Raw genomic sequence first — 60,948 nt, 5'->3', positions numbered from 1 at the left:
GTGGAATGACAACAAAATTTCGTTGTCGGTGCTCACAGGAGTAAAGCTAAATGATAATTCTCTACGCTTTTTGGGCCATGGAATGACAACAAAATTTCGTTATCGCTGCTCACTGGAGTAAAGCTAAATGATAATTCTTTACGCTTTTTGGGCTGTGGAATGACAACAAAATTTCGTTATCGGTGCTCACTGGAGTAAAGCTAAGCAATTAAATATCTTAAGCAGTCTTAACGCAGAGTACCTTATATATTGAATACACAAGGTTTTGTAACTCTCATTTGTATGCAACTTTCTTTTATCATATTTATTGAGAAGGACAATTAATTTTGAAGTGTTTTTTAGTTACTTAGCTGTACTAATATTTTGAAAAAGAAAATCATTATTAGTACAAGTTTATCACGTCGATGTTAGGTTAAAAATCACGAAGTCTTGAGTATATATATATACCTACTTTTTTACCTTAATCGATATTTAGGAATATTTCATATACTTGATTAATATGTTTTTGTTATCTAACTAAGGATTCCTCTTCTTGTTTCCAAAATTTAAAATGTTGTAATTTTGATGAACGTTTAATGAGAAAACAAAGTTGAAGTTTGAGAATTACGCTCATCTTTTGTTTCAGTGAAGTAAGAACTCGGAAAACCCAAAAAAACTTTTTTTTGTAATGTGTGTAATGAGGTAAGTATCCATCTTTTTATAATTATGTTCACTAATGAATAATGTTCTGATAAAAGAAAAGAAAATGATATTTATAGGAACTCTTAAAGCTAAATGAATTTTACTTTAAAAGTTCGATCCGTTATATGAGAATCTCTTTAAATTACGAGAAAAATAAAAGATAAATGTTCTTTTGAAAGAATTTTATTTCTTATACATCGTAAGAACTTTCTACATAATATTATATACATAAAAGCACCACTCATTCACAACAGTTTGCAACTGTGTAAACGAAGTTCCAAAAATTACAGAAATAGACAGTAAATGTTCTGTATGCTTTATAAATTACTTGTGAACAATATTAACTTATTTTATTGTTGTTTAATATATGGAGCTGCTGGAAATACCTGCCGAAAGGTGGCATTACCCTTTTCTAATCATTAATTACTTCTATATAAATACGTTTATTAGATTACAAAGGTCAAGTTTCATCAGTAGAATAAGTGATAAGCACAAATGTAGCCTTGTTAACATAGCTCTTCATACACTGCCATGGAATCTTTAGTCTTTTATTACAAATCATTGTAACAATTTTTAATCAAACCAAATGTACCCCATGTTATGAGATTTCAGCATTAATTTTAAACACCCAGTTAATTATTCATATATTATTCTATTTTCGTTCTTTGTAACCAAGAAATATTTACAAAATGAAGGCTGTTTTTTTTTTCAGCGATTCTGAAATGGTTTTAAAGATGGCGCTCTTGTCGCTTCAAAAGTGACACCCTTAAAATTGTTTTTACTCTTGTAATAACTTTCCATATAAACCTTTTTGTTGTTATTTACAAAGCTATAGGCTTTCAGGTTCACCGCTCTTGCTATTGGCGGGAGGGGAGGCATATAAACAGTGTTTTGTTTTCAGTTCATGCATTTATATAAAGTCATACCCCCTTCTAACCACAGTGTCACAATGAGAAGTATTAGCTTAACTGGCTTTACTCCAGTCTGTTTGACCATTTCTAAATACCTTTTCCTTGGATATTGTGTTGTTAGTATGTATAAATGCTCTTGTAGCAGGCAGCTTTGTCTCGAGACGTTTGATTCAGTATCATAGTTGTTAATTCACCTCTGATAATAACCCCGTGTCACTATTAAACAATCTCTCTATATATAGCACATTATGAAAATAAAATTTAGATGCTATATTAACAATTTTTACATTTTAATTTGTCAGGAAACGTCTTGTCTCCTTTCTGAGGAAATGATAATGCTCTGTTGGCCGCGATGTTTTTGTCCCTACTATTTCACCGGAACCTTTATTAAGATTTTTTTTTTTTTTTTTGGATTGTTATTATTTAAGATTGAGGTGGTGTCAGTCGAGTTGGTTATTTTATTACCTGTCACCAGTCGATACTATGCAGATTTTGTTTACAGATCAAACTATTATGTAATATTATAACAATGATCAGGTACGTTTATAATTTTTTTCACTTTCTTTTATGTTGCTAACATTCTAGCCTAAGAAAAAAATTAATCAGTGATGACGAGAAACCCACTTGTTGAGAAATTTATATGCAAAAAATTGTTTTGCTTTTGGGGGTAACTAAGTGAACGTATAATTATTATTTTAATATATTCAAAATAGAAAGTTTTAATCTAGTTTTTTTAATAATTAAAAATATTTCTTCTAAACTAGAATATTATCAGTTCTTTTAAATGTATAGAAACCGTTTGACAGAGTTAATTATTTTTTTTATAAACAAAAATGAAGTTTATGCCATTGCAATTCACAGGGTTAACATGTCTAAAACAAAGAGAATGGCAAGTACTTGTCTTTTATTTTGACTTGGTTCTTTACTCTTATATGTTCTTAATTTCCTCAGTGTGATTATATTCCTTTTACATATCTATGTAATATGAAGTCATTTAAGTTAAATAAATTCTATTATTGCACAGAAGGCAGTAAAATAGTAAATTTTTGTATCGGAGATTGTGGTTCTTTACAATATTTCATAATATAAAGAACTAGGCTACTGCTAAACAACCTTTTTACTTACCTACTTAACTGCTAATAATTACTTTAATTAATAATTTATCAATGTATAATTTAATCTAAACTCCATACTAACAATAACAACAGTAACGTTGGTATTTAAATAACTGTTTTAGCAGATAGAATATCTGATTTTAAAATGTTGTGAAAGGTAAAATAAATCTGTATAAATCGGTTTTAACTAAACGTCTTTCAATGAATATAATAGTGTAAAACATAAAAAATATGTAAACTTAAACAGCATCAACAAAACACAAGTCGATGCCATTTCTTAGTTATTTATGGTCTTTAAAGGCACAGCTACCTTCAGTACATCTTAGTTAGCGCCATCTAGAGGAACTTAAGAATATATAACATAATAAGACTTCGTTATTCAGTTATGTATTTGGTTATCTAAATAAACATAAAATAATACATTAAGGATTGTCAAATGTTTAAAACATTTCCTTCAAAAAATAAAGAAAATGTAGTTTATTTCATATGTACTGATAGATGGCATTAGCTTTAACCCTCTTTCTTTTTAAATTTTTTCGTGCAAATTAATCTCTGTTCCCTTTCTTAACAAAGGCTTAAAAAAAACTGTAATAATATGATTCTAACATAACACGATGTTAATCTAAGAAGACCGGTTTTGTTTTTTTACACATTACTTTGATGTCTAAGTTAGATTTTATCATAAGGCTAAGAAGAAAAGCAGAGTTAAAAATGCTTTAAAACTACTCTGGAACACGGAACAAGAAATACACTGAATCAAAGTTTGTGTACATTAAGCACATTGAAAGCTACACAGCACTAGTTTTCTTGTAGTCCCAGTGCTCACTTTCGTTGTTGTTCCCATTTATACTTCTAAAACTCTCTTTCGAAAATGATTCATGGGGGATGTGGTTGTTTGAAACTAGGTGATTTCCAACGTGACTCTGCGAAATGTCTCTTGAATAGGTATCACTTTGAATAGACGGTCTAATATATAGGAGGTTCAATCCAAGTGCTGATGAAGGTTCATCCAGCTCTTGAAGAATCCTGATTTTCTGAATCATTTCTCGTATTTCGTACCGGAGAATGCCAAGAAAACAAACTTTTAAAAACGTGATTACACAAAATCCAAGCACACATAATAAATCTGCGCTTTGTTGAAGCCATTTTTGAACTTCAGCGTAACAACCTTCTTGGTAAACTTCACTTGCAAGGTAACTCTCAACACAAGTGTGGTTCAGAAATGCGCTTTCCCATACATGGGCTGTGAACCTAAAGCGACAACAGCTCAGTGGTACCATTTGGTGGTACTTAGGAAAGCTCTCTCGTTGTTGTTCGAACCAAAAAGTGTGGTTGTAGTCTTTTGGACCGTCAACACCACAACACTGAGCATCTTCCTGAATTCTATCCCATAAGATCTGAAACTGCAACTCTTTTCCATAATCAACTTGAAGTCTCGATTTTAGGTCGCTTTGTAAGTTGATTGTTATGTGATTGTAATGAAAGATCCAAATAATGCCCATGATAACATCACCAACGAGGAGAGCTAACATAATTGACCAGTAGACGTTTAGAAGTCGCTCATTCATTCGCACCGCTCCCCAACAACCAATAGCTTGTAGAATTCCACCTTGTAAAGCAAGGGCAACACAAGCATACACCAGAGTGGGCTGGTGGAAACGAATATAGGGAAAAAGAGCCATGTGGTGGTCGGAAAAGATCCAGGCCGCCAGAGATACGAAAATCAGAACACTGAGGAGTAAGGCCAGGTTACAGGAGTAGATCCAGAGCCTGTAATACCTCATCGCTCTGTGGAGGAACATCGAGCTGGTGGTGGTGATGACAAACCCTCAAATATGTAACAAGACTCAAAGCACAGAGAAGACTGTATCAGACTCAGGCGACTTTCGTAAATATTGGTAAATAAATGAAACATAAAACAAGAGGAAGTAATAAATACGAGTGAAATCTAAATGATAAATGTCTAAAATACATGTTGATTAAAAATAAACTTGAAAAAGATAATTTAACAGTAAATAAGTCTTAAGAAATTCAAGATGGAGAATATCAGATTAGTTTTTTTAAAAAAATGGTGAGAAATATTTTATATTAAAGCAGAAAAAGAGCGAAATAGGAATGACTTATAGAAAGAAAAAGATTACAGTGTAACAATAGTGTGAACAAATAAAACATAAGGATTTAGCATTCCACAGACTAAAAGGAACAAAATGGTTCATTAAACGTTGATTTATTGTAGTGCGGGGTGATGTTTCAAGTTTATACAGCCATGCTAAAAAGACGAAAACAGAATATAAGGTTTTGTACTAAAATGTAATAGAATTAGTAAGAGTTTTACAACTTTTGCTTAACTTGGCAAGATATTCAATTGATCGGTAGAGAACTCTTCGTTTTTGGAATATTAATACTTGAAAACTTTCACAATTCTTTTTCCCTTTTATGAGAAATATTTCTCATAACAATTGTTTTTGCTGTATGGCATAAATTTTTAATTGACATTCTTACTGTCCTATGTTTTCTGAGAACTTTTTATCATTATTATTTTGGAGTTGCGCCATCTGATGTTCTCAGACAAGACATGAATGTTTCCTTTATTATTAAAGGAGCACGATGGTTGATCATATTAGATATAAGCACGTTCACGAATATGTGTCAACATATTATAAGCAAAAACTGTGGCCAGACTGTACATTCCCAAGCTGATCATCGCGTAGCTGCCCAATTTATCGCCAAGCATCTGAGTTGGCTCGGTAACTTAAAGTTTTACACGTACCCTCAAAAACAGGATGATTTATCGAATATGCCACTGAAATGCTTTCATTTTGTACAGTATATTGGTTGCTATGAAAGAGAATTATCGTGGAGAAGTTATAAGTTGAATGCTCTGCTCTTTCTTTAACACAGGTTCGAAGACACGAGTGACAATCGGTCAGCCAGTCTTCCGTCATTTGTCAATATTAACGACTTCTGTTGACCATTACGTGCGGTCTGCTGTGACTGAGAGAATCACTATATTGAAGTTAATTAAACTTTAAAACTCTAAGTTATTGGTTGCCTTTACTTTTAGTTACACGTTTCTCTGATTCTTCGATTGCATCAGTAACATTTATGTAAAACTACAAGCAAACGTTGCCCGCCTCTTTACAATAATTGAGGCTTTCAATAAACGGAATTAACCATTTTTATGTCCTTTAAGACTTTCAGAAACTCTAGTTCAACTCGTGAGTAAACAAGTTATATTACGATCACTAAAGAAAATTTAAAATTTAACCTTGTGTATTTTACTTCAAGTACTTGGTCCTCTTGTGAAATATTTCGTTGTCAGATGAGTTAATCACTTACAACATTTATTTGTTGTCTTTTCTCCTTGGTACGATTTTCTAGAAATGACGAAGAAGATAATATTAGTTAAAATGATTTTTTTTTCAAGAATACGTGATAAATGAAATGAAGATTAGAATTGTTTTATAACTTGTTACAATCAAAACAAGTAAATAGAAATTATAATAGTACAAAACAGTTTTATTATATAAAATAGAAGTTGAAATTATCAAAACACATAAGTATGAAAATAGAAATATGAATGGTATAAAATAATCTTAAGTTCAAATAATGATTACAAACTGTTGAAATACAGTGGAAACAAAGGTAAAATTTGTTAATTATAATTGTTTTTCCCCTCATTTAGATGCATTACAACTTTCATGGCAGGTACGTAAATTAATTATTAAAATATATCAAGATGTAATGACTATTAAAACGTACAAGTTTTTTACAACATCAACCTATTTCACATGTATATGTTTTATTTGTTATTAGACACAAAAGGATGCAGTCGTTTGTCCGTTTCATGTTTCTTGTGCAATACATCTACAATCACAAATTAGGATACAACTTAATTAAGGAAATTAGATACAAAGTCACCAATAGAATGATATTTTAGTTAGTAGATTGGTGACCAGAATGTCTTCTCGGATACAGAGTTATCGGTACACTGGTGTTCTCGTGACTAGTCAGCCAGAATGACTTCTCAGATAAAAAGTTACCAGTACATTATGGTTTAGTTACTTGGTAGTCATATTGTCTTCTTGGATACCATTAAGTTACTTGTCAGCTTGAATGTCTTTTTGGATACACTGTTATCAGTACATTAGTGTTTTAATGTTTGGCTACCTAGAACGTCTTGTTGTATATAAACTTATCAGAACATTGGTGTTTTAGTTCCTAGGCAGTTAAACTATTTTTATTTTGTTTTTTGGATACAAAGTATTAGTAGATTGGTGTTTTAGGTTAGCCTAACACTTATCAGCTGTGTCTCGTTTCTAATATTGTGATGAAGCCACATAACTGAATACTAATATTAAAATAAAGTCTAATATAAATTAATCGGTCTTTTATTTCACAATTTTGTCAGTTAAACATTACAATCAAAATTTCGTACATAAATGTATGAAAATACCACTTTCTATTTTTTTCATATTAGATTATCGTGGTAAGTCAGAAGGGAAACATCGTTAGATTATAGACAGTAGGTTTAAGTTATTTGAAACATTATTATAGAACTGTCAGTGAAGATATGATGAAGTACATTGGGTAATGATTGTCAACGTAAATTTCTGGTCAAGTTCTTCTTTGAATAACAGAGTTAACTTTCACTAAAAGTTTCGGTGTTTCTTTACAATTCTTTGTCATGCGTGTATGCATACATTTGTGTGTTATCGACGTTTCAACAGCGGGCGAGCTCGAATCTCATTACATGCGAACACAAACTTTGATGGTACGTTGACCTCGGCATATAGCTCGCAAGAATATTATGTTGTTGAAACAGTAAATAAGGCAACATTGTCGATAAGATGTAGAAAAGAAAGGGTGGATCCAATATCGTAAGGGGCCACGTTCAATGAGAGTTTTCTTACAATTTGAATAACACACAGGTACTTGATTGTGTGGCTAACTTAGTAAAATATGTTTGCCAAACAAGAGTTTCCTCATTGGTTTTAATCTAATATTTAAATTATTTATTTTCTACTGAACAGTATGTTGACAGGTTTGCCTTGCAACATTTATGGTAAATCATGCTGAGAGTGTTTGTGAATCAGTCACAAGCATTCACTTTTCATTAGAAGACAATTTACTGGAATATATTTTTGTTTAAATGTAAAGATACAGAGTTGTCAATACAGTGATCATTTATTTACTAGACTGGTAACCAGGATATTTTCTTGGATAAAAAAGTTATCGGTTTACAGATGTTTTAGTTACTAAGTAACCATACTGCTTCCTTAAATGCAAAGTTTAGTTTTTAATAGTTTGAGCTATTAATTACTATATTAGGTAGAATGAGTTTCTTGCCTCCAGATTGGACGAAATGCACACAAATACACGATTACCAAACACTAACGAGTTTTTTTTCTTAAACATCATTAAGGTGTGACTGTCATGAAGTTCTCGATGTGACTGTCCTAGGTGAGCCTAATACAAAATGTAATTTTTTAAACTTATTTTTAGTGAGTTATACGCGATTAAATGATAATGAAATTCAGAACTTGTTGCGAGACTTAAGCTCGAATGATGAACAAATTGAGAAAATATCTCCAGATATTAAAACATGCAACAAAGTAATGTTAAGAAAAACTTACTTGTTAAGTGGAATGTGACACAAATGTATTAAGTAACAGCTTAGTTTCTAAACTGATATTGCGTCCCACAAAAAATAAGCAAGAAGAGAAGTAAGCAGCAACGTGAGAAGTGATTCAAACAATAACGCTAGAGATAACACGATGTATGAAATAAGGAGTAACGCAATATGTGAAACAAGTAGTAACAGAAGAGGCGCAAGAAATAATACATGGTTTAAATGAGTATTATCTTAAGAGTGGGATAAGAAGTAACTACAGGAGCGAAATAAATAATAAGATAAGAAATCATGCAAAGATTATAGCAAGGAATCAGATGTGTAGTAGCAAAAGGAATGATACACGAAGTAATGCAATAAGTAGCACAAAAATGGTTAAAGGAGTGAAATAATTAGCAACAAATGATGTCACACGAGAAGTAATGCAAGGAGTGAAGCGGATGGTAACGTTAAAGTGGCAGGTAGTGGATGACCATATTAGTGAGTGAAGTACTAACAAATGTAAGGAAGATGTTAATGCAAGTAGTAACAAAAGAAGGAACTCAATATGCGAAACAGTTGTGAGGTAAAAGTTGCTAAGTGTTGTCTAAGGCGGAGTGAATGGCTAACCAAAGTTACAATGATACACATAACAGGACTGACACAAATAATAACGTTGCCAGTTCATATGTTTAAACTAAAGAAATTGTGTGCAAATATTCAGAAACTGCTAAATATGAAATAATTACTAATATATATAAGAAAATAATAATTATAAAACATCATATTTTGTTTGAATTACAGTTGAAATTATCTAGTCTTAGATCGTAACTTTAAGATTAGGTTGAAAACAATTGTTTGAAAAGACTGAAAAATGTTTTTCTTATTTCTATAGCAGTCGGAGATGGTTTAACTTGTTTGTTCTACCTGCTGGAAAACTTTGGAAATGCCTCGCCTGATTAGGAACAATGGACGACGAACAAGCCGTTTGGAAGAGGTAGCGACCAAGACAAATGAGTTTCTGTCCAACTGCGAAATAAAACATAAAAAAACCCTACAGATTTAAGTGCTTTCCGTTGAGGAGCAGGAAAAACATAAATTCACCTGGAAAGTGATAGATACTAAGTGCATATCTTCATGTGTCATAAACAATCAAACTATTTTCAAAGGCGACAACAATAAATTCATAAAGATGTTTCTGAAATACGATATTAAAAATAGGAATATAACCTTTACTGCATGTACTTTAAAATAGGGATATAACCTATACTGCATGTACTTTAAAGTAGGGATATAACCTTTACTGCATGTACTTTAAAATAGGGATATAACCTATACTGCATGTACTTTAAAATAGGGATATAACCTTTACTGCATGTACTTTAAAACAATTTTCACATTTTTCAGAAAGATAACGCAAAAGATGTTTTCTGCATTAGAACTACTCGGGTAACTCTAGTATATCGTAATGAAACTTTCTACATAATTATTTTATTACATTCATTGTTTTAAAATTATTCTTGTAACTCCTAAATCACTACGAAAAGTTTTCTAGTGAATTCATTTGTTACAATTTTCATTGCTTTAAAACTATTTTTGTAACTTCTAAATCGCTACGAAGAGTTTTCTAGTGGATTCATTTGTTACCATTTTTACTGTTTTAAAACGAATCTTGTAACTCATAAATCGCTACCAAGGGTTTTCTAGTGAATTCATTTGTTAACCATTTTCATTACATTAAAACTATTTTTTCATCGTCGCAATGGTGTATTATATATACGTATGTACGCAGGAAAGCAAATTTGAACCTGCACAGAACGTATACGTTAAAGAGTTTGTCACGTAAAGTGTCTATCAAGAAATAACTGTAAACTTTAAAACAAAAAATGCTAAATTCTATATTGTCCCAAGAATAGTTGTATTTCTCACGTAGTACAGTTCCAAGTGTAAGCATTAAGCCTTAATCATATAATTCTTCAATTCATGTTTCTCGTGCAATAGATCGATAAATAACAAGAACATTCCAAAATCTCTTCTTCTGAAGTGATGTATCACTATTAGTAAAACATCCATTCTTCACACGCGAGAAACTGATATTAGTAAACAGAACACTTTATATAATACACACTTTTTACGAAATACATCAATATCAGTATTCGTCGGATATACACGACTGTTCATTTTAAATTTAATACGAAAATATCGTTTAGTTTACATTGTGCGAACGTTAAAGTAAATTACTTTTAGAAACGATAAGTATGGTAAGTTTCCTTACGTTACTGTTTATAAATCATATACTGTGTAGTTCAGTTGTTGTAAATTGATCTCATTACTTGAGCCTCATGAATTTTTCTCGCTGTTTTAAGCGAGTATTGCTACATCATAGTGTCTCGTAGTTTGTAGAAATTTCCAGGCCTCAGTCGGGCATAATATATGTATGTAGGTGACAGAGTTAGTGCCAGTAGGTAAGTTAAGTTAAAGAAAAGAGAGATAGATACAGACTGGGTGATCGTAAGTTTACCCATTAAGTGTGTATAGTAGCGACATTTGAAGTGTAATAATCACAGATTATACTGTAATAACAGAGTAGATAACAATAATAATTTATCTTGTCAATTGTGTTCTAAAATAAATTAACCAACCTATGTGGGCTCATGACGAAAAGAAAGAATTATATAAAGCTCTGGACATATCTTTGGTGATTAACTGTGTAGCGACCATTTGTGTATACATTTGAGGTGTTTTTAATATATAATTTCTAAACTAGTGGTTTGTGTGCTGTTCACTTATTGTTGACACAGACATCTATTGTAAGGAATTCAGCCCTTCAATAAACGTAAAAACCTGAGAGTAATATAAATTCTTTAACATCCATACTTCTCATGGAATATGCCAACGTTTGGAATAAGAAAATGTTAGCATCCTTGTTTCTTAGGCAATATACTAATATTAGTAAGAACAACTTTTCGAGATCCATCATTCTCGTGCAATACATAATACTAATAACAACAGCCGTCCATTCTTGTCACATAATACACTGGTATGAGGAAAAAGAACACTTGAACATCCACCCTTCTCTCGTTATGTGTCAGTATAAGTAAAAGAAAGGCTTAAATATCCGTATTTCTCAATTATATGTGTATATATAGTAATAACAAAAACACACCAACTTCAGTTATTTTCACACGATACACAGTTAAAATTATTAACATGATCATTTCAACATACATTGTTCACACATAATACACCGATAATATTAGTACCAAGAACGTTTTCTTATTAGCTCTTTTTTCTTTATAAATCAGTATTACTAATAAGAACAGCTCAACACTCATAATTCTTACGCGATACAACGATATTAGTGGCAAGAACACTTCTTGCTCTTCACGCAACACAGCGATATTAGTAACAAGGACACTTGCTTCTCACGCGATACAGCAATAATAGTGACAAGAATACTTCATGCCTACGCGACACAGCGATATTAGTGACAAGAATACTTCTTGCTTACTACGAGGTACAGTGGTATGATTGGAAAGAATATTTCAAAAGTGATAAGTCTCCGACGCGATATTCTGATGTTAATAAGAAAAACTCTGTAAGTTCTATAGTTCTCACTAATATTAAACCAATTAACGCTTCAACCGATTATTTCTGTGACACCAAAAGAAACTGATACATTTTTGTCTCATTTTAACGCTTGTACATTTAAATACGGTCCAACATGGTTAGGTGTGTTAAGGCGTTCGACTCGTAACCTGATGGTCGCGGGTTCAAATCCCCGTCGCGCCAAACATGCTCGCCCTTTCAGCCGTGGTGGCGTTATAATGAAATGGTCAATTCCATTATTCGCTGGGTAAAAAGTAGCCCAAGAGTTGGCGGTGGGTAGTGATGACTAGCTGCCTTCCCTCTAGTCTTACACTGCTAAATTAGGGACGGCTAGCGCAGATATCCCTCATGTAGCTTTGCACGAAATTAACACACAAACGAACATTTAAATATTGTCAATAACTATGATTTAAGAGCAGCTGATGGCTGAATACTGTATCCAATAAAATCTTTTCTGTTTCATGCTTATTTTCTGACAATCGATTAGCGTCATTTGAAGAATCAATAAGATATTATTATAATAGTTACATTCATAACCGAGTCTGCCTGCCACAAATATAATTGATGAGAGTTTAACAAGGCACATATGTTACTGATGAGAGAAGCTCAACGTTTTGCGTATGAAATACTATTTTCTTTTTAAATGTCTGATTTATATGTTCTGTAGAAAGAAATGTCATTTTTAATATCGTGTGATATTGACTACTAACTTGCCTATTTTCCTACAAAACTTACATACTAATAACGTTAATTTACATGATTTCTTTGGAGGTTATTGTGATAAAATAAGGTTAGAGAGCTCATTAAAAGAAATAATTATTATTCTAAAAAAATAAACATGGCGTGTCTTGGTGGTTAAAGCGCTATATTTGTAATCGGAGGATCACGGGATCAAGACCCGTCACCGAACACGCTTTTCGTTTCAGCTGCATGAACGTTGTGAAGTTTAATCTCACTATTAGTTGGTGAAGCGTAGCCAAAGAGTTGACGATGTGTAATGTTGACTCGTTGTCTTCCCTCTAGTCTACAACTACAAAATTAGAAACGAGTAGCTTTACGTGAAATTCAACAATAAACAAACAATTCCAAAAAGGTTTTATTAACTAATGCACAGTTTTTCCCCTAGTGATTTCTTCATGAATGAGATCTACGCACAGTTTAAAATTAATGATAATGTACCATTTGCTTGAAGTACTGTAGTTATTTTGTTGAATATGAATAAATAGTGATATAACAACATCACGTCTTAAGTTTCTTAATGGTTACAATGTAAAACATCTTATGTGACTTCAAAGTAGCACAAAAATGCAAGTGAAACCTTAGCATAATTTGGTCTCAAGAACTTTTTGTTATTGTGCAATCTCTGTTAAGTGTTTGTTGTTGTTTTCTTTGTGAAAAGTCCTCCAGTGGCACAGCAGTATGTCTGCAGACTTATACTGCTAGAAACCGGGTTTTGACACCCTTGGTGGGCAGAACACAGATAACCCTTTGTGTAGCTTTGTGTTTAAACACAAAACAAAACGAAAATTAAAATTAATGGAGAAAACATTGAAAGAAACTAATTAAGCTTTCTGAGCTTTGATAAAACAAGGATGACTGTTACCAGGTTGAAGTAATCATCGGTGTCCAAAATACACCAATGAATAGTCTGACATTGCCAGAATTTCGTTATGAAGCCTAGTCCTTTGTTTCTTCGGTATATTTTACACTGCTGGTTTTCTCTTATATTTTATATAACAAGCAAATTGTATGTTACGTATCATCTCACATTCAGTAGCAAGAAATGTCTCCAGTATCACTTTTGATAATAACCCTGTTTGATTTCACCTGGTGGCGAATGACGTCCATGAAGAAAATAATTCTTTGAAAATGTTAACTAAAGAAATCTATGAAGCTGATATTCAAGCGCGACAGTTGGTTTAAGAGACTATAAAAATACAGCAAAGCCACATCCGGCTATCTCCTGAGCCGACCGAGGGGAATCGAGCTCCTGATTTTGGCGTTGTAAATCCATAGACTTACCGCTGTACTAGCGGGAAGGCCTATATTTAGTGTATATGGCGATATGGTAAAACATATTCCACCTAATTTTATTAATTTCTGAAGTAGCATGAGATCGAATGTCGTAATTTTCAGTTATGAAATAGAATCTGAACAACTTCTCATTTTTGTATGTCAGTGTTAAAATAGTAAAAAGATAAATTTATCATTAGCGTATATTGAAAACCCTATGCTATTTTAATGCTACTGAACACAAAATCAAACCCTCAGATGTCACAAAATACTTCCATCTCAATTACTTTGAAAAACAAGTTATATATGTTTGTCTCAGAAAGAGAAATTGAACTGGATTACTTAAATAATCCAGCATATATTTTCTTCATGTTCATTGGTCTTAAGATTTTGGCCAGCAGTGTACATTAAACCTTCAAAGTAAGATAAAAGCTTGTTACATAAATTGAAACAAGTATCAGTAAAATAACAAAAACAAGTTGTGTGTGGTGTTTTAGGTAAATGTGAAAAACATTTTATTGTAAATATTTTCCTTTCTCTAGAAATCAGACTCAAATAACAAAAATTCCAAATATCTACCCTAACAAGTCATCAATTCGAATTTGGTCGTAAGATTGTTTGTTTGTTTTTGAATTTTGCGCAAAGCTACTCGAGGGCTATCTGCGCTAGTCGTCCCTAATTTAGCAGTGTAAGACTGGAGGGAAGGCAGCTAGTCATCACCACCCACCGCCAATTCTTGGATTTTTTTTTTAATCAACGAATAGTGGAATTGTAAATGGAATAGTCAATGTAAAGTCGAAGCATGTACTACGTTTTTTTAAATAATACATATCATTGTATCTGCAAATAGTTGTTTGTTAACTTGTTCTTAAAACTCCAATAATTTCGAAATAAATCCAAAGTTTTAATTTTTCAACAGCTTTTCTTAATATTTCAATAAAGAGATATACATTGACAGCATTAACGAAAACCAGTGCTTAATTTTTGTAGAACTTCTTCGGTTTGAAGATCTGGAACATACTTTGGATTATTTTAAAATCTAAAGGCGAAAATACTATAATTTTAAGACTTCCTATGTTGTAGTGTGAATTGATGTATGGCTTAAGGTACCCGCCAAAGACAATACTCTTTTTCTGTTCTATCCCAAATAGTAGACTCAATAACTCTTAAACTATTATCTCTCGAAATTCGCTCCTCATCACCTGTCAACATAAGCCTTTTACCATTTTGTTTAGAAATTAAACACTAGCTAAAATGTATTTTGTTTTAATTCATCATTATTCACTGGTTTAAGGAGGTGTTCCGTCTAGAATATCTCTAAAAGATTATTTCAAATGTGTTACAACAACCAGTCTAGCTAATCATCTGGACCAACATAACTGACTGTATTAGTTTAAAAGGTATATTGTATTATTTCATTCAGGTGACCTGTATATTTTTGCATAATTTTATTATGCAGTCCAACATTCGCACATTTTAGTTTAATTTTTCTCAAGCGGTCATTGAAGGTTGATAGTACTTAAATAATTTAGTTGTTTGTAGCTTTCAAACTTGTATGATTTTTTGTCTTGAAATAGCTAATTCTACTTTTTTAAAATAAGTCTTATTAATTAGAATAGGATTGCTTTTCAGCTGTTTTGCTACCTTCTTCCCAAAGAAGAATACATTCAGAGTTTTTGTATTTTCCTGTTCAAAGTTATGCGTCAGTACTCTCCCTAGTGACTCAGCGGGATGTCTGCGGACTTACAACACTAAAAACCGGGTTTCGATACCTGTGGTAGGCAGAGCACAGACAGCTTCTTGTGTAGCTTTGTGCTTAATTCAAAACAACAACAACTCTCTGACCATTTTCCACAATCTTCTGAAACTTTGATGGGAAAAAAACCTGAAATTTTTCAAAGGTCGTTTAAAAGAACATCATAATATTTTCCGTATTAATGGGTAAAATATCCTAGAGGCAGTAAATGGAAAGTTGTATTGAAGACGCTTTATAAAGGCTTGCAATTTTGACAGGTATTGTTACCAAAACAAAGATCGAACATATTGTTAAGCATGTCAGTGAGTTATTATACGGCATGGCCATTCTATCCGTACTTTCAGCTGTTATTGTTTGGCGGGTAAACTATAATCGTTATTGATGGATGTGGAACTTCCATTGTTTGTTATGTGTCTACAGTTCAAGCCAATTCTTCTCAAGCGCAACTGATACAGCAAAAGGCAACAGTAAAAATATTTCACATTCTTTGTTGTAACCAAATTGTAAATGCCATCTTGTTATTAGGACCAAAAGAGTTAAGCAGTGAATTATTTTTATTTAGACAATATACAAGTATATATATATTTCGCCCTATTTAAGTAACTTGACAGCAGGAATTAATTCTTTGTGTTGCACTATCACACAGTGAAGCAACAGCCTTGATAATGTGTTTCTTTCTTTGTTGTTAAGCGTAAAGCTCTACAACGGGCTAGCTGTGCTGTGCACACCATGGCTATCGAAGCCCTGGTTTTAGGGTTATAAGCTTTAAGGCTTTCCGCTGAGCTACTTGGGGTGGGCTACCTTGAGTAAACATTTCTTTATTGTCTATCATATTAAATAGTTTAATACAAATAAACATATATATATATATATATATATGAATGTTGTTCCTCAAGACGTGAAAAGAAAAAAAAAAAACTTGGAGAAATTATAATAAAGAATAAATTATAGCAAGGTCTTTACTGCCCGACGAAAGACGACTGCTCAAAACGTCGCACAAAATAAACCACATTAGGTATTTATTTAGACGTGTCAATTTGTTCTTTATTGTATGTATACATATATGTATATATCACTGGGTAATACTAAATACTAGTAGATGTAAAACATTTATGGTCAAATTAATATCATTATTGAAACAGCAATTCTTTAAATACAAGATTTCTAAAATAATACAAAAGATTTCTTGAAACAGACATCGAAATTTGTAAGTCCACTTGTCTTAGTCCTAACAGTAGTTAAGCTTTTATTAAGCACGACCATTTCTCGCTAAATATATAACGTTGTGATTTGTGTACGTGCTTTGCTTTAGTTTAGTTAGAGTTAAACTATACCATACTTAGCAATATCAGTACATACTCTTATGTTCCCCTCAGTGGATTCGGCAGACAGTCAGATGTGGCTTTGCTATAAGAAAACACACACATACACTTATAATGTTATTCTACGACCTGACTTTAGACATTTTCCAAAATTTTGACAAGCTTTTAATATATTGCACAAAATGTCTACTAAAACATACTTACATTCGCCTTTTGTTTAAATACGTTGAAGTTAGCGCGCGTGCGCATTTAGATAGTACAGTACGCGCGACCTTTCAGAACAGACAGTAACTGAATAAAATTATACAACCTACAAGTTATGCAACAACGTAACAAGGGTTATTATCTGGGATTCGGTAACGGCGTGAACAAAATAATTCCTGAGAGGGAGGAAGAGGTCAACGCTGAACCTGACCCTCTCTGGTCCAAACATGGACCGAATCGCGATGAAGAAGTTTTATTACAACAGATTATTTAATATTATACAACATAAATATGTGTATATTAAAAGTGGAACGGAATAAACGTTGTTATAGCTTTCTATCTAATTATTCAGCAAAGAAATTAAATATTATTTCATATTTTATATAAATTACCAGTAAAGTAGAATAGGATATTATTTTACATCACGTAGAATACATTAAAAGGAAATATTAATTTTTTCTTGTTCCTCACATTAAACCAGAAAAAGATATTAAATATTGTTTTATATTCCTTGCAATAAGTCAACATAATATAAAGTATTAATGTAAAAATCACTTTCGTTTCTTATCTTAAAGAAACTGTTTGTACACTGTAAAATATAGAACTGCTTAAAGCTATTAGAAGATTAAAGTATTGATTAATTATCATAAGTTTAATAAGTGGATTCCCTATGGGTGAAGTATGATAAGTATGTATTTATTCATGATAAAGAAAACGTGAGTTGGTCGCCTGGGAAAATAACAGCTATTGATAAGCGTTGGTAATCTTCGTTTCGTTGAAGACGCTGGGCTCTTCCTAAATTTTAACAATATACCTTTGACTTGGACGTTTCTTTATCTATAACCAATATATCTCTCTCGCCTGCTGCCTTATTGGGATACTTAATACGTTCGTTTCTTAACTTTCGTGTGTTTTTTCTTGTTAAAAATCGTATTGGTACAAAACAAACTGCGTTAGTTATTCATCCAGTTGTGATTTTTCTGTATGAATCTGGTTGATAATAGTTAATTGACAGTTTTACGTGTTCGCTTCCAAATATCAACGTAGCAGATTTTACTATTGCAAATATATTTATTTAGAAATACAACATAATAATGGAATAAATACTATCAGATTCTTTTTTGCTGTTGTTAAGCTCAAACTTTCACAACTGACCATCTGTGCTTTGCATACCTCGGTGATTGAGTTCTGAATTTAATGTTATTAGTTTTCGAGCTTAACGCTGTGTCACAGGATACCTGTTAGACTTTTGTGTTTTTCTTTATTTAACAATACGATAAAATAATCATATTACTATTTTTAAACAACAAGATATATGATTAACTTGGAGAATGTTACCAAGTGTTTGTTTCTTTATTCAACCATGCAATAAAATTATAACAGGTAAATGTAAATGTATTTATATTTAATTCTTTTTCAAACAAAATAAATTATAATTGGTGGATGCCACTATTTAAAATATGAATAAATCATTTGAATATTTGAAACATTTTGCCTTTTTATTCAATCCATGATTTGATTTGTTCGTTTGTTGAAATTAAATATAAAGCTACACATTGGGCTATCAGTGCTCTTCCCACCACAGGTATCGGATCCCGGTTTCTGGTGCTATAAGTCCGCAGACACACTGCTATCACGATTTGATATGACGAACTGCACATCAGAAATTAAATTCGTAATTTTATTCGAGAGGTATATAAAAACGTAACTTATGATTTTAAATTTAGAGCTGCATACAGATGTTGTTCTAAATTTACATGTGGATTTAACACAAAGATTTTAACCTTAAGCTCACATGAAGGATTTCACATACAGATGTTAATCCCAAGATTATATAAAGGACGTCATATATACAGATGTTAAGCCCAAGATCATGTGAAGGATAGGGCCCCTCATATGTTAACCTTATGATTATATGAGGAACCTGTATGTATGTTAACCTCAAGCTCGGATGGAGGATTTTACATCCAGACCTAAAATGATATGAATAATTTCATACAGATATTAACCCTAAATGCACATAAAGGATTCACTTATAGATGTTTACCTTAAGCTGGTACGAAGGACTTCATTCAGATATTAACCCAAAGCTCACATGAAGGATTTGACAAAAAGATGTTAACCGTAACCTTTCCATAAAATGGTTCAAATGAGTAGGCAGATGGTATCATTAGATGTAAAATCTTTCATACATGCATTAACTATAAACTGTAAAACCGACTTTCACACAGAAACAACTGTTTCTCTGAAAGATCTCTAAAATTTCTGACACATATTTTATCATTAAAGTGATGCAAAAAATTAGCACAGAAGTAATCTTCTTGTCTAAATAAACAAAAAATATACATAATTAAATAACAACTGTTAATTTGATATGGAGATTTTTCTACATCATGAGACTTTTCGGCCCGGCATGGGCAGGTGGTTAAGGCGCTCGAATCGTAATCCGAGGGTCGCGGGTTCAAATCCCCGTCGCACCAAACATGCTTGCCCTTTCAGCCACGGGGGCATTATAATGTGAATGTCAATCCCACTATTCGTTAGTAAAAGAGTAGCTAAAGAGTTGGCGGTGGGTGGTGATGACTAGCTGCTTTCCCTCTAGTCTTACACTGCTAAATTAGGGACAACTAGTGTAGATTGCCCTCGTGTAGCTTTGCCCGAAATTCAAAACCAAAAACAAACAATGAGACCTTTCTTCATATAGAAATGAAACATGAGTTTATAACCGGAACGGAACCTTATGAAGATTCTTTATATAGAACTAGCTTCAATTCACTGTAAAAAATATTTTAAAAGTTGTTTACATTAGTGTAAAAGTATATTTTTCATCTAGTTTTGATTTGTTATGTATACGAACTACAATCATTGTAGTTTAAAATGTTAGAAAATATGCAAATCTTTTCATTTTATCAATGATTCTAATGATAAATAATTAATTAATGTAAGAGTTTAATTAAGAAGAAGAACAACAAGTAGTTACCAATAATTAAGCGCAAAGATATTTTTTTTTTAATTCTGAATATTTCAAAGCGAACTAACACTACAACACATAGTTGTTTTTACATTTTGTACCATATATATGATGTATGATTATTATTTTTTCAAACATCACCCAGTACAGCTAACACAGAGCGATTTTGTTATTAAAACGTCAAAGCAAAGAGAATTAACGCCCTATAACAGAGTCATAGTAAAAATATTTACATCATACTAGTCGAGTTTCACGAAATATTGTAAAAGACCTCGGTTGTTCATCAAGTACTGGGAGGTACATATTATATAGATATTAGGAACTCAGACCTATAACACCAGACAAGGTTGGTACTGGAGAATAGGATTCATTGAAAGAGATGTTAAGTGTCTAAAAAAATCAATCCATAAAAAATAACGAAGAAAAAATGTAAATAACATTGGTTATGACATGAATGAGTCACTCACAAGTTTCAGTATGAGAATGCTGCAGTAAAAGGACTTTATAGGAAAACTAGTGATGAGAAATCCTTTTTTGGTGTACAAATAGAACAATGCAAAAATAATACCTTTTGTGAAGTAACATGTCCCCTGGTCCTCTGAAAAGTGGCATAAATTGTTTTTGATAGTTGAGTCTAAATTCTAATTGTGTGGTTTTAACCAGCGTTTATGTTTGCCGAAGAGGCAATGAGTGGTTATAGAAAGAGTGCTAACATTCAAACACGCAGGAGGATCTGGGATGGTTTGGGGCACAGTAGCTGAAAATGGTGTTGGACTTCTCCAAAAAAAAAATAACGGAATCATGGATCATCATAAATAACATGTAACATTAGTCCATCATGCTATATTCTCTGTAAGAAGCATAATTTGATATTTTTAAGAAAAAATTACCACAAGAACATTTGAAGGAAATGTTAAGCTTATTAAGCAAAAAACAACAACAACAACATGCTCGAAAGATCTCAAACAAATGAAATGATCGCTACAAGTTCAGAACTTTACCTCATAGAACAAATACAGGACTTGCTGGACTCCATTCATGACAAAAGTACCAACGTTTGAACACAACTTCAAGAAAAGTTAAATATAATCACAGCAGTATTTTAATACATAAACAGAATGATACAAAAATGACAAGCTATTATTACTGATGAAGGTGGCCACACTAAATAAACACTTAAAGACATTGTTTGTGTACTAATTTTGTCATAGTTACTGTAATGTTAACTTACAATAATTAGAAGTCAATTTCCAAAGCAAATCAATGACCGTAAAATGACATATCGTTTAGATGTTCCAAAAAATTTGTTCACTGACATCCATATATAACTAAAACATGTTCGGTTGATCGTCTTTAATATTTCTATTTTAATTTATTATTAAGTAGGTTATTACTGTATTTAAAGTGGCTCTTCAATATGTCTCTAAAGAACTCTAAAACGAATTATATTAATTAGAAACATTTAATTTGGAAGCTAATATTGGACATAGAGATTAAATACATTTATTCAGGTTTATTATCAAACTATAAATCTGACCAAGCTTAGAAAAAGTAACTGATTAGCATGATTAATGTATATGTTTAAACATACAAATTTAATTCGATTTTCAGTTTTCACATTAGAAATTTCTTGAGCTTCATTTCAGCGAAATATGATTAAGCGTAATTGTTTTTCTGTCTACCTCGCTTCTACAGTATCTAATTAGCATCATAGAACTCTGCTAGCATGAGTGTATATATATATATATTATCTTTATAAAAAATTATTTTTCTTTTGTCTAGGTCTACTTTTACGATAATTTCATAAGAAAAAATACAACATAAGATTGATATAAAGATCGTATTGATAATTCTCTATTTTTTTCTAGGTTTTTAGTCCAATAGTTATTATTTGACATGGTACATTTTTGTGTATTGACGTTTACTCATAATAGTTTAACAGAGAAAACATTAAGATTGGTAGATAGCTCTAAAGTCTGTTTCACGTCTAATCTTTTTCATTATTTATTATATATCGATATAAATTACTGATTTTAAGTTATAGTAAGTTACGCAGGAGTTGAGTTAAATTATGAGGTCATTGAGAAACCTATGTCTTGATTAGTCATCTCTGTATTTTAAGGTTAGTTTTATTCCGAATACCACTGTCCTCTAAACAGGAGTTTGTATTAGAACATCTCTATGGAATTGGCTCGTCTAACTTTTACATAGAGATTTTACCGGCCTCACTAACTCATCAAAGGAGTTATTTAGTTATTAATTTAATTTAAAACTGGCTTCACGAATTTAACAAAACAAGTACCTTATGGCACTGGGAGGAAATACCGTAATATTAAACCTCCACCCCAATGGCATAACACTTTTTCTTTCGATTTACAACACTAGAAACCTGGTTTCGATACCCGATGTGAGCAGAGCACTAATAGCCTATTGTGTAGCTATGTGCTTAACTACAGACAAACAGGCAAGTAGAGTAATATTAAGACTGCCTCACATAATTTAACGTTGGAAATGATAAACTTAGCTAAACAATAGTAGATCCATTAACTTAACTCTAAATGAAACCTACAAGTGGGGCTTTGAATCACTAGCAAGAGTACTTAAAGTAATTTAGCAAAAATAACTCTTAATGCCATTTAACAGTGACTGATCTGAGAAAATGCACGTTAGCTTTTCTACTAAACATTAAGAACGCACATACTGGGGCATCCAGTTTTACACTGAGTGAAAGCATAGTAACTCGCCTACTTGAAACCTACTAAAAATACACATAATTTTTCGTACTTTGTGAAAAATAACTTATATAACCCTGATGCATGGATATTTGCTCATCTAAACCCACATAAAGCTGGATTGTCTGTCTGTTGTTTTGACGCTACAAGTTTGTGTAAGGAATTGGTTAAATTAATGTCGTTTATAGCTAGTAGAATAACGGGGACTTAAATTCAATAGATCGAACTTTGATGGATAAACAATTGGACAAACGGTTCGAATTTATTAGCCATTTAAGTTTGTACTGCGTAAAGCCATATCATAAGTAAGAGACGTGTAATATGCGAGTAGTATGATTTCCTTTGCTTATTGCACGTATTTACTAAACCTTAATCGATTATATTTTTCTAGTATGATACATTATTGAGTAACGTAATAGCTTACCTAAGTCAATACGGCGTGAAGCGTGAATCAAATGCTTCTTTCAAGTTAATCCTAAGATAACCTGGTACGTAACTACACGTTAGTGTTCCGCTTGTCTTTACATTGGGTTAATCTAGTGGCATAACTGCACCTCGACGTTTCTCTTGTGGTTTTTCTGTGTTATCCTCTTAGCTTATAAAATTTGAAACGAGGTAAATTCAGTAGTGATTCACGTAATGTTATAAGAAGGAAATTACTGACTCAAGCAATATAAGCATTAAATAAAGCAGAAACTTGCTTTACATAAAGACACCTAACTTTACACTGAGAAGGTTTAGCGTAATTTATTGAAAAGTCTTACCCTACATTTTGATCACGCTGCTCGACACTGATAATCACTGATCCAACTTAATACTGATAGCACTGCACTCAAAGTAACAATGATGACGTTAGATTTTGGGTCTGGCATGGCCTAGCGCGTTAAGGCGTGCGCTTTGTAATTTGAGGGTCGCGGGTTCGCGTCTGAGTCGCACCAAATATGCTCGCCCTTTCAGCCGTGGGGGCGTTATAACGTGACGGTCAATCCCACTATTCGTTGGTAAAAGAGTAGCCCAAGAGTTGGCGGTGGGTGGTGATGACTAGCTGCTTTCCCTCTAGTCTTACACTGCTAAATTAGGGACAACTAGTGTAGATTGCCCTCGTGTAGCTTTGCCCGAAATTCAAAAACAAAAACAAACAATGAGACCTTTCTTCATATAGAAATGAAACATGAGTTTATAACCGGAACGGAACCTTATGAAGATTCTTTATATAGAACTAGCTTCAATTCACTGTAAAAAATATTTTAAAAGTTGTTTACATTAGTGTAAAAGTATATTTTTCATCTAGTTTTGATTTGTTATGTATACGAACTACAATCATTGTAGTTTAAAATGTTAGAAAATATGCAAATCTTTTCATTTTATCAATGATTCTAATGATAAATAATTAATTAATGTAAGAGTTTAATTAAGAAGAAGAACAACAAGTAGTTACCAATAATTAAGCGCAAAGATATTTTTTTTTAATTCTGAATATTTCAAAGCGAACTAACACTACAACACATAGTTGTTTTTACATTTTGTACCATATATATGATGTATGATTATTATTTTTTCAAACATCACCCAGTACAGCTAACACAGAGCGATTTTGTTATTAAAACGTCAAAGCAAAGAGAATTAACGCCCTATAACAGAGTCATAGTAAAAATATTTACATCATACTAGTCGAGTTTCACGAAATATTGTAAAAGACCTCGGTTGTTCATCAAGTACTGGGAGGTACATATTATATAGATATTAGGAACTCAGACCTATAACACCAGACAAGGTTGGTACTGGAGAATAGGATTCATTGAAAGAGATGTTAAGTGTCTAAAAAAATCAATCCATGAAAAATAACGAAGAAAAAATGTAAATAACATTGGTTATGACATGAATGAGTCACTCACAAGTTTCAGTATGAGAATGCTGCAGTAAAAGGACTTTATAGGAAAACTAGTGATGAGAAATCCTTTTTTGGTGTACAAATAGAACAATGCAAAAATAATACCTTTTGTGAAGTAACATGTCCCCTGGTCCTCTGAAAAGTGGCATAAATTGTTTTTGATAGTTGAGTCTAAATTCTAATTGTGTGGTTTTAACCAGCGTTTATGTTTGCCGAAGAGGCAATGAGTGGTTATAGAAAGAGTGCTAACATTCAAACACGCAGGAGGATCTGGGATGGTTTGGGGCACAGTAGCTGAAAATGGTGTTGGACTTCTCCAAAAAAAAAATAACGGAATCATGGATCATCATAAATAACATGTAACATTAGTCCATCATGCTATATTCTCTGTAAGAAGCATAATTTGATATTTTTAAGAAAAATTACCACAAGAACATTTGAAGGAAATGTTAAGCTTATTAAGCAAAAAACAACAACAACAACATGCTCGAAAGATCTCAAACAAATGAAATGATCGCTACAAGTTCAGAACTTTACCTCATAGAACAAATACAGGACTTGCTGGACTCCATTCATGACAAAAGTACCAACGTTTGAACACAACTTCAAGAAAAGTTAAATATAATCACAGCAGTATTTTAATACATAAACAGAATGATACAAAAATGACAAGCTATTATTACTGATGAAGGTGGCCACACTAAATAAACACTTAAAGACATTGTTTGTGTACTAATTTTGTCATAGTTACTGTAATGTTAACTTACAATAATTAGAAGTCAATTTCCAAAGCAAATCAATGACCGTAAAATGACATATCGTTTAGATGTTCCAAAAAATTTGTTCACTGACATCCATATATAACTAAAACATGTTCGGTTGATCGTCTTTAATATTTCTATTTTAGTTTATTATTAAGTAGGTTATTACTGTATTTAAAGTGGCTCCTCAATATGTCTCTAAAGAACTCTAAAACGAATTATATTAATTAGAAACATTTAATTTGGAAGCTAATATTGGACATAGAGATTAAATACATTTATTCAGGTTTATTATCAAACTATAAATCTGACCAAGCTTAGAAAAAGTAACTGATTAGCATGATTAATGTATATGTTTAAACATACAAATTTAATTCGATTTTCAGTTTTCACATTAGAAATTTCTTGAGCTTCATTTCAGCGAAATATGATTAAGCGTAATTGTTTTTCTGTCTACCTCGCTTCTACAGTATCTAATTAGTATCATAAAACTCTGCTAGCAGGAGTGTATATATATATATATATATATTATCTTTATAAAAATTATTTTTCTTTTGTCTAGGTCTACTTTTACGATAATTTCATAAGAAAAAATACAACATAAGATTGATATAAAGATCGTATTGATAATTCTCTATTTTTTTCTAGGTTTTTAGTCCAATAGTTATTATTTGACATGGTACATTTTTGTGTATTGACGTTTACTCATAATAGTTTAACAGAGAAAACATTAAGATTGGTAGATAGCTCTAAAGTCTGTTTCACGTCTAATCTTTTTCATTATTTATTATATATCGATATAAATTACTGATTTTAAGTTATAGTAAGTTACGCAGGAGTTGAGTTAAATTATGAGGTCATTGAGAAACCTATGTCTTGATTAGTCATCTCTGTATTTTAAGGTTAGTTTTATTCCGAATACCACTGTCCTCTAAACAGGAGTTTGTATTAGAACATCTCTATGGAATTGGCTCGTCTAACTTTTACATAGAGATTTTACCGGCCTCACTAACTCATCAAAGGAGTTATTTAGTTATTAATTTAATTTAAAACTGGCTTCACGAATTTAACAAAACAAGTACCTTATGGCACTGGGAGGAAATACCGTAATATTAAACCTCCACCCCAATGGCATAACACTTTTTCTTTCGATTTACAACACTAGAAACCTGGTTTCGATACCCGATGTGAGCAGAGCACTAATAGCCTATTGTGTAGCTATGTGCTTAACTACAGACAAACAGGCAAGTAGAGTAATATTAAGACTGCCTCACATAATTTAACGTTGGAAATGATAAACTTAGCTAAACAATAGTAGATCCATTAACTTAACTCTAAATGAAACCTACAAGTGGGCTTTGAATCACTAGCAAGAGTACTTAAAGTAATTTAGCAAAAATAACTCTTAATGCCATTTAACAGTGACTGATCTGAGAAAATGCACGTTAGCTTTTCTACTAAACATTAAGAACGCACATACTGGGGCATCCAGTTTTACACTGAGTGAAAGCATAGTAACTCGCCTACTTGAAACCTACTAAAAATACACATAATTTTTCGTACTTTGTGAAAAATAACTTATATAACCCTGATGCATGGATATTTGCTCATCTAAACCCACATAAAGCTGGATTGTCTGTCTGTTGTTTTGACGCTACAAGTTTGTGTAAGGAATTGGTTAAATTAATGTCGTTTATAGCTAGTAGAATAACGGGGACTTAAATTCAATAGATCGAACTTTGATGGATAAACAATTGGACAAACGGTTCGAATTTATTAGCCATTTAAGTTTGTACTGCGTAAAGCCATACCATACGTAAGAGACGTGTAATATGCGTGTAGTATGATTTCCTTTGCTTATTGCACGTATTTACTAAACCTTAATCGATTATATTTTTCTAGTATGATACATTATTGAGTAACGTAATAGCTTACCTAAGTCAATACGGCGTGAAGCGTGAATCAAATGCTTCTTTCAAGTTAATCCTAAGATAACCTGGTACGTAACTACACGTTAGTGTTCCGCTTGTCTTTACATTGGGTTAATCTAGTGGCATAACTGCACCTCGACGTTTCTCTTGTGGTTTTTCTGTGTTATCCTCTTAGCTTATAAAATTTGAAACGAGGTAAATTCAGTAGTGATTCACGTAATGTTATAAGAAGGGAAATTACTGACTCAAGCAATATAAGCATTAAATAAAGCAGAAACTTGCTTTACATAAAGACACCTAACTTTACACTGAGAAGGTTTAGCGTAATTTATTGAAAAGTCTTACCCTACATTTTGATCACGCTGCTCGACACTGATAATCACTGATCCAACTTAATACTGATAGCACTGCACTCAAAGTAACAATGATGACGTTAGATTTTGGGTCTGGCATGGCCTAGCGCGTTAAGGCGTGCGCTTTGTAATTTGAGGGTCGCGGGTTCGCGTCTGAGTCGCACCAAATATGCTCGCCCTTTCAGCCGTGGGGGCGTTATAACGTGACGGTCAATCCCACTATTCGTTGGTAAAAGAGTAGCCCAAGAGTTGGCGGTGGGTGGTGATGACTAGCTGCCTTCCCTCTAGTCTTACACTGCTAAATTAGGGACGGCTAGCACAGATAGCCCTCGAGTAGCTTTGTGCGAAATTCCAAAACAAACAAACAGACGTTAGATTTGACCTAACGAAAAGTAGTTTTTCTTAACTTAGAACTTTGTTTGCTGAGTTGACATATTCAAACTCTCTCTTTTCTTAAGTTAAGATACTAAATGTTTATCAAACTTATTAATACTTAAAATGGTTAACTTTATTTAACAAGATTCTTTAATTAATCTTAAATTTGAGTACTTAATCTAAGTTAACACTAAAATTGATTGACGGAACTGAACACTCCGATTGTCTTGTAATAAAGCAGTAAACTTAAATAAATACAAACAGTGGCTCATTTAACCAACATTGAAAATGTTGACAATGAAATTAGTTAACATTAGAAAGAGTTTACATAATTAAATATTAACTAATTTGACACTCAGAGTGATTTTTATAATTCGTTAATGAAAAAGTATTTCCTCATTAAAATCTGTCTTACTTAATGTTCCAAATGAGAGTTTCTTAAGTAGAGTAACACCAAGAGTACTTTATATAACTATTTAGCGTGACTGTTAAGTAGAGTAACACCAAGAGTACTTTATATAACTATTTAGCGTGACTATTAAGTAGAGTAACACCAAGAGTACTTTATATAACTATCTAACGTTACATTGAACGTTTTTTAAGTAAAGTAACATCCAGAGTAGCTTAAGCAATTGTCTAACATAATATGGCAGTCGTAATATTAATATCAAAATAATTTTGAATATGTGAATCAGCAAGTTATGTTAGAACCATAACCAATATAAAGTCACAATGGAGTGAGAGGTGTGAGAATTTTGTTTTGACACTGCTCGATGTTTGGTTGACAGTCCGATGACACAGGAATCTGATTACGTTTGAGAATGGTATATGATAGCACTTCGCGATGTTAAATATTAATAAATTCAGGTCCCATAGATGTGTTCAGGCTGGAGAGTTGGTAATTTCAATCCATAAATGTTCTTTATACTTAATGACGTCAGAAAGCAGTACAATACGTATCAGTGTACAATGCATAGTAGTTGGAGTACCGAGACCATCCTGAAAAACACATGCAACATACTATACCCTCGCCATGCTAAGTAAAGTGGTGTGATGTAATGTGTACCGATTAATACAAATGTAAGTGTTAAAGCGGTTCACGTGCAACAGGCAACAGCAGACAGCAAAATATGGATCTTCATCGGAAAAAGAAGCCAACAGGGTATGGGCTTACAAAGAAACACCTTGCAGACATGCCTTCCGTTCGAACTTTGTATATAACACAAGCAGATGGAGGGTGAAAAAAGTATTTCTGCTATTTCATAAGATGACATATAGGTCAAATCATTGGATGTAGCGTCTATGTATTTCTATGAGACTAAACTGTTGAAAAGGACCTGAGAAATCATCGTCTTCATAAACTAGACGGATTATGAAAAGACCAAGGAGGAGGTGTGATTTGGACATGTCAGATATACGATGGAGCTTTTCTGCAACGTAATATACGCTGCAGGGCTACTGCCAAACTGAACGGTTGCCAGATAGAGCATGGCTGGACGCGGTGATACGGACTACAAAGACATGGTGAGGCTTCAAAATTAATTTTTTAAATGAAGATGAGCAGTAATTTATCCAGTTTAACTGAGTGATTACTTTGACTTAAACTTATAAAAGAGTAGTTAATTTAACGTGCTTTCAATACCTGCAGTGATTGAATTTGTTTAAGACCTGCTTAATGAATAATGTGTTATGATTTCAAATGCAATGAAAGATGTGTCTTTGTTTTATTGTTTTTTTTTGTTCGAATTAACTACTTAACTAAGGACTAAGACTTTCAAAAGCGTTACCTTTTAGCAAATACTTTGCTGAAATCCTTTATACATTCGCCGTCTTGCTTTATTTTCTGATAAAGCTATTTAAGTCTAATTAAAACATTAAATCTAATGCATTACATTAAATGTAGGATGAGTGTTTTGAAAAAGAAAATCGATGAGTTGAATGAATCAGACCGAAACACTAATTAAACCAGATTTCTTCACAGATTGCTCTGTTTTCAGCTGTCATTCGAGAGTTTTAATTGCAAATAAATAAATAAAATCAGTCTGGTGCTTGTTTAATGATATAGAACCTAAAACTCATTTACATTTCCTAATCGAGTTATTTGGAGTGCATCGAACTGTGTGCGTTTCTTATTTCAGTCCTACCGTTTATTTGGTTAAAACATGGGACTTCAATTAGCACTAGGAACCCGAATATCAAAAGCTACATTGTTTCCATCGTGGCTACAAGGTGAAATAAATATAAATGAAAGATCGATACATTTCTTTCTTTTAAAAAAAAGTTTCGAAAAGTTTAAATCAAGTTCTTGCTTTTTCATTTTTGAATCCATATAATGTACTTAATATTTTTAGGTAAATATTTTAGGTAAAGCCTTAAAAGGTTCCATTATTGAATAACTGTGTTTTTGAGCTTCAACGTTAAATTTCTATATCATAATATTTTTCTAAAATTTACTGGGATTCTGTATATATGCTGCTCTTTAACATGCAAAATGACTCATGATATAAAAGAACGATAAAAAGATTGGTCAAACAATAATTAAGTATTTATTTGATTTTTCACAAAGACACAACAACTCAATTAAACAAAGAAAGATGTGTATTTGTTCTTGAGAATCCAATCAACAAACATTTGCATAGATATTGTGTGAAACAAGAAAATTTCGACTGATATATTACTTCCAGAGAGAATCGAATTGTGATTGGGTGATATCTAGATCACGTGACAACTTGTTATTCTACAGCGCCAGCCTCAAGGTTTGATTTATAAACGTTATTTCCAGCTATCAATTCTCTCTGTAAATAGGAACTGCATTGTATATAAATCAACTGTAATGGTGGGAAGAGATAATGTGAATTTTCTACGTTGATCGAAACTCTTAAGTTCTTAGGTCACTATATTTTTTTTATCAAAATAACAATAAAATACCATACTTTGAAATCTTTTAAGATATGTTCTCACTAAATTACCTTACATCAGTTGTATATAGATTTCTTGAGTCATAGATTTATTGTCTACATAGTATACAAAACGTTCTTTATTTTCATGAATCTAGAAGTAATTACATTTGCTTTATCAGAAGTTCTTGTAGTTGTGGAGTACCAAGGTGATTCTTGTAGTTTCTAATTTTCATTGAAAGTTACTTCTTCACACACTTTTAAAATATAACTACCGGTTCTATTTCAATATTCACTTAAGTTCGGAACATCTAAAGCATTTTCTTGTCATGGTTTCTGCTTCCTTTCTGCACTCTCTATTTTCACAATAATTTTTATTTTTATGTATTTTTCTACAGTTCTTCAAAATCTTTCTGCACAGTTTTATGCAATCATTGCTATATCCTTTAAAATTCCTTAAAAAACACCGCCTCTGAGCAGTTTTAAACAATTATACAGCACTTTTTGCATTTTTGTCTCATCGTATATCTTTATAGAGTTTTAATATGCTTCTTTTACAAAACTAGTTTTGGATTTGATAACCTCTTACAATGCTTTGGCAAGTTTTAGTTCCAACCTAAAGATTTCTTGCTTAAACATAAAATGCTCCGGCATGACCAGTTGGTTAGGGCGTTACACTCGTAATCCGAGGGTCGCGGGTTCGTGTAGCATTAAACATGCTCGCCCTTTTACCCATGAAGGCGTTATATGTAGCGGTCACTCACACTATTTGTGAGTAACTCAAGATTTGGCGGTGAGTGGTGATGACTAGATGCCTTCCTTCTAGTCTTACACTGCTAAATTAGGGACGGCTAGCGCAGATAGCCCTCGTGTAGCTTCGTGCAAAATTCGAAAATAAAGAAACTTAAATAAGGAGACTTATGCAAACTTTTCTGAATTATCTTTTTAACATTAGAATAGATTTAACGTTAAAACACTGCCTTCTAAAGCAAAGTTACATTTTCAGATTTAAAAAGTCACATTATATTTTAATAACTAGTATGTAAAGAATATCGCCTATCAACTGTTTATATACAGAAAAACTCGAGTTTTCCTAGAAAGTTTGATTCAATTAGATCCAAAACTACTGAAGGAGTGTGCAAACAAACATATTCACAATACAAACGCAAATTAATATAGAATTAAAATAAAAAAAATACTATAATGTACCTCAGAAACATATAACGTATTTATCAAATTACTAAAATGACGGCACGACATGGCCGGGTGGTTAAGGCACTCGACTCGTAACCTGAAGGTCGTGGATTCGGATCCCCGTCACACCAAACATGCTCTCCCTTCAACCGTGAGTACGTTATAATGTTTCGGTCAATTCCACTATTTATTGGTAAAAGAGTAGCCCAAGAGTTGGCGGTGGGTGATGATGACTAACTTCCTTCCTTTATACTGTTAAATTAGGGGCGGCTAGCGCAGATAACCCTCGTGTAGCTGTGTGCGAAATTCAAAACATAACCCAAATAATATTAATTATTAAGTATGGTTAATTCTTAACCCTTTTTCTCGCTTCTTTATAACGATAAATCCTTTCATCGGAGAAATGAATCATTATATTAGCTCGTACAACAACAGTATTATAGTACAATTACAAACGGCTATAAATTCTTTGTAAACATACGTGATGTGTATTTTTGTAAACTATCATTTCATTATTTATAATTCTTTTTAACTGTCTATCCATCTGTCTAAACTAATTCATCTTCAACCACTATAACTAGGTAAGAGAAATATTCACATTTTCTAGAGACCAGTGTCAGCTGGGCAAGACGGACAGAGCACGTAGGTTTTTTCTCGCTGTGAGATTTGGAAAGGCTTGGTGGTTTTGACACTACAGTTTTTATTCTTTATCTCTCCGTATGTTCGTATATGTTTGTGGTATTGAGGACATTTCAAGTGTATTCCGACCGAAACTGTCAGAAACAATAGGCACTGTGGATATCCACCCACTGACAAACTTTCAAGTGTGAAATTATAGTGTGTTATAAAAGATAGCTATGAACATCAATCCATGCGTATCAAAAGAGTATACTTTTCTTGGTTTATCGTCAGACAGCATCTTCATCAATGTGTTTCGTTTTACTGATGCTTTGACAGACTCTAGTCATCGATATGTGTCACTTTCAAGGTGTCATGACGAAGCTCTTGCACTCATGTGCAAAATGTTAACTGTGACTTGGCTGGAGCTATAATCATAGGCAGGGGAGAATTAACGAACGAGCACCAGCCAAACAGGAGAGCTGCGGTAAAATCGACCATTTATAAAAAAGTAAGACATACATTGTCATGATATTTTATGTGTTTGTATTTATTATGTTTAATTAGGAACTTAATGTTAGCTATTAATAAAAACGCAAATAATTGTTATCAGATACGTATACATGCGTTTGTGCTAGTTCGTATTTTTCCTAAGCAAACATTTTGTGCGTGAAAAAGATAAAAAAAATCCAATTAAACATAATGTATTATGATATGACTAGTTACATTATTCGTATAGTGTGTAAACATTATACAGGCCTATTTATTTATTCATTCTACCCTAACTTTCTAATTTAATGAGGCGTAGTTTTGTGTGGGGATCCTCCATGTTATACGAGTTAGGGCTCCAATAACTATTAATTCATGGGCGTGTGACATTTTATTTGTTATCAATGTTCTAGTTTTGGTGTAATTTACAGAACAATAACAACGAGTCATCATATTTGTTTAAATATTGTAATAGTAAAAAATATAGTCGTCAACGAGTGACATTTTTTTCTAGCCTTTTGAAGATAATGTGGTGATCTAGGCGTTCCATTTCTTTTCTAGTGCAGAAATAAACTAATGTCACGTGTGGCGTAAGATTTTAGTTTTGTTATCGACACTTATGTGGGTTTCTAGCGAAGAGCGGATCTTATCTCTTACGAAGAAATATTGAATGCCTATTTTAGATTCTTTGCATTGTTTTAAGAAGTAGCACGTTCTACACGAGCGTCATTTTATTCGTTCCTCATGCGCGTGATTCGTTTTATTCTAGTCTTCATAGGTTGTCAATTTCTAAGTCAACAAAACCAAGTTCTCCGAATATTAACAGATGGTTGCTATCATGGACGATGAAAAGCGAGAGTTAATTTCTGTTTTTTTTATGGTTTTGAATCTTTTCTAGAGAGAGCATATTGAAAAGAGGGACAAAGCTGGGTGATGTGTAGGGAAAATATCAAAATATAAGTGCTAAAAAATAAAATTGGAAATTAAAAGCTTTAAAAGAAAATATATATTAGATACTAAGAAGGCTAAACGCGAATATTATAAAATCGCGATTATTGAAACAAAAGTTAAAAAGTTCTCTGTCACACAAGACTGCCCCCCAGTGGCTTAGTGGTATGTCTGTGGACGTACAATACTAAAAACCGGGTTTCGATATCCGTGGTGGGTAGAGCACAGATAGCCCATTGTGTAGTTTTGTGCTTAATTAAAAAAACAACAACACACAAGACTCACGTGCTAAAACGTATAACGTAAAACTGTTGTTTTAATAAAGATGCCATATAAAGTCAGAAATAATGTTAAATATCAAATAGGACACACATATCAAATACGTGTAACGAAAAAACTATTTTTCTGGGAGTATTTAGAGTGTGTCCATGTTCTATTTTAATATTTTGGTATTAGACAGGACATGCACGCTAAACACTTGTAATAAAAACTATTGGTCTTGGAATACGTCAAGTATAATTCTATCCAATGATATGCAAACTTATTGTTTGATAAAACGTGTAATTTGTTCAGATGATAGGTTTTGGACAACACTCTCATTCCTTAACCACATATACTGGAAAACGTTTCTTTGTACTTTTGGTATAAATCCATTTAATGGGTTAACAAGTTGTACGACTAGTTGTATTTGGTTTTGACCAGAAACCCTAAATAAAATTAAGCTCCAGAGGGAAACATGGTCGTCATGACAACATGTAATTGCATCAGTGCAGTGGAATTTGACATAAGGCGATGGTTATGTGGTATTTCTGGCATCTGATATTTTCTAGTTTTATAACATCACGAGGTAACAAACTGCAATTAGGAATTAACTGTTATCTCGCTGTTTGGACAGTAAAATAAACAGTTTCTAAATTTAAAACTCAAAATATGTATGTATAAATATATATATTTAATTAATAAACTCAAAGACGAGAAACCTCATCTGTTATTGAAGGTAGTATGTGTGTTTACGTCTTTAAAATCCTAAAGTTGTCTGGAAAAATAAATTAAATAATCCCATAACTTCTAAATTCCGAAGGAATCGCACATTCTTCTCACGTAGCAGCACTTGAAGCGTCTCAGCACACAAATAGTGAAGCATAGCACAATAAAAGTGTTCCAGGAAGTTAGAAACTGATACATCTGCTTATGATTTTAGGAAACAGTAAAACAAGACTTGTGAAAATAGCATACAACACGTGAATGAAAAAAAAGAACAGTTTTATGTATTATTGTATTGACTTTCAGAAAAGAATCATTGTATTAGATTATTCAGTGCTATATACAGTATGATATTTTTAAATTTAGAGTATTTGGAATTAAGCACAAAGCTACACAAAGGGCCATTTGTGGTCTGCTCACCGCGGGTATAAAAACCCAGTTTTTAGCGTGGTGAGTCCGCAGACATGCCATTGTGTGAATGGGGACCAACATAAATGTGTTTAAAATTAGATGAGTATTAACACAAGTAATATGAAATGAATATTAAAGTACATGTCGTTAAAGTAATTGTGATTATGGAACAATAATTACAGTTAAAAAAAGAGAAGCGACTGCCCCCCAGTCTTCGAAGAAGTCAAGTGGTTGTGTTGGATAAACAAGCAGATTGGGAACAGAGACGTCAGTCGGCGAAAGAGTCAACTAAGTTGAGAACGAGCAACAAGCGTGTTTTTCATATAGAAACCATTATTAGTACATGTATAGAACTATGGCCGAGAAAACAACCGCTAGAACCTAACTAACGTGACTTGTTTCCTTCAACTTCGTTCATTAAGTCAGTGATGCTTCCATAGGTTAGTTTTATCTACAAATAAAATGAAATAGTTCGGTGTAATTGACCGAGAGAAGAAAGAATATATAATCATTTTATAGTTTCACAGCTATTTAAAAGCACACCATGAGTAGAAACCCGGCAAGAAGAAACTGAGGTAAGACGGCTAGAATGTATTATATGTTACTACTGTGCAGGTAATCTGGAGGAGTGGGTTGGAATGTGGATGAATGAAAGATCTCTGTTTTTTTTTTTCGAGCAGATTTGTTCAGAAACTAGCACATTGAACTCTTTATGATCGTAAGGTAAATGGTTCATGGAGTTTTACTTTGTTTATTTTAAACAAAGAAGAACTAGCAGAGCCACATGGGGACAGCACCAAAATATTCCCAGTTCATAAAATTATTATATTTTTATCAGTTATATTGACAAAGTATCGTTAATTGTACTCATAATGCTATATTGAAATACTATCAGAAGAAGACACACGTAAATTATATTTTACCTATTGACAAAAATGATACATTAAATACGTTTAAACACTTAGAATGTATGGTTGTTTTAGAATGATGTCATTATTTGGATTTGCTAGAAAACAAATAAACATAACACATCAACCTAAAAACTTAGATTAACCAAATTCAATGCTATCATCTATAATGTTTTTTTGGCTTTAAAATGCCGACAAAATAATTATAATATTGTTTAATTATGTGTTTGACAGCCTTTTGTTTAGATATCATTGAGGAGACGTTGTTCCTGCCCTCCCTTCAGCTACTAAGCCCTTGTAAACAAATGTGTTAGGGCTACGATACTCTACAGACTAGACTAATAACGTATATTTCCTCCACCTACTTCTGTCACAATATATATTATTTCCACGTACTAATATCTAAGTTCTTTTGGCCCATTCTTTAAGATAACATGCAAAATGGGCCAGGCGCACAATATTCCATATTCGTGTCGAGAGTGTTAAATTATTATTTAAATGTAGTACCTAAATACAATATCTATTTTAGATTTCATTATGAATTAGACAGAGGCCATTTTACCCTATTTTGTGAGCCTGTCTTCTCGAACCTTACAGGTAAAACGGTCCCCACCTATAAGAAATAAATTTTTCAACAGTTACAATACATTAATATCCAGTTCTTTGTTTTAATGTATAATGTGACGGTCAATCCCACTATTCGTTGGTAAAAGAGTAGCCCAAGAGTTGGCGGTGGGTGGTGATGATTAGCTGCCTTCCCTCTAGTCTTACACTACTAAATTAGGGACGGCTAGCACAGATAGCCCTCGAGTAGCTTTGTGCGAAATTCCAAAACAAACAAACAATCTTTGTTTTAATTAAAAAACAAAATTTATGATAAAACAGGGTTAATTTTGAAACATTTTATTTCTAAATGTCTTTCATACTAACTGGTGAAAATCGCATTCATATCCAAGATGGCCGTCTTACCCCACCCACTCTTAACTAATATTTTAATGAGTAATTACAATATTGAGTAATTCATGAAAATAAAGAGCACTTAGAAACTAATACTGATCAGACATTTGAGGAAAGAGGCGGGACTAAATTATGACTGAAACTTGGCTAACAAGATGATCAAAGATTAATAAAAATTTGTATAACTACAAGGTCGTTAAATTTAAACTATGTTAACTGAGACTATAGATAAATTCGTTTGATTGTCAGAAGTATAAGTGCTGTCTTTCCAAATATTTGAATTAAAATTACAGGACTCAACTACAAAGTAAACGGACTGGAAGATAATTTTAAAGCTAAGTCTTCCATTAACTAATTATATCAATAACATAAAGTTATAAGTGTTTTTTGTTAATAGAATAATTTCAATATTATAAAGTATTTGAAATCTAATTTCTTAACAAATATGAAATACTAAGGTCTATTAGAAAAAAAAATGCACCCGGATTTAAGCTTGCCAGTAAAATGGATGAAAGAGAACGAAGCTGGACTTCAACCTGCAAACTTTGGGAATAGAATAGTGATATAGCTCGCTTTTGTCTAGCCAGCAAAATGTAGCTGAGCTTCAGTTTGCCAACTTAGAATATAAAAGAGACGTGGCTGGCTTTCAAGTTGTAAACTTGGGGAAAAGAAGAGAGTTGTAGTGGTATCAACTTAAAGAAAATAATGGATATGTAGTTAGTTTTCAACTTGTTAACTTATGAAATAAATATTGTTAGGTTTTAATCTGCAAACTTGAATCTTTCTGTCTTTTAATTTTAATTAGAGAAGGAGTATAATAGAAATGTCTTTTAACTTGTAAACTTAGAGAGTACAATAGAGATGTGATTAAATTTCAACTTAACAAAAAGGAAACATAAACGTATATTGTTTTATATTTACCAAAACAATGGGCAAGTAGAACAAAGAAACTAATAACAGTGCCAGAAGAAGAATGTAAATGATTTTGTGACATTTTTTTCCGTTTATCATAAAAAATAAACTGAATATTTTGTGTTCATTTTCAATTTTGAATAAACGTTGTTGTGATTTTTAATGCAAAGTTACAAGGTGGGCTATTTGCACTCTGACAATCGCGGAGAATCGAACCCTGAATTTTTAGTATTAAAATAAGGTAAACGGAAGCTGACCAATCGGAAACTGTAATTGAATTGGAAGTTTGCTTCCATATTGTGAAGGAAAGATAATAAGATAGCTGAAAGATCTGGCTCAGCATGGCCAGGTGGTTAGTGCGCTTGACTCGTAATTTAGGGTCGTGGGTACGAATCCCTGTCACACCAAATTTGTGCGCCCTTTTAACCCTGGGGATGTTATTATTATGTTATGGTCAATCCCACTATTCGTTGTTTAAAAGAGTAGCTCAAGAGCTGCCAGTTGGTAGTGATGACTAGCTGCCTTCACTTTAGTCTCACACTGCTGAGTCCCTAGCTGGTACAGCGGTTAGTCTACGGAATTACAACGCCAAAATCAGGGGTTCGATTTCCACTCGGTGGACTTAGCAGATAGCCCGATGTGACTTTGCTATAAGAAAACACGCAAACACATACACTGTTAAATTATGTTAAATTATTAAACGGCTAGTGCAGAAAGCCTTTGTGTAGCTTTGGCGGAATTCAAAAATCAAACCTGAACGATCTATATAAAAATCTAATAAAGTTGGCCTGGTGTCGGCCATGAGATATAATTAAAAGGTGCTTTACCAAGTTAAGTGTAAAAAAGTAATTTCAGTGAGATTTCATTTGCATTGAAACCTATTATATTAGTCAGCAACTCAAATCGTATGAACTTGTATTTGTTGATCGTTTCGTTGGTTTTATGAGAGCTGTCTTCTTCAATATCCTTCACGCTTTGTTTCCTTGTTTAATTTCTTTTGGAAACTTTCGGATTTTTACTTGCACGTGTTTGAAGGTTTGTTGCTATTGGTTACTTTATATACGATAGTTACGGTACTGACAAAAATGTATCCTTGATTACAGCAAGTTGTGGTTCCTCTACTATTTGTAAATACCTGCCATTTTTCATGTGATAATCACAGGGTGAGAAACAAGCTTGTCAATTTGAGGCTACTTAACCGACAATTTTTTCGTTATTACCGACTGTTTAGGCTTCGTGTTTGACGATGCTCTTGTTAACAAATGTATTCGTTAACATTGCCACATGTTTATGCTAAAGAGGAAATGAAGACAAATGCATCTTTGGTCATGAGTGTCTCCTTACTTTCAAAGATGATTAAACCTCAAGCGTGAAGATGTAACACCGATACCTGGGCAAGAAAACTTCTAAATACTGTAGTTTCTTTCCTCTGTACATTGTTTCGCTTTGAACATAAAAACTATTCCACAGTGAAGTCACTCGATCTGCAGAGCTTGTAATACAAAATACTTTACGTGACACTATTATATAGGGTGCTTCTAATCTTCTATATAGTGTTCCAACTACAGAGTGTAACACAATTATACATGGTGATTCTCATGTCCTGAACATTATTTTAGTTTCGGCATATTACACTATTGTATGAAATAATTGTAAATTTATATATAGCTTTCCACTCATAACATTAAACTGTGAATTAAGTTTAATCATCTCTACAATGTCTGAGTTACACGTGATGTTATTAAATGAAATTATTGTAAATTTCTGTACAGTTTTCCACTTATACCACGTGTCTCAATAAAAAAAAATTCTAATTTGCTCTGCAATGTTTTACACCTAATACTATCATAGAGGGCCTGATATGGCCAAGTGGTTAAGGTATTCGACTCGTAATCTGAAGGTCGTGGGTTCGAATCTCCGTCGCACCAAACATGCTCGCCCTTTCAACCGTGGGGGCGTTTTAATGTGACGGTCAATCCTACTATTCGTTGGTAAAAGAGCAGTCCAAGAGTTGGTGGTGGGTAGTGATGACTAGCTGCCTTCCCTCTAGTCTTACACTCCTAAATTAGGGACGGCTAGTACAGATAATCCGCGTGTAGCTTTGCGCAAAATTAAAAAAAAAACAACCAAAAATTTCCGTACAGAATTTGCATTATTATCAAACTCTTTAAGCTTCCCTTAACACAGTTTACTAAATAGTCATATGTTTCGCTTGTACTAATTTACAGAAGTTGACACAATAATACATTTTGTGCTTTTTTTCTTGTATAGTTTTTAAACGCATTTTTTGTGCAAATAAAACTCATAACGCGAATGTGTAGTGTAATTATCCTTATCTGAAAATTAACATAACATTATATTTTGGGAGAAGTGGGACTTATTGTTTCATTTCGACTGTCCCATCATCTCAACTAAGCTAAAACTATCATAAGGAAATTTAAAAAAAATCATAAAGCCAACCTTTATCATTTATATACTTATCAAGCTTTCTCTTAAACTTACATAAATTTACTGATTCCACAACATTCAAAGACAACCCACTCCAGTGGCCAACAACTCAGTCAGCTGAAGATGACTCCTTCCCTGCCAAAATTTATATCTGTGTTCCCTAGTCCTACTATTCTCACTTGCTAAGTATAAATGAAGTATCGATACTATGAATTCCCTTTATAATCTTCAACACCTCAATTAGATCCTCTATAATTCTTCTTTTTTTACAAAAAAAAACAATTTAAGAAATTCAACTTTTTATTGTACGACAAGTCATTCATCCCAGGCACCATTATAATAACCTTTCTCTGGACCCTTTCCAACAATTCTTTTTCTCCTAAGATAAGGAGTCCAAGACTGAACATAATACTCAAAATGTATCGTAACCAGTGAGCTATGCAATGAAATTATAACTGCTTTTGACTTGTATTCAATATTTCTGTACTAATGAAATCCTATTTGGCATACCACTAGCAACAGTATATTTCTTGTCCCCCCACCCTATTGGCATTGCAGTGTGTTTGCGGACTCATATTGCTGGAAATCGGGTTTCAATACTTGTGTTGGGCGGAGTACAGACAGCCTATTGTATAGCTTTGTGCTTCATTACAAAAACAAACTCTTCTTGGGAGCCCTAAAAGACTGATTAACAATTACACCACGGTCCCTTTCTTTCATGACAATGTTGAAGTTATTTTCATACAAATGACACTTATAATTCAAATAATGCTAACTTACATGCATTATTTTGCATTTATTACAATCAAAACCCATTTGTCCAACTCATTAAATGATGTAATGACTTTTGTAAATCAATAGCATCTTCTTCACAGCTAGTAACTACCAAGACCTTAGTATAATCTGGTAAAACATTAATATCATCTGGAAATCTAAGTACAGTGACTTGCAAAGTATTCATCTCTTGCAAAGTGTCTACATTTTATTACTGTCTGAGACTGCAATGATGAAACTTTCAAAGGAAACTTTATATGTAGAATCGACACAATTTACTCCAAACTAAAAAACTAAAATTGCTGATATTATGTAAGTTAGATTTTAAAACAAAATGGAATATTATCAATTGCATAAGTAATTAGTTCCGTTGCTAGAACTTAAATCAGTTCAGGTGCAAATGATTAGTTTGATAGGTCACAAAATTAACGTAATTGTCTCTGTCTGTACGCAAAGTTATATAACTTGACTCCAGAGTAAATGCATTTGTTCAAGACACAACTGACGTAGTGGTGCGACAAACTAACCACGAGGATCAAGGAGTCTTCTAAACAAGTCAGGGATAAAGTGGTAGAGAAGCACAGAACAGGGAAAGGTTACAAGAAAATTTCAAAGCCGCTGATTATTCCTTTGAGTATGGTGATGTTCGTCATTAAGAAGTGGAATGTGCTTCATACCATACAGTCACTACACAAATCAGGTCACCCTTCCAAACTAAGCAGCTGGGAATGCAGGAAGCTGGTTAGGGATACCACTATAAAGCTAACATTGACTCTCAAAAATTAACAAAGTTCCATGTATGATATAAGAGTCACTGTTCATACATCGAAAATATCCCGGTCCCTGAGCAAAGCTAGCGGGTAGGGACGAATGGCAAGAAAGAAGCCATTACTAAAGATGAATCATCTTAAATCTCGTATTGAGTGTGTGACAAAGCATGTAAATGATACTGCAGACATGTGGTAGGTTTTGTAGTCAAACTAGACAAAATTTGAGTTTTTGGTCTAAAATCAAAGCGTTGTGTCTGGTGTGAGCCTCACAAAGTACATTATTCAATTAGCATCATCCAAACTAGCAAACACGGTGTGGCAGCATCACGTTATGAGAATGCTTCTCATCAGAAGGAACAGGGAAACTTGTCCGGATTGAGGGAAAGATGGATGCAAACTACAGGCGAATTCTTGAGGAATACCTGCTTTAGTTAACCAAGAATTAAAAATTTTGTCGAAAATTCACATTTTAGTAGGAAAATGACTCTAAGCATAAGGAGAAAGCCAAGTTGAATGGTTTGAATAGAAGAAAGTGAATGCCTTGGAGCGGCCCAGTCAAAGCTATAACTTGAATTCAATGGAACATTTATGGCAGAACTTGAAAATTATAGTCCATTAACGATCCCGCAATGACCTTATCAGAAATGAAGCAATTTTATAAGGATGAATAGGAAAAAAGTATACCATCTTATTGTGTAAAGCTCGTAGAGACCTACCCATAAAGGCTCACTGCAGTAATTGCTGCCAAAGGTTTTCCACCAAGTACTGACTTGTGTGTTAAATAATTAGGAATCAGCAAATTTCAATTTATATATTTACTTGTAAGTTTTGACGACATTTAACTCCCTTCACACATAATAGTGCTAAGTTTGACCATTAGAGTTTGGAATAAAACAAGTTACAAGTTACTTTGTATTTCATCGAAATGTTACATATAGGATGAACACTTTTGCAAGACATTGTATTTTATTGACCACTACTTTATCTATGTCATTTATGTAAATATAATATAGAGGCTATGACTGAGCCCTGAGGTACCTCACTTGTAACATCAATCCAGTTTGACTGATACATTCATGTTTTACAAGTCTTTTTATGTGACACCTTATCAAGCATTTCCTAAAAGTTACTCTTAACAAACTTATTTAATCCAATTTCTTTGTTCTGTTTCATTCAGAGTTACCTTTAAGTTTAGTGTAACTTATTGATAGTGTTTTAGTTACAACATGTAATATAACTTTATGGCGCAAATCTTCTTAGAAGTGTTGTGGTTACAACATGCAACATAAAATATCCTCTAGCGGGTCAAGGGTGTTTACAGACTTACAACCTTATTCGCACTAATAACAAACAAATCAACAATATACCGTAACTCTTCTTCATAGTGTTGTAACTACAAGTTACACAACTTTATGGTCTAATTATTCTTTTGTTGTAAAGTATTGTTTTTTTACAACTCATAACACTTTGACAAGTAATTATTTTATTTTTACAATGTATAAGTTTCAACATGTACCACTATTTTACACCATAATTATTTTATTATTTATAGCGGTGTCGCCGTAACTCGCATTAGAATTTATCGTAGAATTGTTTTCTTATACTTACTGTTTCATTTATAACACACAACACCGGCACCTCCTCATCAGTACGCTGTTTCAGTTTCAACTATCAATACAATTTTAATACATTGTTTCATTTACAACTGCCAATACTGTTTTCATAGATTGTTTCATTTATAACTGCTTATACAGATTTAATACATTGTTTCAATTACGACTGCGAACACGGGTTTACTGTATAATCATTTTCCTTTTTTCACGGTGCTATTTAGGTACGACATGATGTGCTGCAGTACCATATAATGTGAACCCGCTCTTTTCCACATTACTTCAGTTGAAGCATGAAAGAGAATTCCTCTATTAAGTTGTGTTTTACTTCAAACAAACATCACAGTTTTATGGTTATGGATACTGAAACAGACATGAAACATTATTCTTCGATACATTAACGGACTCAGGGGAGTTACAGTTTTGTGGCAGTAGTGAGCGGTTTGTATGTTTTAATGTATAAACTCAAAACGTTTGTAACATTAGGTAAGAATAAAATATTAAGCTTTTGTTTATGACGTAAATCTCATATCGAATTCAATGTTCCTGAGGCTGCAAAATGTTTTACTTTCGCCATAATGTTTAGCTATCAAATTGATGCCATGTTCCAATATGTTAATATTACAATCGTTTTGGTAAAGTAATTCTATAAGCTCATTTAAGACACTGGTGATGTAATAACATACACAGTTTTGCTGTTGAAAAAAAAAGTTAAAAAGAAGCTTCCATAAGTTTGTCTTAAAATATGTTCATGTATAGGCTGGATTCAAAACGAATTCTAGACTCTCGGATCTTAACAGTTTTGTGATCCTTCTGGAATTATAAATTATTGGTTTGTTAGCTTAATGCACATTGGTTTAATAGATTAAGATACAAAGTTTAACAAACTTTGATTCTGTTGATTCACACAGGGCCATGTAGTTTTGGTTTGTTAAACTTTGATAAGACTATTATTATAGACTGTTGGTTTGTTAAATGTTGATACATTTATTATTATGGATTGTTGGTTTGTTAAATGTTGATACATTTATTATTATGGACTGTTGGTTTGTTAAATGTTGATACATTTATTATTATGGACTGTTGGTTTGTTAAATGTTGATACATTTATTATTATGGACTGTTGGAACTATTAGCATTTAGTTTATTAGATTATGAGATATCTGGGGCCAAGGACTCTTGGCTTGCTAGACTTTGATCCATCTGGAACTGTAAGCTGTTGGTTTGTAAATTCTAATATACTTAAAGATAGGAATTACTTGTTTATTAGGCACTGATATTTCTGGAAGTCAAGTATTATTTTTACGCTTTTATACATCTTAAAGCACGAAAAATATGACCTGTTGGTTTACTAAACATTTATACATTTTAAATCACGTGGACTAGTCTTTTCTCTACTAATTTAGAAAGCTAAACTACTTAAAAATGTTTAAGAATTTTCTACACGTTTTTACAGCACTTTTATAATTTAATACACTGGAAATTACTTTGTGCTCTTTTGATCCTATTTCTTGCGCAAATTAGACACGATCAAAACAAGTTCCTCATCAGATACTCTTATATGTTTCCTGTGAACAATGTTAATTCAGTTCTATTTTGAGGTGTCCACTATACATCGCTGTGTTGAAATTTACAAATAGCTGAAAGTAAAATATTTTCTACTTTCATTTTGGAAACAACAAAGACGTTGGTAACGTCTGCACTTTCAGAAATAACCTGTTTGCTTTGTGTACATAACATTGTTTTCAGTGTGGAAAATAACTCGCAGAACAATTAGTACAAATCGTATTCAGCTGTTGTTAACTTCTTGTTATTGTAATTAAAGTTGATTTTATTTTCTTCAGTACTATTTACAATATCTTTTTTACAAAGTTTTTACGCTCCCAGTTTGCACCTGAAGAAGAAAGGTCCACCTTTCGAAAGCGCCCGGGTTATAGGGCTTCTATTTAATTTTTTCTATAACTTTGTCCATGAAATTTCCAATTTGAGCTTTGTGAATATTTTTTCTCTTTTCGAACCTCTAGTTACTTGCGTTACTACTCTTACCCGTAAGTAAATCAAAGTTAAGAAAGTTGAGAATACAACTCAATGAACTGTTAATTTATTACACTTGATGAATAACCTTAGTGCCTTAAGAATACTAACAGAAACGACGTGCTATAGGCGGCTGTTTGTTCTGGTACTCGTTAATTGTAGTATTCATACGTCATTGAAAAAATTAGAAAACAATAGTGAACATTTTCTAAAAATGATTTATACTCTGTGAAGTATTGCGCGGGCAAAGTGTCCGGTTCGTGCTGTTTAGTCATACGTAACTCATTGAATCAAAGCGATTCAATGAACAGAGCTCAAAATGTTCATAAATTTTACTGATATTAACTGTAAAGTTTTTGTGTATTAAAAGTGGCACCGTTTCTTCAAAAACAATAGCTTTTAAGAGCTCCAGTTTCTTAGTACTATACTTAAAAATTACATCAAGAAAGATATAATCAAAACCTCACACATAGTTCTAGTTAAAGTTATGTTCTTGTGTGGAGAGTACCTTTATTTATATTGTGTTCGATAATAAAGAAATAGTTGTCGTATATACCACAATTATTTTTTTCCAATTACTGAATCTTGAATGCCCAAAATATGAAAATTTTCATAGATTTTTGTTTTTAGTGTCATTCAATAGATGGTGAAAGGGGTTTGGTAACATACATAGATACTGACATACATACTACCTTCATTATAGTAAGATAACTTATTAAATTGGCACACTTTTATGAGTATTAATGTAATGGAAATATGAGCTATTGGTTTGTTACACCTTGATATACTTTTACGTGATCTAACTACAGAGGTTTGAGCATGTAATATTACAACGTAGCTTCACCACTTGTTTAAAATTTATACGTCTGGTCATTCTTCAGATGTACAGCTGTTTCACACACCAGAAGGCTTACAGAAAGCTTGCAGGGCATGCTTTAGGCAACAGTTTCCCAGTGTCCGTTTCAACAACTTAATAGCACAGAAATCCCTGTGACTTGAATATTCACTTTCTTTCTCTAGCTGCTTGAGGTATGTAAAAGTTAAAAGAGAGGTATGGTTAGAAGTCTGTCGTTCTCGTTTCCAGACGGGAGGTTCTTCTTGATTATGTTCCCTTGGGCACGTGGATGGCTTTTGTCACTGACCTATGTGTTCGTGGATTCTTATCTGTTGCAAGGGACAGCACTTTGCTTATCACGGCAAAGTTATGGTTTATTACAGGTCTTCTTATGAATGGTTCTGGGACCCAGGGTTGATTCATGTTCTTTTAGTTTTCAGAGACATTAAATAAAAAGCGTGAATTCTAAATCTTCGATCTGCACGCATTTTTATGATTTGAATGCATGAATATTTTACGTCGGAAAGAGCAGTTACATACCCTTCCATAAAACCACTAGTTTTCGGTGGCATCACACAACGTACAACCAAACAATGTTAAAATGTAGTTCTGATACATCTCGTTTCACCACGACTTTATACCTGGGATGTTTGTCAGATGATTTCCTAAATGTATACTGAAAACCGTTTTAATATAACGTATTCATTACCTAAAAGCTGGCCCAGCACGGCCAGGTGGTTAAGGCACACGAATCACAATCCTAGGGTCGCCGGTTCGAATTCCCGTCACACCAAACATGCTCGCCCTTTCAGTTGTGGGGGCGTTATAATGTGATGGTCAATCCCACTATTTTTGGTAAAAAGAGTAGCCCAAGAGTTGGCGGTGGGTGTTCATGACTAGCTGCCTTCCCTCTAATATTACATTGCTAGCGAAGATAGCTCTCGTGTAGCTTTGCGTGAAATTCAAAACAAACAAATAAAGAAGCCTAAAAGCTTGCCCCCCACCCAGCAGCACAGCGGTATGTTTGCGGATTTACAACGCTAGAAACTGGGTTTTGATACCCGTATTGAGCAGAGCACAGATAGTCTATTATGTAGCTTTGCGTTTAACTTCAAGAGACAAACAAACCCAAAAATTTGACCAAATATTAAAATATGTCGATGAAATTTAAGACCAGACATTTTATTAAGTATATTCATGGATACTGCGACAAATATAGGATATTTTTAGATACGTCAGTCAAATTACTTTACATAAAGCTTAGAGAAGAACGTATATTACTATGAATAAAATATATTTATAGATATAAATAATAAGTAATTGAGCAAAAATAAAAATAAAGCATAGCAGTTGGAGACTTCGAAAACACTTAAAGAAAGGTAATATACTAGCAAGTAATTAAAAGAAAACCTGATTATTAAGCAGTTCCGATTCCAGATTTTTCCAGGTTGGGAGGGAAGGGATTTTGGTGTCAAAATGTGTAGATCATTAGCGTGTTGGATACGCTAGTTGGGATTGATATAACCCCCCTTTAATGGTGCTCCTGTCATTAAGCACGACTATTATAGTACTGTTAGTTAACACGTTACTCTATCGTAGTGTTACAAACACCATTAACGTCATACTGTTAGTAAGTAGTCTCTTAGTACCGTTAGTGTTAGTACATAACACCAACATATGATTGTGAGTAAACAACAGGAATATCTTAGTGTAACCATTCTGTTATTTTAAAATTATTTTACTTTTTTCGTAAAAACATTGAATGTTTGTTATGTTAAAGAACAACTTGGTATAGTTTATTATTTAAAAATTAGTATATTGTTTCTACACTACGCAGTTAGAAACATACCTTGGGTAGTGCCTTGTCTTATATCTATTCTATTATATGTATGAATAACAAGTCTTGTTTTCCTTACTATAGACACGTAAAGAAATGATGAAAAGCAAGCTCTGTTAAGAATAAATTTGCCAAATATTAAACTAAACCCTGTAATAATATTTGTTTTTGGTGGAAAGTCAATCATTGTGAAATATATTAGTAAGTTTGTGTCTGGATGCATTCCGTTTTGGTTAACAACAAATTAGCGTCTGGCTACCATTTCTTATAAATCAGAAAACAGAATTTTAGCAACATATATCAGCAAATAAGCAAAGTTTTAGGAACTATAAGAAATACGGTTTTATAATCTGTAAAGACAGCCGAAGAGGTTTTTCTTTTCTGATATAATGCCTTCTTAAGTAAACTCACTGAGAAATCTTTGTAACCTATCTGTAAGCCTAAAATAAAGCCTTAATAACATCCATTACAATGGAACAAAGTGTTGGATATTACATCATTTTAACAGTTACAGCTCTTTTAACATGTACACTACTATGACATTACGACTACACTGCAGCATCACCTGAAAACACATAAACTTTCACGATGTTTGAATAAAGATATCGAGTTTTCAGACTCTCGTGTAGTTTGTTATTCACTAAACACATAAAACATTTCCGTTTTTAAAGTCCGTACCTTTAATAAACTGTTAGATTCTTCTCAGTCTTCCAGTCTTATATGCACCATTTCCCTTCAGGCGGACGGACACCTGCCATAGAAGCTGCTAGCCGTTGCCCTTGACAACCGTGTATGCAGCAAGCTCTAGTCGTAGTAAGATGCCCAAACTAATTCTGGCTTGAACCGCGAGAGAAAATCTAACATCCGTTTGATCGTGATGCAAGCTCTCGCTCGTACCCTCCCAGCTAGCGTGATTGGTATGAAAGTGGGCACGTGTTGTTGGCGTGGATGTTGCGAGGACTCATGACGTAACAGAATAGGATTTTAATTAGTACCCCTCGAGTTCATTCTACTCTATTCTTCTGACTTTTTAAAGTCTTTGTTCTTCAACGAGAAGTATGAGATGGTATTTTTGTAACTATATACCCACGAGTTGAGCAGAACGAATTAACAAATGCAAATTGCCCTTCCTGGTGGATCAGCAATAAATCTGTGGGCTTATAACGCTAAAAACATTGTTTCAATACCCGTGGTTCGCAGAGCATATATAACGCTATGTGTATCTTTGTATTAGTGAAAAAACAAGTAAACGTAACGCTTTTGAATGCAGTGACTTTCAGTTATTCTAAGTCTTCTACATTGGAAGATAGGTCAACTTCCCCTTTAATTCCGTCTTCCTAACATTGTTCACGTGTTGAAGATGTACATGAAAGATTACATTATATGAATTATGCAAAGAACATATTACGTTGGTCACAAAACTGACATTGATTCTTTATTCAGATCCGAGTTTAATCCATAGCTACCGATCATGAAATTAATAAATAAACTAAAATACTGACTTAGTACTGTCCGTGTGTTTGGTTAAACACGTTAAGCCTCTTCGTGAAGCTAATATGTAAAAGTGTAATCACTTCTATGTCTAGTAATTAATTCCTGATAACATGACATTTTAATCGCGTAGACAGAGCAAAGAAACTGAGTAGCCATGAAGAAGGCCATTCAGCGCTTAGAAACACATAGACAAGTAAGTATCGAATAAATAAGTGTCGCATGTGACATGTAGAAGGTAAGCCTCACAGAAAGCTCAGTAAAGGTCATAAAAATATTCTGAACAATTATATCTCAGTTCATGATTAACTGACACATTCATTCAAACATTCTGGTTTCACAGACCTTCACCTCATACGTTTGAAATAAAATAGAATAGTTAAATTATAAAAAGAAACACTAGGCAAAAAGTTGTTAGTTTAACAGCACACAGTTTTACAAAGGATACAATTATAATTACAGAAGTTAACAAGTTAAAGTGAGTTGTGTTTATTCAGTAATTGGTTAGTTTCTTTCAGAACTTTCGTGCAAAGTGCAGAAAAGGCTATTTGCGCATAGCCGTTTACGTTTTTAGACTGATAAGCTAAAAGCGAAGGCAACTAGTCAACAACAGTCACCGTCTTCTTTGGACTACTTTTATCTGTTTAAATAATAGGATTTCAATGTTTTTCTTTTAGCGTGCACATAGCTCCAAAGTACAGAACGCGATTTAGCGCCAACAGGTCGCGAACTAAATCCTCAGATACATATTCCTGACATATTAACCAAAGCAAAAGCACATCAATAGAAACGGAACATGACTACAGAACATAACAACTTATTTGACTCATCACAATATCAGAAGCACAAGAAAACATTAAACTTTTGAAAAACTAACCATCAGGACAAGACAAAATCAAAAGATATAACTCAGGAAAGTCACTCTGAGATTGTTAAAACATTTCACATCTTTAAACAACTTATCTATAAAAACAAGAAACATACCAACCACTTGGAAACAGGCTGATGTCCTTATGTTCCAGAAGGAAGGAAGGAGCAACAAGTAAATAACCCAGAAAACTACAATTTAACAAGTCTAACAAACGACCTAGGAAAAACTATTTGAAAGAAATTATAAATTACAGACTCATAAGTTACTTTGAAACTAAATTAATACAAAATGGCTTCCGAAAAGTAATAGAAACAACAGATCATCTCATAAGATTGACGAAAGAAATAATACAGGGCTTTAATAAAAAAACAATGTACAGTCACATATTTCCTATGTGTTCGATAAAGTATGGTACAATGGACATAGATACAAACTGAAATTCTCCATAGAAATTATTTGCTGGGTTTTTCGTTTTCTGGAAGATAGAAGCATTAGAATAAATGCTGAGAACACCAACTCTGGGTGCTGTGTTCCGGAGGCGGGTTTTCCTTAGCAAGTACTTGGCCCTACCCTGTTTACTACGTACGTCAGCGACATGCCTCTCAAAGACCCAAACAATAGTTTATGCTCATAGTTCGCAGATGATGCTGCAATCTGAAAATTACCCAAAATCCAACAACAGTAACAAACAATAAATAATGACCACTAAACGAAATAGAATTGTACAGGAATAAGAATTAAAATATAAGTTATATTATTTATAAAATCATATAAAACAAGCAAATTAATACCACAGTTATATCTAGATGTGACTATCTTATGAGTAGCAACACCAGCAAAATTCTTAGGGATTAAGTTAGGCTTAAAATTGAATTCGATACCACAAATTAATAGCATGAAAACCAGAAACTGTAAAAAACAAACGGGTTAAGTTAGAAGTCTGTCTGACAACAACCACAGAACTTAACCAGGAAACATATTAATTTACAGAACATAAATAAGACCCGTCGTACAATATGCCTGCATAACACGGATAAATGTATCAAACAGTCACGATCAACAAACTTTGTATTTATGTACAACTATTCAAACATGCCAACTCTATTAGAAAGACTCCTGGATAACTCGCTTCAATGTTATAAGAAACATATTAATAAAAGTAAATTAATGAGCAAACAAGACAGTTATAGAGTACATGATGAGCCAATTCCTAACTGCTTCTCTAGTATAAATATCATAAGTAAGAAATTTACATGCCAAACAGTACTAGGCTAACTGAATTCTAGACACAAACGTAGCTCTGTTTTTTAAGGGATCTTAAAAGTAAAAATGTAGGATAATGCACGTTTATATATGGATGTTAAATGGAACTGTATTGTGAACACAGACTACTAGCATAATCGAGCATAAGTGAAGCTATTAAAAATATGCGAGCTAATATTATTCCAAAAGTCCAATGGCACGGAACGGGTGTGGTAATTAATACTGTGGTAATTAACTTATTGTGAGTAATGTAACAACGTAACAAGGTTTATTACCTGGGATTCGATAACGGTATATATAAAATAATTCCTGAGAGGGAGGAAGAGGTCATCGCTGAACCTGACCCTCTCTGGTCCAAAACATGGACCGAATCCTGCAGAAGAGAAAAATGAGACAAGTTAATCATTAGGCTATGTCACCCAATAACACTGCTATTAAGTGAAAAAATCATTTCTGTGTGAAAATACGTTTGGAAACGACGTATGTGTCATTAACAAATATTATTTGTATGTAGTTATATAATATCAAATTAGATCAAATTGGTGGTACAGAGAATTATAGTAGGTCGAAATAGTATTACATAGTATAATACTAGGTTAAAATGGTGTTATATACTATTATACTACGTTAAAACGTGTTATATAGTATTAAATTAGGTTTAAATAGTTTTTTATAGTATTATACTAGATCGAAGTACTGTTATATTGTATTAGACTAGGTCAAAATAATTTTATATAATATTGGTACAGAGCTGTATGAAGCTAAATAAACAACCTAGACATAATTTATAGTTTCCACTTTGTGGTGAGTTAGTAATATCTGATAATTGACATTTTAAATTTAAACACTTAGTAGAAAATATAGTCTTTATGTAACATTTTTGGATGACGTAATTTCTATGTAATAGCCAGTAAGCAATATAATATCTGTGTAATGATAATAAGTGGATAATGTAAACCCATTGAAACAATCAATAGGTAACGTAAACTCTGTATAACAACCAGTAGATAATATAAGCTCTCTGTAAGAATCAGTAGATAATGTAACATTTGGATAACGACATTAAATAATGTAACCTCTGTGTAACAATCAGCAGGTAACGTAAGCTCTGTATAATGATTAGTAGATAATGTAACCTCTGTGTAACAATCAGCAGGTAACGTAAGCTCTGAGTAACGATCAGTAGATAATGTAACCTCTGTGTGAAAATCAGTTGATAATGTAACCTTTGTGTAACGATCAGTAGGTAATGTAACCTCTGTGTGAAAATCAGTTGATAATGTAACCTTTGTGTAACGATCAGTAAGTAATGTAAGCTCTGTGTAACTTTCGGTAGATAATATTAGCTCTCTGTAAGAATCAGTAGGTGGTAATGCTATTTCCAGAGAACAAACATTCAGTAATTCGATACTGATGTTTTAGAGGTGTAAGGATTATTGTTATATTTTATTGAATTTCACAGAGACGATACATTTTTAGTACATGTAATAAATAATACATAATATCTAAAAGAAACTGAGCTGAATCGTGCAGTCATGACTTATACCCTTCTTTACTTACACACACAAACTAATAAATCTACGATGAGCAGCTGTTTTACCTAGCCGGCGACATTACGTGTTGTAAGTCTAGTAATGAATTAAAGAGGCGTGTTGTTGTCGTAGCTGGTTCTGACGAAAAACTTTCGAGCAGGTTAATCCTTGTTGTAACAAAATGAAAATATGGGATAGGAACCAACTAATTAGAATTTGTTTTCAACACGTCTAGCTGCATAAGACGTCTGCATATGAAAGAGTAATTAGGACGTTTTTGTATAAATCGTACTTTTGCTCACCAGAAATGTGAGAAATGTACCATTATTTATTACCGGAAGTATAGGAAATGCACAGCTATTTCTCACCGGAAGTATGGGAAGTATATCTTTTACTTTTCCTGCTACTTTGATGAAAGATGAAAAGATACGATCGAAAGATTAAGGGAGAGTCATTGTGGGTCGGCTGTTTTTATGAATTATTCATGAAAGCGCTAGTTAATGGCAAACCGCTGTCGACACGAGCGTCCGTTTCATTTTCTTAACAATGTCTCCTCTACTATTTGATGTGTCGCTTTCATGAGTCAGCGCCAATTATTTCTCTGATTTTTTCGTTTCAATTTCAATGTCATATACTATAGAAAAAAATTATATAATATTTTCCAAGAAGAATATTCGTCAAGCAGTGTTGACGGTTTGTAAATATTAGTGACCACAGCTTTTGGATTTCGAAAGAATTAAATTAGATTAGGTTTTGAAGATAAGCACAGGGCTATACAATAGACTACTTGGCTTTGCACACCACGAGTATCGAAACCAGGTTTCTAGCGTTGCAAGTCCATTGACATACCGCTGTGCTACTGGGGGTGGATCCTCCATAGAAGACTGTTCATGAGGTAGTTTTGTTGGTTGACAACTATTAATTAACATAAATATCTTGTTCTGCTATATATCATAATCTTGCAACATAGTGGTTGTGTTCTTCATATTGTATTTAGTTTTGATAGTTTTTATTCACTTTGATATTTGACGATTAGTCTAATGATGGTCGGAAGGTAGAAAAAATGCCCAGTGCTGCATGAAATAATGATTAACCTAAGGTTTCTACAGTTCTTTCAATATGTGACGACACCGTCTATATTTTACACCGTGTTAACTCATTCTTTTTAATTAATAACCAATACTCTGAATGTGTTCTTTCAAGATACCTAAACACTCAGAAGACCTGATTTTTAATAAGATATTTAACACTTAGAAAATATGATTTCTAACGCAATATTTAGCTCTTAAGATAGGAATTTTAATATGATACTTACCATTCGGAGAATTAAATTTTTAATACATTACTTTTGGAAGACAGGACTTTCAGAATGACATTTAATACCCTGAAATGACGATTTTAAAGTGCATTTAACGCTCTAAAAATAGAAGTTTTAACACGATACTTAAAATTCGAGAGGCAGAAGTTTTAATAAGATACTTAACACTGAATACATGAGTTTTAATGAGATGTTTAACACTCTTAGACAGGGCATTTAAATGATATTTAACACTGTGAAGATAAGATTTTTATTTAGATATTTAACACTAAATATGGGAGTTTTAATACGCTTAATTATATGTTTCAGGTTTTTAGTGCAAGCGACATAAATGACTATGTATGCCAGCTGTCCTAATTCTGAACCAATATACTAGAGCTAGCCAACATCATCCACCGCAAGTATCTGACTGAAAAGTATGATTTGACCATTACTCTTACAGAATATTCGCGGTTCCTAAGCGCATTTTTGTGACAAACGACTGCAAAAGATGAGTCCTAGGATTCATAGCCTGATGACGCCAAATGCTTAATACAATATTAAAAATCCCGAGTAAATGGCTTCTCGTGTTATATTTAAGGGCGAAGGTATGATCGTTCGTATAATATGAAAATATAGTCAGTAAAACACTATGGCTTAGATTGATGTATGTTAAACTAAAAAAAATTTGTGACATAACGAAGTGTTTTGTGATTAGGGTATATAGAAATATATTCACTTATTTTGCTACATTCTGAGTCGTCTTAATTTAGATAAATAAATGTAAGTTCACTCTTGATATTTTAAGCTTCAAGCCTTTGTGAATTTAATTTTTATTAATGAGTATTTGATATGATGTCTTTGTCACACAAAAATTCAATCTGAACCTTTTATAAATTGCTTGTGTTTATCTTATTTCTTTTTAGCCAGTTCGTGCAACCGATGATTGTCCTACAAATCAAGACTTTTTTTTTTAGTTCTTAGGCAATCGTACTGATAAATGTTACTTCATCAGATGAACAGTAAAAGCAAGTAACATTTGAAAAAATGTTCGTAATTAATTAAGCAGGTTGGAGAGAATGAACCTTTGTTTGGATTACGTTTTTTGTATCCGGATCAGATAATTTACATAATTATTTTTGTGCTACAAGATGAAAAATAAACTATTTATGTTTAATAAATCGATTTTATATTCTTGAAGTGCGTGAATCGCTATCTGAGACCTTGACCTTAGGAATATCACACATTTCTAACCTGAGCCATATGCACTGAACTAACTTGATTAACTTGCCGCCTCTCCTTATGAATAAGTTATCGAATCCCTAGAGGATGTAGAATTCATTAAATTTATTTGTGTCTTATGTAACTTTAAGAATGTCGCACACAATGCTAGTTTGTATTCGCTGGAAATCCTTACCATCTCCTCAAATAATTTATCTACAAGCTAGCTCTAAGAAAGAATAACTGAACACTGCTTAACATTCACCTAACTGTCTTTGTATTAAAGAGTTTTATAGTTGAAACTAAACATTCATTTCCTCTTGTAAAACAGCTTAGTTTGAAAAGAAGGGCAGTCACGTACAACAAATAAATTGCTGGATAACTGTATGGAGAGGCACTACTGAACCGTGATGGCCATCCTGCAGATAAAGCAAACGAAATTGTTCTAATAATTTATCTCCTCGCCATTTCCACAATTAACGTGTTACGGGAAGATAACGGAGCTATGAAAGCTGTATAATATAATTAGAACAAGTTTATGCGATTGTTGCTTAAAACGAATTTGAAATCAGGGTTGCTCCACATTGAAAGTAGAACTGGCAAGAAGAAGGTGTAGAAACATGGAGAGGAACATGGAGTTCAAAACATATAAATACATAATATGTGATGTTTTTATCTTTTTGCAGAAAGTAGATGTGATAATAAAAACGCATACCCTCAGAAAAGTTTTTGTATCTTTTAGCGCAAAGCTAAATTAAGCCATCTATTGTGTCTCCCGTGAGGAACCGAACCCTGAATTTTAGTGTTGTATAGTATATATATATTATACATACAATCTGTATCTAGAATAGAATATCCAATAAGTTCTTTATTCCCAAATACCACAATGGAATATCAACTAAGTTGTTTCTACAATAGAATAGCCATTACAGTTATCAGAACTATTTCTTGAACAGAACATCCGGTGGAGTTTCTTCATTGTCATTTATGAGAAAAATTAAGATAGTTTCTAGGACATAATAACCATTACGCTTAACAGAACACTCACTGGAACAGGATATCCAGTAGCGTTTATTTACTGTCAGTTACCCTAACTGAGTATCAAGCAAAATAATTTCTAGAATAAGTTACCATAACAGTTTGTGGAACAAGATATCCTCTAGAATTTGTTTACTGTCAGTTTACAAAGGAATATTGTTCAAAATAGTTTGTAGAATAGGATAGCTATTACAGTCATCAACACAGTTTCTGGAATATAATAGACTTAGTTTGGAGTATGTACTAACATAATGTCTAAAATAGGAAGCTCATTACCATTGCCACAAAAATTTCTGGAATAGGATATTTAGTACAATTTATTTATTATATTAACCAAAGAGTCTGTATAATAGGATATAGAATAAACAATTATTCTCAGTTATCAGAATGTAGTATGAAATAAAATAGTTTCTGAAACATGAGAGCTAGTAGAGTTTTTCCACTGTCAGTTACCACAATGAAGCATCAACTAAATCAGGATGTTTAATAAAGTTTGTTTATTGTTATTTAAATTAATTCGGTGTTAACTAAAATGGGTTTTATAACAAATTTTCAAAGAGGGTTTTGTTGTTTTTTTTAAATTTCGCACAAAGCTACACGAGGGCTATTTGCGCTAGCCGTCCCTTATTTAGCAATGTAAGACTGGAGTGAAGGCAACTAGTCATCACAACCCACCGCCAACTCTTGGGCTAATCTTTTACTAACGAATAGTAGGATTGACCGTCACATATTAATGCCCAATGGCTGAAAGGACAAGCATGTTTGGTGTGAATGGTATTTGAACCAACGAAGTTCAGATTACTAGTGGTGCTCCTTGCCACCTGACCATGCCAGGTCCTGTTTATTGCCAGCTACTATGAAAAGATATGAGCTCAAATAGCCGTTTAAATAAAATAACCAGCAAATGTTATTCATTGTCAGTTCCCAGAGTAAAATAAAACTAAGATAATCACTAGAGTATGATATATTATTATACTAGATTTTTTTCATTGGTTTGTTTGTTTTTTGAATTTCGCACAAAGCTATTCAAGAGATATCTGTGCTCGCCGTCCCTAATTTAGCAGTGCAAAACTAGAGGGAAGGCAGCTAGTCATCACCACCCACCGCCAACACTTGGGCTACTCTTTTACCAACGAACAGTGGGATTAACCGTCACATTATAATGCCCCCATAGCTGAAAGGGCGAGCATGTTTGTCGCGACGGGGATGCGAACCCACGACCCTCAGATTACGAGTCGCACGCCTTAACACGCTTGGCTATTCCGGGCCTTTTTCATTGGAGTTATCAAATCACTATAGACAATATAATTTGCTCATGACAATTCATTAAAACAGGATTTTACTAATGTTTCTTTAATGTGAAGAACCAAATCATGATATCCAACCACTTGTGCTTTTACACTAACACAAAAATTTAGATCAGCACAGTCATTGCTGAGCACGAAACAGAACAGCAAATTTTCAATTTATAAGCTTAAATAAAGACAGCTGTTTAGATATGCATTTCATTTCTCAGTTTTTAAATAAAAATGTTTCAATTTCCTTAAGTTAACTCCTAACTCCTTTCTTACAAAGTTATTTAATGTTAGATGTCTCTACTCGCCACTTGCAAACTGAGGGTCGCGGGCTGGAATCCACATCGCCGAATATGCTCGCCATTTCAGTTGTTTGATGTGTTACAATGTGACTGTTAATCTCATTATTCGTAGGTAAAAGGGCAGAGTAAAAGAGTTGGCAGTGAGTGGTGTTGACTAGCTGCATTTTCTTCAATCTATCACTGCTGTATTAGGGACGGATTGGACAAATAGCTTTCGCGTAGCTTTGCACAAAATTCAAAACAAATCAAATTGTTATTTGCTGGAAACGGATATAACTATAACAAGATACCCCTTAATATCTTTTGTAGACAAATACCATATAAATGATACGTTAATAGTAAAACGCAGCAGGATATCAATTTTAATGTGTGTTTTGAAAATATATTAATGAAGGTTATTTATTGTAAACCAGTATTGAAAGATATAAACTAAATTTCATATATTGGAAATCACCAGTGAAAGATATCAGGTGATGTACATGTACTGGATATAGCCAAAATAAAACATCGAAGTTTATTTATTGTAAATCACCAAAACAAATTGCAAGCCGTATAGTGACGTAGCGACAATTCTGCAGGCTTATAACGCTAAAAATCGGGTTTCGAATCTCTCAATGTGCAGGGCACAGATAGCCCGCCCACTGTGCATTTTTGCCATTACCAAGAAACAAACAAAATGCACACTAAAGTTATTTAATGTTGATCATGATGATACAACGAAAAATAAAAATGTTTGAAGGCCAACTGCCCATAATGAGGTTTTAAAGATGTAGTAAATGTTAGTTAGTTTAGAAATTGGGAATCGATAATTATTTGAATAACCAATTCATAGAAACAATAACTCAACAGTAAAATTTAGGTGAAATTGGATTAATACAGTAATTGTAAAGCACAGAATAAGTTATCGTGTAACATTTTTGTTCTTGATTTTTTTAAATTGTTAATTGTTCTGATACCTACTTTGAAAAAAAAAAACGTTGGATAACGAAAATTAGGTGAAACTGGAAATATAATTAGCAAAACATTACACTGAAAAGAGGGCAAAAATTGTGAAATAAGAGCAGGGAGTAATCAAGATGATCAGCTTGTAACGGATGTATTTATATAGCTGATATCACATGGTAGTTTGACAGAGGAAGATAGAAATAAGGTACATGCATACGAGAGTTAAGTGAATTTACACAAAGAAGGAAATATGATAATTCGGCTCCAAAAGTCCGCAATAGACTTCCGTTTTCTGACATTAAATCTCAAACCTCTTTGTAATTTAGAGATTATTGATCCTAACGTTGACGTCATGTGTTACACATAACGTGTCATATGGGAAAAAACGAGAAACAAATGTCATTTATTGTCACAGCTTTTCTGTTTTTTAAGCTCGTGAACCAATTGCTCAAAGATAATTTTGAAATATATTGACGTGCGTACATTTCGACTTACCATGCCGATCCTTCAGTATAACGAAGCCACTTCAGAAAGCACTGTTATATGAGTAATGTCCCTTGTGTCTGTTGTTTACTGTTGCTATGGTTATCTAAACTAGTCTACTGCATCACATAAAACATTACTTAACTGTCACGCAACGCAAAAATATTTAAAAACTGGGAATGAAATTACCATATAACTTCATATGAATTCAACCCATGACCACTAATAACAGTTTTTACCTTGCAGGAGTTGAAAAGCTGATAAAAGACACATACATAACTACAACCTTGGTGCTCCCCAGTGTTTTAGGGGCATGTCTACGGACTTAAACGCTAAACATCGGGTTTC

General features: G+C 33.0%; 1 protein-coding gene across 3 annotated transcripts; it reads right to left on the bottom strand.

Moving 5' to 3' along the window:
• Positions 1-921: 921 nt before the first annotated feature.
• Positions 922-49,694, bottom strand: LOC143249532 (tetraspanin-18B-like). Of its 3 annotated transcripts, none has more exons than XM_076499550.1 (3): positions 49,541-49,694; positions 9,246-9,347; positions 922-6,084 (listed from the first exon to the last, which is right to left on the bottom strand). In XM_076499550.1, exon 3 carries the CDS (start codon positions 4,507-4,509, stop codon positions 3,496-3,498), a length of 1,014 nt encoding a protein of 337 aa, XP_076355665.1. In that variant the 5' UTR covers positions 4,510-6,084; positions 9,246-9,347; positions 49,541-49,694; the 3' UTR covers positions 922-3,495. The 3 variants fall into 3 exon arrangements, 2 of the variants coding, with proteins under 2 accessions (XP_076355665.1, XP_076355666.1); XM_076499551.1 differs by lacking the exon at positions 49,541-49,694 and adding an exon at positions 17,056-17,184; XR_013027824.1 differs by lacking the exon at positions 922-6,084 and adding an exon at positions 7,141-8,176.
• Positions 49,695-60,948: the final 11,254 nt, after the last annotated feature.

The sequence above is a fragment of the Tachypleus tridentatus genome, chromosome 4, assembly GCF_004210375.1.
Source record: "Tachypleus tridentatus isolate NWPU-2018 chromosome 4, ASM421037v1, whole genome shotgun sequence".
NCBI lineage: Eukaryota > Metazoa > Arthropoda > Merostomata > Xiphosura > Limulidae > Tachypleus > Tachypleus tridentatus.
This window is presented reverse-complemented; position numbering and strand designations above follow the sequence as displayed.

Excerpts from the sequence above, each read along its gene's own strand:
- LOC143249532 (XM_076499550.1), bottom strand. The coding sequence starts at position 4,509 with ATGTTCCTCCACAGAGCGATGAGGTATTACAGGCTCTGGATCTACTCC.